We start from the raw sequence: 68,409 nt of genomic DNA, 5'->3' as shown, positions 1-68,409 counted from the left end.
TAGATATATGGGAAAAATACTATGAAATCAGTTATTTGTTCACAGTTTTAACACTCAAAGCACTCTTGTATATTTGAATGTGAATTACACAGATATGAATGGGACATATCATTCATTCCATCTATAGCTCACTAAACAGATTGCCACATAGCACTGAGTTTCCATACTGTGCACGCTCTGCTCCAAGCCCACCTGAGGATCCAAGGCTCACAAGGTGGAAACCACTATAATATAGATACTGCCTTTTTATTTAAATGCACTTTCCTGGTTTGCAACTATCCAGTGAAACCATCAAACAAAATTCTAGGTAAGGACCCTCAAATTGTTTTAAATTTAAAACAATATTTGGACACAGAAGGAAATAGAGGAGAGGAGAGGAAAGGACGCAAGGACAAGGCAGAGGAGAAGGCAGTGGCAGGAAGGAGAGCTGTGCTGTAAAGTATCAGAAGTATTGGGTTTGTGGAATTTCACTGATGGACCAGTGGTTAAGAACACCTGCCCTGCAATGTAGAGGACACGGGTTCAATCCCTGGTCTGGGAACTAAGACCCCAAATGTTGTGGAGCAACTAAGCCTGCCTGCCTCAACTAATGAGTGTGTGTGCCACAACTAGAGAATCTGTGCACCACAGTGAATAACCCCGCAACGAAGATCTTGTGTGCCACAACTAAAAGACCTGACGGACACAGACAAATAAACAGTACTGGGTTTGTGCTCATGAGCTAATTTCCTTGAGACTCAGTTTCTTCTGCTGAGGTTTGTAATGAAATCTCCTTTATAGAGCTATCGTGAGGATTAAATGGCACAAAATACATAAGAATGCTTTGCAAATTGGTGAGGCTATGGCACATATTCTTAATAGACCTTAATCTGAGCAATCAGGGCTGTCCAAGATCATGTGACTAATTGGCCAAGTTGGGGCCCAAATGGGATAAAAGCTCAACGTGTCCTTGTTCAGACCCTGGTCTACTGGTGACCAGCTTGTTTTTCCCAAACTGAAGGTGGGCTTTTAAAAGCTGAAGAGGGATGTAAATGATCATTCAGTTCAGCCTATTCCCTTTGTAAGGAGGGTATCGGTTACTTCCACTCCACAAATGGTAGGGGATTGAAGTGTCATTCAAAGGCCTAAAACTCAGAAACAGAGCGGGGTGCGGGGGTAGGGGTGGGGGCAGAGGGTGGGAAATCTTCTCCCTCGACATTTGTCTGTGTGCCAGGTATGGAAACACACACTAGACTTACCAGAACACCCTTCAAACGGGATCTATTTTTACAGTAACCTAGCACTGTGCTGCTGCTAAGTCACTTCAGTCGTGTCCGACTCTATGCAACCCCATAGACAGAAGCTCACCAGGCTCCCCCGTCCTTGGGATTCTCCAGGCAAGAACACTGGAGTGGGTTGCCATTTCCTTCTCCAATGCATGAAAGTGAAAAGTGAAAGGGAAGTTATTCAGTCGTGTCCAACTCTTAGCAACCCCATGGACTACAGCTTACCAGGCTGCTCCATCCATGGGATTTTCCAGGCAAGAGTACTGGAGTGGGGTGCCATTGCTTTCTAGATAAATGTAAATTTGTAGCACTTGCTGGACTAGCTGGATTATTTTTACCAGTTTTCACTTTGTTTTATTAGCTGCTCTGCAATATGTAACAGGATGGCAGGCAATTTGCAATATTCAGAAAATTCCCATATACTAGGTATCCCATCCTCCTCTAATTTAATTTAAAAGGAACAACAGCAACAAAATTCTCCTATATTCATTTCACTTGTAAGCACTCAACAACTACTCCTTTGGTCGGGAAGAAAAACAACAAAACCAGGGCGTGGGGAAAAAAATTGTTTCAACATGCCAATTTCTTTTGTATTTATACACTGGTCTTCTTCTAGTAGACCATTTATTCAAAGAAGAAAACAGACCCCTTACCTTGCCATGGTAAAACAAACAAATACAAAGTCACTTTTTAATAGGTACTGCTAGGAATCACCTTGGACATAAACCACCATTTTTCAAAGACAAACTGTTTAGAACAAATTGAGAAAAGAAACACTATTATGGAAGGATTGATTACAAGTGAGCAATTCAAGCCAAAGGTTTAGACATCTAAAATAGCCTGATGATGGGCAACGTGATGTACGTGAACCTTATTCATTCCCCTGCCCCCTTCTTCCCTCACACACACAGACACACACAGACACACACACACGTGAGCAGCACAGCCATTGAGTAACGGGCCACCGTGGAAAAAGGTAATGAGTTTTGCTGGGTCCTGGTCCTGGTTCCTTCATCTGAAAAGTGGGGGTAATAATATCTATTTTGATGGATTGTATAAGAAGCAGAGAGAAAGAAAGTGGCTGGTGTAGTGCTCAGAAGGCATAATTGAAGTATAATTATTATCAAAGTTAGTAAAAGAGAAGACTCGCAAAGTAATGGGGCAGTTTATGACATGAAGCTTGGAAGCAAGCCAGAGGTTTCATACCACTGGAAATGCATCTCTCCATCATGCTGCGGCTGCTGCTACTAAGTTGCTTCAGTCGTGTCCGACTCTGTGCGACCCCATAGATGGCAGCCCACCAGGCTCCCCCGTCCCTGGGATTCTCCAGGCAAGAACACTGGAGTGGGTTGCCATTTTCTTCTCCAATGCATGAAAGTGAAAAGTGAAAGTGAAGTCACTCAGTCGTGTCCGACTCTTGACAACCCCATGGACTGGAGTCTACCAGGCTCCTCCGTCCATGGGAGTTTCCAGGCAAGAGTACTGGAGTGGGGTGCCATTGCCCTCTCCATCATGACTGTATCCAAACCCCAGGGTCACAGTGAACTTGGCCAAATGCATCTCGGAGGACTGCAGCAGTGAAGCTGTGTACCCTCTCCCCTGGATCTCTCCCTTCCTCCTTGCACAGAGGAATGATGGAATCTCTTTCTAGAGTTAACTTAGAGGAGTAATTAGGGGCACTTACCTTCCTGGCGTCTGGTACTGACTCTGATGCCAGGTGATCTGCAGATACTGTCATCAGGAATATCTAGATTGCAACTCATGTCTTTGCACCACAAACCTCCTCATTCTTGACCAACCACATCCATGCCACCTTGATTTTGAACATACCATTTGTAAAACCTGAGGCAGCCATAAAACCAGATAAGAGAAGTAGGGAACATGATATGAACAAGCTAGAAGGAACACCTTGGAAAGGAGTAACTTCAGGGAAATACAGAGGTCCTAGTCATCAAGCAGGTGTCATAGACACCTATGTCAAGTCATAGACATAGAGGTAGAGTCCACAGAGTGGTGTGAGTGGGCCAGTGGGCACAGAACCAAGAGGAGTGGGAGACGAAGTTGCTGGGAATTTCTTAAATTCAAACTCCCTTTATCTATGCCCAGGTTTTCAGGTATGGCCAAGAAGGTCATGTTTTGCACAATTCCAAGGGTGACACTCACAAAGACCTCAGAGGGGAATGGAACATTCTGCATTTGTGCAGATCAGCATATGGTAGCCACATCTACAATTTGTCCTGGAAGCCTGTCACAGATTTTTGAGCCTAGGTATGATGTGAGAGTTAAGAAAGAAGACTATCATCATCCATGGTATATATCAGCCTTCAAGTGACATAGTAGTCTCAAGAGTTGTTATCTGATCAACAAACACATCACTTAGTTTAGGGCTTCACACTTAGCAGGTACCTACTGAACATTTACTAGATGAATGAACTAATGAGAGATGAAGTGAATTAAGGAGCAGTTACATGCATTTCAAGATAGAGGACACTCTGGAAAACATGCACAGCAGATTAGCAACCTATGGCAGCTGGATCTGACTGTTCCACAGAGTGGACTGGTTAATGTGTGCTGTGCTCAGTCGCTAAGTCATGTCCAGCTCTTTCCAACCCCATGGACTGTAGCCCACCAGGCAAGAAGAATACTGGAGTGGGTTGCCATTTACTCCTCTAGGGGATCTTCCTGACTCAGGGATTGAACCTGTATCTCCTGCATTGGCAGGCAGATTCTTTACCACTGAGCCACATGGGAAGCCCAGGGACTGGTTACTATTCCTCTGTAATTATATAATCCCTAGTTTAATTGCCCTATCATCTTTTATCATAGCTACATAATTTGTATTTAACCATACCTACAACCCTATCTCATGGGCAGAGGAGCCTGGTGGGCCGCCGTCTATGGGGTCACACAGAGTCGGACACGACTGAAGCGACTTAGCAGCAGCAGCAGCATACCTACAACTGTTACTTTAACAACTCCTATACATTTTATAGATATTTTAGGCATTTTGTCTATTATTATTATTATCATTGCATGTTGAATTGTTTTCTACGGACATATTCAAATAATGACAAATATGCAAGACATTATGCTAGTTGCCTTATGTGCTGCTGTTCAGTCGCTAAGTTGTGACTCTTTGCAACCCCAGGGACCGCAGCCTGCCAGGTTTCTCTGTCCATGGGATTTCCCATGGACAAGAATACTGGAGTGGGTTGCCATTTCCTTCTCCAAGAGATCGTCCCCACTGAGGGATCAAACTTCCAGGTATAAATTATGTAATTTATCCTGCACTACAGTAGTTTCCAAAGATCATGAATTTGGCCTTTAAGAATGGGCAGGACTGTGGCCACCATATAATTTCATCAGAAGTCATGAATGTACCATCAATCATGCATAGCATCCATTGCTGTGCTGTGCTTAAGTCACTCAGTCATGTCTGACTCTCTGTGACCCCATGGACTGTAGCTTGCTAGGCTCCTCTGTCCATGGGATTCTCCAGGCAAGAACAGTGGAGTGGGTGGCCTCTCCCTTCTCTGGTTCATCTTCCCAACCCAGGAATCCAACAAGGGTCTGCTGAATTGCAGGCGAATTCTTTATCAGCTGAGCTACCAGGGAAGCTCACAGCATCTGTGATGTACCACTGTGTTGACCACTTTCTCAGTCTCTCCAGGTGACAGGGCTTTCTCTTTCCTAGGAAGCCCACTGATATTTACTTCATATGACGTCCACTATGATCTTTCTAGAACCCCAATCAACCATGTCAATTCCCCGTTTAATGGTAGCATTCACTCTACATCTCTTCTACTTTGGCTGGTCTGTCTGTCCCTTCTCATTCTAATCCCAGTTCACTTTGCCACATGCCTGGCCACTGCTCCTAAGCTGCCAGTACCAAAGCTGTGGAGAGTCACTAGAAATTTCAGAACATCCCACTTCTTTGCTTCTGTACATTCTTTCTCTCTACCAGAAATGCCAACGACAATCTCTTATTTATCTTATTGTATGACTCATAGAACTTTTTCAAGATCCATGAGGATAGGAAATAAATTCTTTAAAATCATTGTATCTCGAAACTCAGTATCTGGTGCATGCTATGCTATGCTATGCTAAGTCACTTCAGTCGTGTCCGACTCTGTGTGACCCCATAGATGGCAGCCACCAGGCTCCCCCATCCCTGGGATTCTCCAGGCAAGAACACTGGAGTGGGTTGCCATTTCCATCTCCAATGCATGAAAATGAAAAGTCAAAGTGAAGTCACTGAGTCTTGTCCAACTCTTAGCGATCCCATGGACTGCAGCCTACCAGGCTCCTCCATCCATGGGATTTTCCAGGCAAGAGTACTGGAGTGGGGTGCCATTGCCTTGTCCATCTGGTGCATAGTAGGTTTCAATTAAATATTTGCTTTGGATAAATTCAAGGCGAAAAAAAATAATTTTTTCTGGAAAACTCCCTGAAGCCCAGGAAAAGTGGATGCCTTGATATCTAATAGCCACACTGTTATACAATGAAACGATGTATTTCCAAGTATTTCTCTGAAGCTGGACTCTGAGCTCCTGGGTGGCAGAGACTAAATCTTACTCATATTTGGATCCTTAACACCCATCCTAGGCTGGGCTTATAGTAAACCACCATAGATTTCCTGGAATTGAAAAATATAATTCTAAAGCAGTCACGTGAGCTGAGCTGGACGGTTGTTAGGCTTCTCATTTTACAGCTGAAAAAAGGGGTAGTCAGGGAGGAGAAAAAAAAATGTCTTGACTCAATTTTCATTGGAAATCAGAGGCCCAGACAGGCCTGGAACAGGGTCTCCTAAACTCCTAGTTATAAAGCACTGTTGGTGGCCACTGACAAGGGAGGCTGGTGCCTTTCTTTCTGACTCCTCAGCGGAGGAACAGAGGACTGTTCCCGAGATGAGCACCAGCAGAGGACCCTCGATGGGCCGAGATTCATGAATGGATCCTGCTCACCACTCGTGGTGACGGCCTGGGGGAACACACAAGTCGCCCTAGGGTGAGGGACTGAGTGCCAGGAAGGTCTGCCAGAAGTCAGTTGGCGAGAGGGAGTCGGGAGACATGGGAGCACTTTCTTGACCCTTTTTTCAAACCCAGTGGCCCTGTGGTGGCCTGTCATACAGTCTGTGATCTCTTCTGCCAGCCTCCCAGGAATGGCTTATCTCTGGAGTTTGTGCATAATCATAAACTGCAAATATGTGGGCATAATCCTACAGAGCCCTCTTTTTTTGACTCAAAAGTGTCCTACCAAGGACTTCCCTGGTGGTCCAGTGGTTAAGAATCTGCCTTCCAACGCAGGGGATGGGTGGGGGGAATGGATCCCTGGTTGGGTGGGTGGGAAGGACTAAGATCCCACATGGTGCCACAACTAAGACTGGACACAGCCAAGTAAATAAATATTTTTTTAAAAAGTGTCCTACCATGGGCAATACATGATATAGTCCACTTTTCCTCCCAGACTAGAAAATATGCATGTGCCTGCTCAGTCGTGTCCGACTCTGTGCGACCCCATAGACGGTAGCCCACCAGGCTCCCCCATCCCTGGGATTCTCCAGGCAAGAACACTGGAGTGGGTTGCCATTTCCTTCTCCAATGCATGAAAGCGAAAAGTGAAAGTGAAGTCGCTCAGTGGAGTCCGACCCTCAATGACCCCGTGCACTGCAGCCTTCCAGGCTCCTCCGTCCATGGGATTTTCCAGGTAAGAGTACTGGAGTGGGGTGCCATTGCCTTCTCCGGAAAATATGCATACGTGTGTATAAAAGTTCAGAGTATTCTAAACTCCCCTTTCTCAGCCCCTTGGGCTTTTTTTTTTTTTTTGGTCCCCAATCAGATTGCTTGGTTTACCAGGATACATTAGGTTAAGGCCTGGCAGTCCAGGCCTCTGTCCAAGTTCTAGCCTAAATCAAAGGACTGGCACCTCTTGCGGAAATTGGGAATAACTGGAGTGAACCTGTAGCCCTCACCTGATTCCCAGTGCCCAGTGACTCTGTGGTCCACGTGTGTTGAGGGAGGAAGCATAAAGAGAACAAGAGAAAGGGACTCGGACTGAAGGAGCCCCACGCTTAGCAGGAGGTGTGCGCCAGCATTGTTTGCCTGGGCCAAAACCCTCTGGGCATGTCTTGGGAGCGGAAGAATTAGTGATTACCTGCGGTCTGAGTTAAAAGATGTCTTTGAGCTGGTATTCGGCAGGCAGAAAAATACTAAAAGCCTTGATGGTAGGTGGAGGGTTGAGGAGGACACCAACTAAAAGCAAGTAATCCGTTCCTTTTTATATGGGGAGGAGAGTGTTGGAAAAAGATAATGAAACTGATTTTTGAAACTCGGTGCGGCACCCCGCATGGCAAGCACATCTTCCAAGGACAAGAGCTATGTGAGCAGCGGTGTCCGGACGCTCAGAGGATGCCCAGCTTGCTGGGGAGGAGCGCCCGGGAAGATGAACGAGTTAGGAAGTCCACTCGTCACTGATGGAGCTTCTTAGGGGACTTGGTGGTGGGGCAGGAGTCGCCCCGCCGCCTGCAGCAGGGCGCGCAGTCAGCCGGTGGCGGCGCCGGGACCGTCCCTCCCTGGTTGGGTGCGCTACCTCCCCTGCTCCGGGCCCCGGTTGGATAAAGTACTTTGTTTACCTCACCCGGGCTGAGCCATCCTGGGGGGGCAGGGGGAAGGCGAGCGCCCGCGCCCGGAGCCAGGAGCTGCAATGGCAGTGGCAGCCGCCTGCGGGCGCGGGGAGCTGCCCGAGGACTGGCAGCGGCGAGGCTGATTGATGGGCCTCCGGCTCAATGAGGGGGGGCCCCGGGGCGGGGGCGGGGCGGGGCCGACGCTGCGCTCAGCCAGTCGCCGGTGCCGCCGGGTGGTGGTGGGGGGGAAGGGGGGCGGAGGCTCAGTGGAAATGTGTCGGTGACATTGAATGGGGAGACCGAGCGCGAGCGAGGCGCGCGCGCGCACACACACAGCCCCGCTCGCGCAGAGATCCCCGGCCACGTAAGTAACTATTAATACCGCCTCGCCGAGAGATGCGGGCGTGCTGAGCTCGGGGATTGGCCTCGGGCACCGTCGGCCGTCCCCTTCCATTTCCAATACACGTTTCTCTTACCTCCGGGTGCGGGGAAGAACAAAAATCAAAGAAGAGAAGCCGTCAATTTTCTCCAAAACAACCCCGCCAGGCAGTTTTGGTTGAGGGTAGGGGGTGACGGAGCGGTGGCAAATTATTCCAAGGCGCGATCCAGTGAAAAGAGCGAGACAGGAGACGGCGTGGGTTGACTGGGCTGGGGGTGCATCCCTTTCCTGCGCCGGGAGGACCCCCGGAAGCTCGTGTCGGGGACACCGGAGACCATTGATCTACCCTCGTCCTCCCTGCGCGCACTTCTCGCTTTCTCCGGAGGCCGATCCAGAGCGCGAGGGAGCGGCGACGGCATGAGCCGGTGCTGACCTCCGCCCGGCGGGCCAAGCCCTGGGCTTTGTCGCGTACCTGCGCCCGGCCCGCAACTCCATGACCGGCTTTTGCAATCTTTTGTTGGCAGCGCTGACCGCTCTAAGTTAAATGCTCCCTTGCTATTTTTTTTTTTTTTTTTGTCTGTTTGTTTAAATTTTGGAGAGCTCTAGCGATCTTGGAAAAGCCTCAGACGCCATCTACAGTTAAAACGTAGGTAATTACCCTCTCCGGACCCTCTCCGGCAACCTCCCCCCCCCCCCCCGCCTTCCACGCCCCCCACCCTTTCCACCAAAAAAGGGGGTGCAGCGCGGATTCAGTCTGCGGTGCGGCGCGAGCCGGTACCCGGGCTTGTTTCCTTTTTCTTTTTGTTTGGTTTCTAACGCGCCGAGACCAAGCGGCGGCCGTGTGCGCTCCCCGAAGACTGCACAAACTACAGCGAGGCTCCTCCGCCCCGTCTGCTTCGGAAGCCTGCGTGGGGACTGCTTTGGGAGCCCCAGGGCTGCAGCTCCCCACCTTAGCAATCCGGTTACAAGTCCAGATCCACGTTGGAAAAGGAGCGAGAGAGAGAAACTAAAAGTGCGAAGATTCTGCAAATCGCTGGCGGCTTTGGGGGTAACAAAAGGACCCGAGTTGCCGCCGACCGAGGACCCCCCGGGAGTCGGGCTCGGAGCAGACGAGGTGCCCGGCGTCTCCCTTTTGGGGGGCTTCTAACTCTTTCTCCACGTAGCCCCCTTCCCGTCCCTCCCCTCTCGATCCCTTTTAACATCCGTGGCACGGAGGCGCCTGCAGCCGCACTCGCCCGCGACTCATCTCTCCAGCGGTTTTTTTTTGTTTGTCGAGTGCGATCCCCACACTCATGAACATACACAGGTCTACCCCCATCACAATAGCAAGATATGGGAGATCGCGGAACAAAACCCAGGATTTCGAGGAGTTGTCGTCTATAAGGTCCGCCGAACCCAGCCAGAGTTTCAGCCCGAACCTCGGCTCCCCGAGCCCGCCTGAGACTCCGAACTTGTCGCATTGCGTTTCTTGCATTGGGAAATACTTATTGTTGGAACCCCTGGAGGGAGACCACGTTTTTCGGGCCGTGCATCTGCACAGTGGAGAGGAGCTGGTGTGCAAGGTAAAGAGCCCGGGGTTTGCTTTTGGCTGTTTTGTCTTTTGAAAAGATGCCCCGGCCTTTGGGAGGGGGCGGGAGGTTACCGAGCCCTGCGGTCCGGGGGAGGGAGATTCGCCTGGTTAATTATCCGTGGGCTCGTTAAATGGGGTTCTGAATTTATTTGTTCGCATTCGACTAGTCGCGAAGTTTTTAGAGCGTTGCAGACAATGGGGCGGGCTGCGGCGGGGGCGTTCTGGGGAGAGCCCGCCGCGGAGAAGGCGGCGGGACTGAGCGGGGGCCACGGCCATGCGTGGTCCCTTCGGCTCGTGGAGCCCCTCCGTTACGCTGGGTCCCGCGGCCCGGGGATTTCTCCCTGGGTCCAGCCCCCTCCTCTTCCAACACCGAGGAGGGAATCCCCCCCGCTAATTTCTAGGCGCTGATGCCTCGCTTCCTTTGCAGCCATTGTTCTCGGCAGCGTGCAGGTGTGGAACCTTTGTTCCGTAGGTGCCCTTTAAAAGAGACGCACAAAGGTGTCTTCTCTGGCTGAGCCCAGGGGCCCAGCGTGGGGAAGGAGTTTACAAAGAGCCTCCTTCTGCCTGGAGCCTTGAAAGGAAGGTTGGGGGCGGAAATCAAAGCCACCAGCGCACCTCTGGGTGTTGGAAATTGTGAATCCTTTGGGTCTTTTTCTCTTGTCTCCGTTTCTTCTCATCTCCAGCTTTCCGTGCCTGAACCGCCCCCCCCCCCCCCCATTTGCCCCCACTACCTACCCCCCAACCCGCCCAACATACACCTTTGCCTGTAGGGTTTAGAGGCCAGCATTTGGAGCCTCGGGGATTCACAGTGCTCATACAGAGATGGGTACTTCAGCTTCCTTTTCGTCTTTGACCCTGAACTGGTTGGTGTCTCTGTGTCTTTGTGTGCGTTCACAGGGCTCTAAGACAAGGGGATGAGCAGGGGAATAGTTGCAAAAAATATATATATATATGAAGATGGTAGAGCAGGCTACCCAGGAATGGGACATAGATAAAGAATTCATTGTCACGTAATTTTAGCTTAGCTCAGTGTTGGTTTTGTTTGGGGAGGGGTTAAGGAGATAGTTAGAAGTGGGGACACCCCCCCCCCCCGTTTGAAACGGGCACTCTGCATAACTGCTACACATAATGCATCACACTTTTACCATCAACCATAGGCTGCTTTGTGAACTTGCTTTCTTTCACAGGGGACTGGAGTATTTCATTGTGAAAAATGGGTTTTGTGGAGGGTCTCCAGTCTGTTGTGCAGTTGTTCAGTTGAGACCTCAGGGGGAAATCAGAGACTCTTTAAATACTGCTCTCTGCTTGGACTGAGCATTTGGTGTTTTGCACCTTCTCCAAGTTATTGAGACTCAGAGCAGCTATTCCCAGTTAACCAAAATTCAGTAAGCTATTCAGAGCTGGGTTGAATTCTCAGAAGACCTACAACGTTGTACAATAGGGTAGTCATCCTCTGAAATGAATGAATTCCACAGAGCTGCCACTGTCATATGAAATATGCACAATCACCCAGCAGTGTGTTTTCACTCCTTTTACTCAACTTCAGTAGAGCATTTTAATATTTTTCAAAGGCTGGAGATGCTTTTAAGTAAAAGGAGTCTGCCGCCAAATTCTGCAGGAACATCTTGCCCTGTTATTTCTTTGTTTAAAGACAGAGGTGACTCTGGCCCCTGCTGTTTCTTTCTCCCTTCAGATTTTTTCAAGACATATTTCACTTTAGACTGACCTTACAGTGTCATTTGTAGACTTGCTCTCTGGCCTGAAACTGTACTTAATCTGCTGGTTTAGTTATTGCAAAGATTGAATCAGCCCCTCACCAATTACTGTGCTGCTGCAAGTGGATTTAAGTGCAGTATCATTGTTCTGCTTGACAGAGGTCATCCCTTTAAGACACAGCAGCTCTGTTTGCCTGCCTTTTCACCAGAGGTGATGTGGGTGACTTTTTATGCAAGCATAGTTGTATAGTTGTATATATCCTAGGAAGCTCCAAGTGGTTTTTATAAGGCTGCTTCTATGAACTACCCTCATAGATACACTGTGGACTCTTGGCTTACTGCAGGCTCAGTGAAGTCTACACATTGAATCCAGTTCCTTTTGACATCTTAGAATGTAGAGTTCCTGTCTCCTAGCTTTGTGTTGACCCAGGAAAAAAGTCTTTATAACAATAGATCCAGTGCAAAGATGCCACTCACAGGAACTCTGTGGAATTCTATAGGACATTATTTTGGGAGAGAGAGAGACTGGAGCATCATTTAACCAAAATAATCATGCCTGTTTATTGTCTTCCTGTGTCTGTGTTAAGCTAGGCAGATGAAAGAAGGGGACTTTAGGGTGTCCTTAGCTTATCGTTTTCATGGAAATGCTTGTAGTCACTGTGCAGATTGACATAATTACTATCTTGGCAAAATGGGCACTTTTTTTTTTTTTTGCAAATACTATGAATGATGGCCTAATCTCACTGCCTTATCTGATCTGTCACATTATATAACCAAGGATCTAAATTAAACATTTAAAAGAGGCTGGCACTGAGGCTTATGGCTTGATTTTGCACTTGAAGGTGATGCTTTAAATACCAATCCAAGCTCATAAATGCCTGTTACAGCTAGTAATAAAAGTTTGGTTCCTACCCATTTGGGAAAACATAAGTACTTGCTTTATTTTGCATACTATGTCCACCATCTTGGAATTTGGTCTCTCCTACAAAGGGTATGGCTACATTTTGAAGGTGCCATGAATATGTTTGACTTTTAATGTTCATTCAGTTTTCAGTGGGACAGGATAATAGACTAAGGGTACTGAGCAAAAAAAAAAAACATCACCTTTTATTTTTTTAAAAATGCAACTCAAAGCAGGAAATATAAATAATCATTACCCCATGAGCATCGGCTACAGAGCCTGCAGCCTGGTGCTTCAGATCCCAGCGTCCTCCTTATATAACGCAATGTTTACATTAGTCACTGCAAAGCCTTTATTACTCTGGGAAATTTCTGAGGCTTTCCTGGGTTTCTGCAGTCTGGGTGTTAAAGTTGACTCAAGCATTTCAGATGCCTAATTGAACGGACCTCTGAGGTCACTGCTGGCAGGTCATCATTTGACAGTATCAGGGTGTGATTTGTGGTCTCTGGGGACACGGAAGTATTCATTCTTAAATTCTAGGTTATAGTGGCAGCAGCTGCGCTGCTTTCCTGAGATGCCTCATTATGGTTCATTCACAATGTTACTTTGCTTCCTTGATCGCGTTCGCACCAGCCCTCCCGAGGTTCTTACGGGGCCGTTTGACTCACAGATTTGGGGGTTTTGTTTTTTGAAATGAAGAGGCTTCACTCAGGGATTCTTAAATAGCAGCCTATGTCCCTGGCTGGGTTATAGAAAGCCTGTAAGTCCCCTTAAGACAAATCTATTATTATTGTACATGCTTTTGAAAATGGGCATCGTCAGCTAAGAGGGGCCAGAGCTTTTATCAGATTCTCAGGTAGGGTCCGGACCCATAAAGGTCAACAGTGTTTCCAATCAGTGTCTTCAGTTTATGAAAAGGAGGGCAGCCGAGTGATCCTGAATGCTTTATCCACCTCCTCCAGATTATCGGTGGCCAAGCCAGGATTATATTCTCAAATTAGATGGTTTCTAGGCCAGCGTTTATCATCCCCCCACCACACACCACAAAATGATGATCGAGGAGAGTGTGTTCTAACTAATGAAAAAGAGACTGAAGAAGCTAAATGATGGTGAACTGTTAACATTCAGCGTATTGCTGTTAGAGCAGTGTTGGCTCTCCATGCTTCCCAGCAAGGAACACCCACACCCGCCCCTCACTCTTGCAGACACGGAATAGACTCATCATAGCCACATTCCCCGGGCAGATAGGAAAGCCACATTCCAAACCCAGAGATTTGTATCCCTGATTTAGTGGAGGTCTTGAAATGAATGAAAACGTTTGTTTTTTTTTTTTTTAACCTGAGAAAAATCTCTGTAGTGTTAATTCTTATTAGATCTGTTCCCAAAAAGTATTGAGGGTGGATTTGCTTTCGAAATAACCCCACAATGAGGTGGCATTTCACAGGCTCATTTTGATTCATAGAAAATCATTGCATAACTGATTCATTGAGCTAGATATGCGTGGAGGGAAGAGAGAAAGGAGCGTGGCTGCTTTCTTAATCAGAAGGACTGTGTCCTTTCTTAGCTCTGCCGCTGGGGGCTTGATTCGACTTGTTATCCGAGCCTCGATTTCCACATCTGTGAGATGAAGGTAGTGAATTATGTAACCTTCAGTCTACACATTTAATCTATTAATTGCTATTATGTTGTATACTGCTATACAATCCAATTCTGTAGCAAAAAATATTTTATATATGGTTGCTAGAGCTGTGTTGTGTTGGTGTATGGATGCTTTTTTTTGTTTCTTTGAAGGTAAATAAGGTGTTGTCTGTGCAGCTTGGGATGTCTCAAATTTTGCCTTAATTTTTCTATAAACAGAGGCCATTAGGATAGAGAGAAAAACATAACAAAACTTACGATTTGTGTATTGCATTGCATCTTGGTAAGCATTCTGACCTTCATTTTCTCATATAATCCTCCCAACACTGTGAGTCAATCACTTGCCCTTTTGCACATGAGGATTTGGAGGCTCAGAGAGGTCAAGGGACTTATTCAATGCTGCACAGCTGGGAGGCAGGGCCAGTCAGGGGTTCAAGTTCCACCCGTGTCTACGGGACTCATCCGCATTCTGTGATCTGGTTGTATAGGAGGCATCTCTGACTCTTGATATTGTTCATCCTGCCCTAGGTGTTTGATATCAGCTGCTACCAGGAGTCCCTGGCCCCCTGCTTTTGCCTGTCTGCCCACAGCAACATCAACCAAATCACCGAAATTATCCTGGGGGAGACCAAAGCCTATGTGTTCTTTGAGCGGAGCTATGGGGACATGCATTCCTTCGTCCGCACCTGCAAGAAGCTGAGGGAGGAGGAGGCGGCCAGGCTCTTCTACCAGATCGCCTCGGCCGTGGCCCACTGCCACGACGGGGGGCTGGTGCTCCGGGACCTCAAGCTTCGGAAATTCATCTTTAAGGACGAAGAAAGGTGAGTCTCCTTCCTGTCCAGGCCCTTGTGCTATGCCAGGCTGCTCAGAGCAGCTTGCGGAGAGGTTGGAATGGACATTCTTGGGCTGCCTGTCGTCTAGGTGAGGAGGAGGGACTGTGGAAGGACAAAGGGAGAAATACTGCAGTCTTTTAAGTGCCCCTGAGAAGCGGTTTGCTGCTCCTCTAAGAGATGGTTATCAGAGGCTCACAAGTGCCAGGATATTCTGTGATCCTGTAATTAATTTTGTTTTGGTGTCATGAACTCTGAAGGTGGCTGCCAGCCTCTGTGGCACTTTCAGCGTGAATAAGGCAAACTTTTGAAAATTCTGCCTTTGGTAGTGTCCATGCCTGGCATCAGTTGTTTATCATTCATTCATTCAAGAGATACTCTCTAAGTCTGTTCCTAAGTTTGAATCACAAGTCTCAGGACTGTGAATATCAAGATGCATTAGCTAGTCAATGACCTAATAAAGGAAGTGTTACTGGCCCACATACAGGTATGTGCTGGGTCAGATGGGAACTGGGGTCTGGGGTGTCAGTTCTAACAAGGACTTGAAGAGTCAGGAAAGTTTTTATAGGAGAGGTAAATTTGGAGCCAAGCTGAATGTGTTGTAGGTGATATGGGAGGGACCGGCGTTCCAGGTGAGGAACCTGCCTGGGCACGTGCCTGGCTATATGAAAGTCTTGGTTGTTTTAAGAGACAGCTGGACAGGAGGCTGGGCATCTGGGCTTCATTCATGGTCCTTCCATTAAGTCATTACATCATGTTTAGCAGACCCCCATTGGGACCCTGCTTTCTGCTCCAGCTGACTTTGATTGTAAAACCTCTTTCAAGTTCCTTTTTTTTTTTCTTTTTAATAATGTGCTTTTTTAGAGGAGTGGAAGCAACTGATGCATATTCATTGCTGACTATTCCAAGAATTACTGCAGGGGCTCTACATACGTGATGTCATGGAATTCTTGTGACTGCCTTGGGCTTTCCTGTCTCCTATTAGCAAAGTGTTTAGTGAAATGAAGGTTCCATTGTCACAGTCCTATTCAGGACCATCTGACTACAAAGCTAGTGTGCATCATTCATTCACTGGCCCAGCAAACATTCTGCAAGTACCTTTTATGCGTCTGGTACAGATTTGCTGTCAAACCTTTCCATCCTCCAGTTAGATTAGCCCATCTATCCCAGTGGCCTGTGATGTTTTTAGGTGATTGCTTATGGAAGCCTGATGGCATCCAAATGAGGGAGATCTAGTGATGTGTGCTCTGGCTTTTCTATCTTTGTGGTCCGAGATAATCTGGCAGTAAACGTCTGGGAAGCATTTGGGGATTAGCCCAGGTCAAAGGGCCTGTGGTTACTTAGTCCGAATGGAATAATTTCACGAGCATTTATAATCCAGCAGAGTAGACAAAGTGCAGAGGGCCACTGGATTTCCCAGACCCACAGAAGTTGGTTATTGTTCCATATTTTTACCCATAAGGGAGTACCATGGGCCTCTGTGGTGATTAAAATCCTGGTCTCTGACAGTGGATGGCTTTTACCTTCATTAACAAGCTAAAGAAGGTGGGGGCACTATTTGAAGATCTAGAGTGTGGGAGTGATGGTTCTCTTTCTCTTTCTGCTTACCTCCATCTGCCCTTGGATCCTGGAGACCCAGGTCCTCATCCTATTTTTGCCCTTTCTCCTCTCTGTGACCTTAGATTGGTCCCTTCCCCTTGGCCTCAAGTTCCTCATCCTTTTCTTGTCCTGACTCTGTTGCACTGGCTCTAAGGTCTTCCTGAGTTCAAACACTCAAGTATGTGCCACTTTGAATATTCTCATATACACCTGACTGAAAGATATACACCTGACTCCAGCAAGATACTGACAGAGATATCCTTTTTGCCCTTCAGTGTTCTATCTTCCTTGAAGATCTAATAACTAACTAAAAAATAAGAGATATTATTTAGTGACCTATTTAAGAACCTTCCATGGTGGCTCAGTGGTAAAGAATCCACCTTCAATGCAGGAGACACGAGAGACACAGGTTCGATCCATGGGTCAAGAAGATCCCCTGGAGGAGGAAATGGCAACCCACTCCAGTATTCGTGCCTGGGAAATCCCCTGGACAAAGGAATCTGGCGGGCTACAGTCCGTGGGGTCGCAAAGAGTTGGACACCACTGAGCGACTGAACACGTATACACGGAAGAGCCTACTATAAGGTTATCTTTCAACACTTAATTCTCTTTGCAGGTTGGAGAGGTGAGTATTAGCGTGTCATTGGGTAGATGAGGGCTCCGAAGTGTAGCTGGAGAAGTCTCAAAGTTAGAAGACCCATTCTCTGTTAAGTCAACTCTCAAGAAATTCATTTGGCCACCACAGGGATTCAGGACAATCAATGCCCTCTCTCATGGGGATCCTCATTTTTAAGCATCATCTTTGATTGTGTCTCTTTAGAGAGGAATTGCAGGCATATTGGCTAGGATGTGGGGTGGTAGCCCGTCAGGTCGTAGCACAGCCGTGGGTAGATATAGATGCGTCCGGTGGGTCCGAGTAGATTGGACGTTCCCGGGTCACAGGCTATGGGAGCAGAAGTCAGCGTTAGAGATTCTGTACTTCAACCTGTTCGTTTTGCCATCAGTGAGCAGAGCCCCAGAGGTAAGGGTGCTTGTCCAAGAGCCCACAGCTCTTCTGGAAGCAAATATGGGCTGAGTCTGTTGGGAAGATCCCCTGGAGAAGGGAAAGGCTACCCACTCCAGCCTTCTGGCCTGGAGAATTCCATGGACTGTATAGTCCATGGGGTTGCAAAGAGTCAGACACGACTCAGCGACTTTCACTTTCACTGACCTCACGTTTGAGGGTGTGAACTTTTCCCCCAGGATGGCTTGTCCTTTATGGGGAAATGTGTAAGATAATTCGTATGTGATGGCAAAGCCAGAGTCCTTGATGTCACAGGGGCCGAGGAAGAAATGGTCACACATAAGAAACTTCTAACATGAGCCCTGCAGGGCTCTGATGCTTGGTCTGGAGTTACATTTGGCTCATGCAGAAGAGTGTGACCCTTTCTAGAAAGAACTAGAAAGAAGTATCTGGTGTGAATGTGAAGCTAGGACACCACAGAAGCAGGTGGTGTCACGCTCAAAGGTGGTGTCAACGTTCAGTCCTGAGGTGGGGGCAGGGGGATGAATTGAGCCATTGGGATTGATATGTATATACATTGTTGATACTATGTACAAAATAGATAACTGATGTGAGCCATTGTATAGCACATGGAACTCTGAATGGAAAGGAACTCCAAAGAGGGGATATGTGTATGTGTATAGCTGATTCACTTTGCTGCATAGCAGAAACTAACACAACACTGTAAAGCAAATCTACTCCAACAAAAATTAATTTTAAAAAAAGCTCAATCCTTTTTAACTTTGAAGAGCATTTTCCTTCTGAAAAAGACAGTGTAAGTGGCAGGTAAGAAGCTGGCCATCGTCTGTTGCCACCGTATCTGAGAACCTGAGTCAGAGCAGCCCTGCCCCTCAAGGGGCCGTAGAGAAAGGAGAACCCTTTGCCCCAGCCATAGGGGAGGCAATGGGCCGCACAGCAATAGGTGACCTTGCTCAAGATCCCACAGTCAGTCTGATGATGGAGGCAGCCTAGAAATCCTGTCATTTCCTTCCAGAGCTCTTTCTCTGCCCTGATCCCCGGGGAGGCCCCAGTGGATTTGCTTTGAGAAGGTTGCTTTCCTTTTCAAGGACATCTTCTATGTTTTCATCAGTAGGCAATAGGACCTTTCTCATTATCACCCAACCATCAACTTTTGGTAAAAGATGAATAATGCTTAGCAGCCTTCTTTCATCTTGTTTGGGCTTTAACCTCTCTATTTTGGACTGTAAGGCTGGTTTTGTCACTCAGGATGTTCTAGTTCCCAGGGGCCACTGAGTTTCATGGTAGACTCTTCGTTGGCCTGCATGGTGGCTGTATGGCGACCACGCCTGTATTTCCGAGAGGGACAGGATCCAGGGGCTCTGGGATCTCTTCTGGGCCTTGCTGCTTGTGACCTTCACTTTTGGTCCCAATCAATAGGACCTAATGAATAGGTATTTCAATAGGACGAACATTTCCTCCTCTCATGACAACGTGGAGGTATGAGAAACAATGCGTTGATTTGAAAGACTTTGAAAACTTAAAACAGTGGAATCTGGATCTGTTTTCTGATTATTAAGGCATTGGTTCTGTGGTGCCCGGGGTGGGGGTTGCATAGAAGAGACCTTAGGAAGCACTGCTTTATTAAGCTTCAAGTCACCAGACATCTCTTTTGCACTCGTCTCCATCAGTCTCTCTCTCTCAAGGATGTGCTTCTTGTTCTTTGATGATCTTGAAAGTGATCAAAGGGGAACGCATTACATAGTGAAATTGGCTGATGCAAACAGCCGACTCATTGGAAAAGACCCTGATGCTGGGAAAGATTGAGGGAAGGAGGAGAAGGGGATGACAGAGGATGAGAGGTTGAATGGCATCACTGACTCAATGAACACGAGTTTGAGCAAACTCCGGGAGATAGTGAAGGACAGGGAAGGCACGTGCTGCAGTCCGTGGGGTCGCAAAGAGTGAACGACAGGTGGTTCAGAGAGAGACCTGACTCTGGGTTGACTTCTTATGCACAGATTTCCCATTCTAAACCATCTGTAACTCTCAAGCCCGTGGCCATCCATGGAAACATGCTTAATAGAACTGTCATCACCCTTAAGTTCAGCTTCCTACTAGTGATTTTGCACACATTATACATGGATGACACCTGCTATTCTATGAAGACTTAATGCTAGGGTGCCTTCTGCCTCTGGGTTGAATCCGCTGCACCTCAGATTCTTCTGCTCCTGTTTTATTTGTTTCCTGTTAGTTTATTTTCTTATTGGCTGTGCTGGGTCTTTGTTGCTGCTGGGCTGCTCTTTTGTTTGTCTGTTTTTGCAATGCACGGGCTTCTCATTGCAGTGGCTTCTCTTGTTGCAGAGCATGGCCTCTAGGCTCATGGCTACTGTAATCGTAGTATGCAGGTTCGGTAGTTGTGGTGCTGAGCTTGGTTGCTTCTTGGCATGTGGAATATTCTCAGACCAGGGATCGAACCCATGTCCTCTGCATTGGCAGGCAGATTTTTATACACTGTACCACCAGGGAAGTCCTGTTTATTCTATTTGAACTAGATTCAAATTCTGAGTCTACCACTTGTTAACTACCTGATTAAGTCATTTCATACTTCTGTGCTGCACTTTCCTCAAAGCAGAAATAATAGTTGCATCCCTAGAGGGTGGTTATGAGAGTTAGATGATCCTGTGACTCACAGGCAGGGCAGACGCTCACAGTCAGTAGCTGGTCCTGGAGTCATCCATGGGGCTTCCCAGGTGGCGCTAGTGGTAAAGAACCTGCCTACCAATGCAGGAGATGTAAGAGATGTGGGTTCAGTCCCTGGGTTGGGAAGATCCGCTGGAGAGGGAAACGGCAGCCTGCTCCAGTATTCTTGCCTGGAAGATTCCATGGACAGAGGAGCCTGGAGGGCTACAGTCCATGGGGTCACAAAGAGTCAGACACGATTGAGCACACCAACTACTTAGAGTCATTGATAAAATGATACCCATATGGGAGAGCTTCCCTGGTAGCTCAGTTGGTAAAGAATCCGCCTGCAATGCAGGAGACCCCAGTTTGATTCCTGGCTCGGGAAGATCAGATAGAGAAGGGATAGGCTACCCACTCCAGTGTTCTTGGGTTTCCTTGGTGGCTCAGCTGGTAAAGAATCTGCCTGCAATTCTTTAGGGCTCTGCCTGCAATTGAACCCAGGAGACCTAGGTTCAATCCCCTGGATTGGGAAGATCCTCCAGAGAAGGGAATGGCTACCCACTCCAGTATTCTGACCTGGAGAATTCCATGGACTGTATAGTCCATGGGGTCGCAAAGAGTTGGACATGACTGAGCGACTTTCACTCACTTTATGGGAGAGCAGTTCCCAGAGAATGGAGAATGTAGCAACCTTGTCCCTGAAGGTTGATCCCTTGGGATAGAAAGGTTAGATTTAAGCCATATCCTCCCCTCTCCTTTGTTTAATTATAATCGCTGGATGCCTATTAGGAGGGCAACTGACAGGTCAAGTACACGTGGTGTGGAACCTGCTGCTCAGAAGGGCTAAGCGGTTTACAAGCAGTCAGAAAGGGAAGGTGGACAAGGGCACCGGCAGGGTGGGAGAGAAGGGCGGATTCCACCCCTCCAGGCCTGGACCGGCCACGGTGCTCCCACCCCTGTTTTGCTGCCTCTCCTCTGGGCCGGGATGTTTCTTTAGGGCTGAGCCTTAGCCACACTGTGTTTTGAGGAAGTTAAAGCCCTACCCTAACTGAACTCACCCTGGACACACCCTTTGCATCCCCAGTTCCTATAGTAAAATCTGAGATGGTCTGTGTGTAGTAAATGTAGTAAATGTGATGTAGTAAAATCTGAGCAGGACTGAAGCCTCTAATCTGAGAACTCCCAGAGGCTGTGCCCATGTTCTCCAGCCCCTCTCATCCTGCTCTGGGATTAAAGGGGTCTCCTGGTCAGGTCTCCTTGAGGCCCCGGATTTCAATCCCAGCCTCTAAGGGACAAGGCTGATTGCTCCGCTGGAGTCCACCCCTCTCTGGATTCCAGTCTTTTTCGCTTGCACTTCTTCGTCAGTTTAACGTTGACAAGTTACCTAACCTCTTCTGCCCCATTGGCTCATCATAACGGGAAGACTTGGCTCACGAAATTAAATGAATTAACGAAAGTGAACCTGTTGCTTGGTGCACAGTTGGCCATCCGCTGCTCTTAACCTCTCCTGGACTTGATTCATGTCTGGGCCTCTGGGTGACAGCGGGCCAGCCTGCTGACCTAGAACTTGAAGAGCACTTTAAGCTGCTGCAAGCTGTGGCTGCAGGGGGGCCCCCTGAAGCATGTAGGGAGGTGGGGGAACATGGTGCCTACAACAGTCCCTGTTTGCCAGCCGAATCTTGCCTGTCCCTTGGAACAGGGCTCCTTGCCACCCTCCCTCCCCAAACCCAGCTCCCTGCCCCCAACCACAATTCGGTGTTGACATTTTTTGCCCAGAAATACCCCCATGTGAACGAGACGGCTTCTGAACATGTTTCTTCTTTGGTTTGAAGATCTTTATCTCTTGACGTCACAGGTCTCATTTCCTCTGCTTTGTGGAAGCTGATCAGTGCCTGCTTCTGCTGGAGGGGAACTGGGACCCTGTGTAAGAACCCGGGGGATGAGGGGCAGTATTTCCCTGGAACAAAAGCCCTCTTCAGGGGCACAGGGGGACTTGCGCCTCCCTGCAGGGGGAAGGCCTCTTCCCTGCCACACCAGACGAAGTCAGTGCTCCCTTCCCCAGGCAGATGTTAGTATGTGTATTAGTTCTCCCTTTAGATCTTTAAGGTTTTTCTTGGCTCCAGAGATACTCCCATATCTAATAAAGTACAGAGGGCAAGGCATTGGAGTCCTGGAGACCAGACTCTGCTTTCTTTCATTAATAGCAATATATATTAAGTTGTGGGCTTCCCTGACGACTCATGTGGTAAAGAATCTGCATGCAATGCAGGAAACTCAGGTTTGATCCGTGGGTCGGGAAGATCCCCTGGAGGAGGAAATGGCAGCCCACTCCAATATTCTTGCCTGGAGAATTTCACAGACAGAGGAGCCTGGAGGGATACAGTCCATGGGATTGCAAAAGAGTCGGACACGACTGAGCTTGTACTCCCACGCATCCATTGAGTTGTAGGTTTGTTGAATTTTAGGAGAATTGCCATTCTGCTTTAAAGGCGATGGAGCTCCTAGAATTCTCTTGTTCGTGTTGACCCCTTGGATGTAATCAGGCACTGTCCATCCTTTGGGAAAGCTCCTCCCCTTTCACTCTTCTCAGGACGTGTCAGGAGTGCTCACACTTGGATCTGTTACAGCGTGTTTCTTGCTCTCCTCTTACTGTCCATGAGCATCTCCAGACTGTCCTCATCTCCTAGCCAGGGAACTCATCGAGGTCGGAGGCTGTCTCTTGTGCACTGTTCCCAGAGCCTGGTGGGCATTGAGTGAATGAGAATTCCTTTTATGGACCAGGAGCAGCTCAGATTGGATTCTCATGTCAGAGTGAGAGAGGCAGGGAATGTATTCATTTAATGATCATCTCAGTCATTGCCCGGGTGGGAGCCCAGAAAGACTGAGACTTACAAATCTCCCTTGTAGACACCTTTTTAAAAAACTGTTATTTATTGAAATACAGTTGAATTATAATGTTGTATCATTGTAGATGGGCTTCCCTGGTAGCTCAGATAGTAAAGAATATGCCTGCATTGTGGGAGACCCGGGTTCGATCCCTGGGTTGGGAAGATCCCCTGGAGAAGGGAATGGCTACCCACTCCACTATTCTTGCCTGGAGAATCCCTTGGATGGAGGAGGCTGGACTGGACCATGGCTACAGAGTCCATGGTCACAAAGAGTCAGACACGACTGAGCGACTAACACTTTTTCTTTCATCATCGTAGACACCTTTTAAAGAGAACTGTTTTCAAAGGTCCACGTCAAGTAACAGATAAACCCATCATTCCCATTTTGAATTAATGATTTATGCAAAAGTGACATTTACTTAAGACACCATTATTTATGTCTGTGGTAGGTGTCTTTTTATTTATGAAGGGCTTCAGGTCATGATTAGAGGGGAGGACTTCCTCAAGATTCTGTGCTTAAAGATAGACTAAATAGTAGGTATTCTTCAGCAGGGTTTCTGGCTAGGGTATTGGGGCTTAATAAATTACCTGACGGGCTAGATTGGGAACCACAAGCAAGTGGAGCAGAGAGCGCAGTGGTGAGATTTTTTTGATTCCTCCATTTGGCCTTTTGCCCTTGGCTTGCCTTCTCTGACATGGACTGGGGATAATGAACCTAGAGTATCCAGCACAGATATACTTCAGGGACTTAGGATACCTGTCATTACTGCTCTCCATAATCCTCTGTAGCTTTGAGCCTCATATTGCAACAAGCTGGAGATTTGTTTATTTGTTCAACAAATATTTTTGGAGTATAAGGCATTATATGTGCCTGGCACTAGTCTAGGTGCTGGACATACTGAAATACTGGATGGAACAGAAGCCCTGCTCTCACGGGACTTACATTTTAGTGAAATAATTAGGATCCACCATGTACCAGGCCCTGTTCTAACCAAAACACATAAATGAACGAATTTTATCCAAATTAATTACTATAATTATTTATGTATTTACTTTTTTTTTATTAGAAGATAACTGTTTTACAGTGCCGTGGTGGCATCTGCCATACATCAACTCAAATGAGTCATAATGTTTTACATATACATATACATATACATATACATATATATATATATACCCCCTCCCTGCAGAGCCTCCCTCCCTCTGGGGGAAGGAGAGGGTAGAACAAATTGAGAGAGTAACATTGACATAATATACACTATACTTGTAAAATAGATAACTAGCAGGAAGCTTCTGTATATCACAGGAAGCCCATTCTGGTCCTCTGTGATGACCTAGAGGGGTAGAATTACTGTATTTAAATCAAGTTATTTGATTTAAATCAAGCTATTTGATTTCAGGTCCTGCTATGTGTATCACCATTATACAGATGAGGAAATTGTGGCCTGGGGTTGTACAGCCAATCAGTGCAGATCTGGGGGTGGTACCCAGAGAAAGAGACCTGGCCCCCAAGCTTACGTTCTCAAATGCCACGTTAGCTACAGAAGCTAAATGCCAGGTAAAGTGCCACCCTTGTACTGGACCCATAGAAGGAATTTTCTTATGCAGCTAGGCAACAAGTGAACCCACAAGGACTTGGCTGACTGGAGTCTAAGTGAAGCTCAGTCTTCGGTTTTCCCAGAGCGGTCTTGGCAGAGGTAGACTCGGCCACCAGTTAAGCAAACCTCACAGGCAGTCCTTGTACATCCTGCTCTTCCACTTTATGGAGTGGGTTTAGGTTCCTCTACAGGACTGTAAGCTGGGGTCCATTTATCTTTTCATCCCTCATACCTAGCCTAGGACTTAGCATTATACATACTTAGTGAATGTGTGACAGTTGACTCAGTGGGAATATGACTAGCCCCATATATCCTGGAGTCATAAATATTATAAGAAAACCCCCCTAAATAGACTGATGGTAGAAGACAGTGGATGGAAACACATTTCAAACATCCCTTAGCCAATGCTCTTGGCAATTTCTCTAAACCACAGATGAATCCAGTCTCTCTGAAATTTCTCTGGATTCTAGATATTGCAGTTGTTAAGCAGAGTCATGCGTAGATGCTCTGAGTGCTAGACGACGTGTTGGAGCTGAGAGCGTTGGACACATGGGGATCACACTATCTTGCAAACGTGTATTAAGCACCTGTCATGGCACTACTTACAGTGCTCAGTATTGGGGATGCAAGACTTAATAGCAGAGAGTCCTCACCTAATGGAAGACACAGTGCAGTGGTTATTTTTAACACCACATCTGAGAGGAAGGCTGTGCATTAGAGAGCTATCTGGGAGCAGGAAGAGGATATTCCAACAATGGAGTGGGCTGTAGAGGAGGACTGCGTTAGGGAGGAGCTGGGCTCCCCACAGGGTAGTTCTGAGAGATGCAGGAGGGAAGGGGAAAGGTCCAGAAAGTGCCAGCAGTGGGTAAGGAGGGACTGCTCGGGGAGGGTATTGTGAGGTGGGGCTGGAGATGAAGGTGAAGAGGGTCTAGGGCCACGGTCTCACGTCTGGGACCTTGAGGACTTTCCAGGTGGCACAGTTGTAGAGAGTCCTCCTGCCAATGCGGGAGACTTGGGTTCGATCACTGGGTCAGGAAGAGCCCCTGGAGAAGGAAATGGCAACCCACTCTTGCTGGAGAATTCCATGGACAGAGGAGCCTGGTGGGCTACAGTTCATGGGTTCGCAAAGAGTTGGATATGAGCACACACAGACAGGCTGGGACCTTGAACTTGATCTGAAGCTCAGCAGGAGCCATTTAAGGTTTTCTCTAGACACGGCAGGGACAGGTCAGGTTGTGATTCTGGATGTGCGTGTGAAGGACAGACTGGGGACAGACGTGGACTTCAGGATGCTGAAGCTGAATCGCGACCCAGGCCGTAGAATTAAGAGGGAGGGCTAAGAGGGGAAGGGGCTTTACCAGGAAGGGAAAGCCCTTCCTCAAAGTTCTGTAAGGTGTAAGTGACACAACCAAGAACAGAACTCAGACTTCCGACTCCCCGAATTTGTTCAGTCTCTGCCTAGACCACGTGGGGAAGCCAGAAGTGAAACCCCCAACCTGGGTGGCCCAGTGCTGCTGGGGGTGGGGATGGAGGGGTTGGAGGGACTGGCCTGAACCCTGCCCTGCCCCACCAATGAGGCATGGAGAGGAATGTTCTGGGCCCTGAATCATCCTGGGCAAAAAAGGCAGGAGCAGCACCTAGGGGTGCCTGGCTCTCCCTGGAAGCATCTGGGCTGGGTGAGCAAACGGGGCAGTGCGGTCCAGCGTGGAGTGAGATGGCCACCTGGGAAGCTTTCCTGAGAGGCACAGTTGATTGACTTGGGTTCGAGGGAACCTCAGGGATCCAGGTCTTGGCGCAGAGCAGTGAGAGGTGGATAGAGTTTCGACGAGGAGTCCCAGCTGCACCACCTCCCTTGGAGTTCCTGGCTGTTCTTATGACAATGGAAGGCTGGCTGCCTCGGTGTGGGGTCCTCCTGCAGGGCGGGGGTGGGGTTGCGGGAAAGTCTTGGAGGTGGACTGGCTTCCCTGTTCCCACCATGGCCCTGATGAGTCGGGCACGGACGTGCACCTGCATGTAGGTTTCAGGGGCTTTTGCATCCTGGCTGGGTAGCCGGTGCCGTGGAAACAACTGTCTGCTAGAGTCGGCTTGGGTTCCTCCTCCCAACTGTGCTGTTTCTCAGCAGGTGGCTTTATCTTTCCAACTGCACATTTCTCTGTATAACCAGTGCAGAGTGTGGGATGGTGTTGTAAGGCAATCAGAGGATATACTGCTTTCTGGAACTTACCAGACTTCCCCTGGGTCCCCTTCCCCTTTGACTTCTCTTACCCAACCCTGAGTGGCTCCCTTACTGTTTGCCTGCTGTTCTCTGGCTAATTTGTGAGCAGCTCGACCTAAAGTGCTGGGTCTGTTCCCTGAGTCAGCGGGACCTGGGGCATCAGTGGCGCTCAGAGGTGACTGCTGGAAAGATCCATACACACAGGAAGCAGAGGTTCTGAGCAGTGATGATTTATTGGGCAGTTTAGTGGCCTGTGGAGTCCCCGTGGTGCCTGCCAGGCTAGCACAATGCAGCCCATGCTGCTGGGGTGGGTGGGTTGGTGGGTGGGTGGGTGGAGCCTTCCTCTGGCCTCCCAGCAGTAATTCCAGCTGAGACCCTGGCCTGACACCTGGACTGGCAGCCAAGGGTAGCTTTGCAGTAGCGGCCAGAGCAAGGTCAGAGCTGGCTGCAGCTAACCTTTCGCCCTTGATCCTTCTCCTGTTTGGACCCACCCCACTGAATGGCCTTTGGTGACTTCTGGATTCCACTGACCTCAGGCCCCCGGACTTCCCGTCCAGGCCAAGCCCACTTGATCTGGCTGAACTCCCAGCCTGACCCCACCCTGGCCCACCCTGTCCTGATCTCTTCCTGTTGGGAGCCCAGGGTGGGGTTCAGGGTTTAAAAGCCAAGCCTGATTGGCTTGTGTATGCCTTTTTTTCATATTTTGGGTGAAGCACAGAACATGGAGGTTGAAAAGTGAAGCGAAGTGAAGTCGCTCAGTTGTGTCCGATTCTTTGTGAACCCACGGACTGTAGCCCACCAGACTCCTCCATCCATAAGAATTTCCAGGCAAGAATACTGGAGTAGGTTGCCGATTTCTTTCTCCAGGGGATCTTCCCGACCCAGGGATCGAATCCGGGTGTCCTGCATTGTAGGCAGATGCTTTACCATCTGAGCTACCCAGCTCAGCCACTCACTAGCCAGGTGGTCTTGGACAAGTCACATCTGCTTTTGTACCTCAGCTTTCCATCTAATAAATGGGCAGGTCCTGCCACCACCATCCACTTCATGAGCTAGAGCACTTAGATCGTGTATTGTAATGGTTTTGTATGTGATCCAGTGCTAAATAAACCTGGGGCCATATCTGTCTCCATAAACCCAGGATCTTCCTTTAAAAATTACTTTGTCTTTTGTTGTTCGGTCTGACTCTTGTGACCCCATGGACTGCAGCATGCCGTTTCCCTTTCCTTTACCATCTCCTGGAGCTTGCTCAAACTCCTGTCCATCGAGTCGGTGATGCCATCCAACCATCTCGTCCTGTGTTGTCCCCTTCTCCTGCCTTCAATCTTTCCCAGCATCAGGGTCTTTTCCAATGAGTCGGTTCTTCCCATCAGGTGGCCAGAGTATTGGAGCTTCAGCTTTAGCATCAGTCCTTCCAGTGAATATTCAGGATTGATTTCCTTTAGGATTGACTGGTTGGACCTCCTCGCTGTCCAAGGGACTCTCAAGAGTCTTCTCCAATGCCACAGTTTGAAGGCATCAATTCTACTATGCTTAGTCCTCTTTACACTGAGTAAATCTGTGATATTGGCACCAGGGTGTCTTTTGGAGGGGCACTGGCATTAGAATCCTCGTGACGTGGATCAGAGCTCAGTTGTTTCAGTTATTCCATGTGTGACCTAAAACATTTCATTCTCTGTGCCTCAGTTTCCTTAATCTTTAGGAAGTAAGCACATATCATAATATTTGCCTTTCAGTTTTGTTATGAAAAATAAACATGTAGACCAAAAATAATCTCAGTGTTTTGTAGCTGTTTAATTCGTGGTTGCTATTGTTATTAGTATATAAATACTAGATTAGTGTCAGGATGTTAGATAGGAAGGGTTGTAGTCCCTATAGCTTAAGAGTTAAAGGAAAGTTATAAAATCAGGAATTCTGAAGCCGGAAGAGCCCTTTGTAGGCCATGTATGATTGGTTCTTGGGCTTCTCAGGTGGCACAGTGGTAAGGAACTCACCTGCCACTTCAGGAGACACAGGTTTGATCCCTGGGTTGGGAAGATCCCCTGGAAGAGAAAGTGGCAACCCACTTCCACGGACGGAGGAGCCTGGCGGGCTGCAGTCCATGGGGTCACAAGAGAGTGAGACATGACTGAGCATACACACACACACACACACACACACGACTGGTTCTCATTTTATAGAAGAGAAACTGAAGCTGAGGTCGATTTAGTGACCCAGAGAGAGCCACTCAAGCCTCCGGGGAGTGTGGGTAGGACATCGGGTCAGAGCTTTCAAGGCTGGTGCTGCTGCTCCATGGGGGTGGGGCGTGGAACCTCATGCACCCTGCTGGTTCTGGCTTCCTCACCTGGCTCAGCATCTGAGTACGTAGCCCTGATACTGGGCTGGGCTTGCTCCTTCAACACAGGCTGCCCCCTGTAAGCCTTGTTCATTCAGAGGTTGCAAGCAAAGCAGGCTTTTCCCGCCTACACCATGGACAGGTTGCTGAATGCACACAGAGATGGCAGCTTGTTGGCCAGATCAACCCTCCCTGGGGCCTGTGACTCAGGGCTCCCTCCTCCAAGAAGCTGCAGGAGATAACCACTCTCATTTGCAGCTCTTTGGTCACACAGATATCTACCATTCTCCGTATTCTCTGTGTGCCATCTCTAGACTGTACCTCCACGAAGCCCATTCTGATCAACCTGGTACTGAATAATGTGAGCAGGAGTGAGCTGGGCACATATTTGTGGGAAGAACATTCTAGGCAAGAGGGGAAAAAAAGTGCAAAGGCTTGGGAAGGAATGGGGCACAGAATTCACATCCATTTCATTCTGCCTGTGGCTTATTCATCTATCTTCCCTCTAGGTTTTGGGGCTGAAAGGAGGGGGAGAGCTTATAAGGAGGTCAGTTAGAGTTTCCACCATTTTTTGCAGATTGACTGTGCTAGGTTCTTTGATAGATACTATACTTGCACTGTTTGATTTACAATCTTCACAAAAACTGAGACTATGGGTATGACTTGTATGAATCTACAGTGCGTGGTTTCATTTGAATAACTCAGACCGTCACCGATGTTCCTGCTGAGTTTCATGAAAATCGATTTCTCTGCCTGGAAATTCCTAAAGCCCAGATTGATCAAGGGACCTCAGAAGCTGAATGACTGTTTTCATTCACTTCCTCCCACTCTGACAGGTGCCGGCGCTCTGCCAAGCCTTCCCGCAACATTCCTGAGAGGAGAGGGTGAGGCCCGCCCCCCATGCCCAGGGGTGGGGGAAGCCGAGCCCCAGAGACTTTCTGAAGGGCCCTGTAGTTGTGTCGTGCATCGGTGGGGACCAGAGTTGGAATTCTAGCCCAGCTGGGGCCCGCGACCTGGGGGCACCCCGGAAGGTCCTTGTTTATAGATGTAATCCAGACTTCTTGCCTCGACCCTTGCCTGGGAGTGATGTAAACAAGTTCAGGATGTTCCCAGAGGCAGGCAAGGTCAGAAGAATGCCTGAACTGCTGCATTTCCTCCCCATCCTTTCCTAGGCTTCTTCCTACCCCTGGGGGATTCCTGCACGCTTGCGCAGAAGAAGCCGGCTTCCTGACCCTGGGGCGCATGCGTGCTGCCCGCCTTGACGGCCCCTCGCTGACCCAGCCAGCCTGGGTTGGTTTCCTCCGCCAGTTGCTAACGTGATGGTGGCTGACCTGAGCTCCCAGCCCAGCGAGAGGCGAGCACTCGGCCTTTAGCTAGCCTTCCCGCCAGAGGAGCTGACCTACCCTCTCTGAGCATTACGTTCAGTGTCCACGCAAAGGAAGAATAATTCTTGCCTTGGAAATTGACTTTATATATTTTGAAGAGAAAATATATGTAGATACCCACTCACGCTTCAATGCATAGACGGTGTTTGGTATTTTGTACTTAGTATTTTTGCCTAAGCCAAAATTCGAACCCAGGTCTCTGGCTTTAAGACCTTGAACTGGCCTGGCTTCCTTGTGGCTGTGTCACCACAGGCCACACTGAACCCGATGTGACCACAGCTCCAGACCCTCCCAGCTGGAGGCTCAGCCTCTGAAGGCAGGGGGATGAAGTGGCCCGTGGATCAGCCTAGGGGCAGCGGAAATCAGCAGCACGTGGGTGCCTTTTTATTTCTATGTTAATAGCACTCAAATTCATGAGGTGTTTGCATGGCTTCCAAGCCCTTTTTTTGAGTCGGCGGAGGAGAGACGTGAACTCCGGGAAAGGGGTTAATTGACAAGATGGAGACCTTAGGCGTGGGTCTTGTCTGTGATGTGGAGGAGGGTTCTAGAAGAGGGATGAGGATGAAAGTGGGGTCACTGCTGCCCGTAGGAGGGGGTGTGGGGATGATGGGTGAAGGAGAAAGTCAGAATCTAGGGTTGTGACCGGGAAGGAATGATAATGAAAAATGGCTTTAGGGTTGGCTTAGCATGAACTGCTTGAGGTAGTTAAGTCTGTCTTCCGAAAGAAGCCACAGCTCCCTCCCAGCCTTACTCCAAAGGCACCTGAGATATTGTACCAATAATTTATAAAGCCGGCCCTCCATATAGTCTTCACTTTTCCTCCACTTACTCCTAGGAAAGTTTTCCTCCTTTACCCAAAGCAGGGGCCATTGTTCCTTTAAAGGTTGCACACAGATACTCCTGGGGTCTACAGCTTGACGGTCCCTTTCATTCTTGGATTCAGGGACTGAGTGTCTGTTGGGTGCCAGGTACAAAAAAAAAAAAAAAATAGTCTAGGGGCTGGAGTTACCTCAGGAAGCACTGGTGGTGTTTTTTATACTCACAGTGACCAGCCACCTGCCCAAGGGCCCCTGGAGGTGGGGGATGAGGTGATGACCCTGAAATGACCACTGGTATCATAAGACCTAGAGTATACACGCAGAACTGTAGACATGTAAGTACCTACAGTTCCAGATGATAATGAAGGGGATATGGCATTGTGGTGTGGGAGTGCTCCTTTGAAACAGGAGGGTCAGGCAAGTTCTCTTTAATAAAGTGCATTTAAGCAAAGACCTGCAAAAACTGAGTCTTACAGAAGACCATTCTGGACAAGGGGCTGGAGGTGGGGGGTGTGTGCAGAGGCCCCAGGAAAGACTGTCGTTGGTTGGTATATGTGAAGAATGGTACAGGGGCCGGAAGGGAGAGGGGCCGCTTGGCCGAAACCTTGGTGAAGATGGGCACCCACTTGAAAGAGCTGAGATGGCATTGGAGGGTTTTGGCAGAGAAACTCAGCTCCAAACCCAAATCTGATTCCAAATCTCATTCCACTGGACCGTCACCCCTTATCATACAGATGTGAAGGCTTATTATTATTATTTCCAGTGGGATGATTATCCCCGCAGCTACTCTGCTGCCCAGGCTGTGAACTTGAAGGTGGAGAGCCTGGTGGGTCCCGAAGCTGGGCAGGAGCAGCTGCTGGTGAGGGTGGGGCAGGGGAACCTGTGGTGAGAACCCACCTGGGCCTGTGGTTTGTGCCCCGTCCTCTCCACCCCGTGGGTTTTACCGGCTCACCTCCAGTCCTCAACCATCTAGTGAGGCTCGTGTGAGTCAGCGCCACCTGCCACCTTAGATTAGAAGAAGCAAAAGGAAGAAGAGATTTGCTTTTAATCCACTCAATTCCGGATCAACACATCCAGACCCTTCCTATTTTTACAGATCGACTAAAGGGGGACGAGAAGGGCACATACACTACAGATTATAAATAGAATATGGGCGAGCAGATAAAGAAGATGTGTTGCAATGTACTGCATAGAAGCCCAGAATGTTAAAACTAGCAGAGACTTCAGGACTGTCTTGTCCAGATGGATACACAACTGTGTGCATATATCAATACTTAATGCTACTGAACTGTAAACTTAAAATGGTTAAAATAGTAAATTGTATCTTATATATATTCACTCAGTTCAGTTCAGTCACTTAGTCTGGCTCTTTGCAACCCCATGGACCGCAGCACACCAGGCCTCCCCGTCCATCACCAACTTGCAGAGCTTGCTCAAACTCATGTCCGTTGAGTCAGTAAGCCATCCAACCATCTCATCCTCTGTCATCTCCTTCTCCTTCTCCTTCAATCTTTCCCAGCATCAGAGTCTTTTCTAGTGAGTCAGTTCTTCGCATCAGGTGGCCAAAGTATTGAAGTTTCAGCTTCAGCATTTGTCCTTCCAGTGAATATTCAGGACTGATTTCCTCCAGGATGGACTGGTTGGATCTGCTTGCAGTCCAAGGGACTCTCAAGAGTCTTCTCCAACACCACAGTTCAAAAGCATCAATTCTTTGGTGCTCAGTTTTCTTTATTACATACATTATACCACAATTTAAAAAATTAAAATAATAGTAATAAAAAAAGACTGTCCTGTTCAACACTCTGCTTTAAGGTTGAGAACAGAGAAGTCTAGTGACTCACTCACAGCCGCACAGCAGGTAAGAGATGTAGTCTGGCCTGGACTCTGCTCCCCTAGCTCCTAGTCTAGTACCTTTTCCAGTGATTGCAACTATGTTTTCCTTGTTGATGGAAATGAGAACAGGGAAGAAGTCAGTCACCCTTTGGTCTTGGAAACTCGTGGACTTCAAATATGGCGTCTGAGAATCCATGCAGGGTTTTAGCCAACCTTTTGCTCTATGCAGCTCCCAGCAGTTCTCCTTGGATTAATTTGAGCCTCACCTCCCTTCTGTGGCTCTCTGAGGAGCTGTGGTGACAGTCCTGCAAGGCTAAGACCTAGAGTTGGAGAAAGAAAGAGAAACAGTAGTGGATGGACCTGGTCATAAACTCTGATTTAAGACTGAAGCCTTATTGTGTCTTCTCCAATTCTCCTATTCTCTCCTCATTTGTGCCTCCTGACACCTCAGGGCAACAGGGGCGATGCTTTGGCGGGCACTTTAGCGATGAAAGAAACAATGGATAGGGATGCCACTGACCTCCTAGGTGCTCATCAGCACCATCCGTGTGGTCCCAACCCCTAACTCCAGCCCCTCCTCCCTGCCTCAGGTTCCATGCATGGCGTCATCTGTGTGATGGAATGGGATTAATTGAGTTGATGGGGCCTGGGAACTGCAGGAACTTTCCAGTGGTGGCATTCTGGTCAGGAGAATGGAGGAGGGTGTTGGTTTTAGGCACTGAAAGGTAATAACACCTAACTTTGCACTCAGAGAGCAACAAGGCAGGGGCACAGAGATTCTTCAGAGGTCTCTGGAATAAGGAAGGAATGCAAAGCTAGGAACTTGGGGGTACTGAGCATATATTTATTTGGTACTTAATGGTGATATCAAGCCCTTCTGTGTAACCCTGAGTGCTAGGCTCCGGAGGCTGAGTTTAATGCGAGATATCTATACCTCTGTTCTTCCCCATCATACCCAAGAGGGTCCTGCATTCATCAGTGAGCTCGGTGGTCCTTAACCGACGGGGAGAAGATTCACACACACACAACTCATGTACCCATGTGAGGCAGAATCACATATGTGTGGCCCAGGTGGAGAATCTAGGTAACCCAAGTCACATGCATATTAGGTCCAGGGCCAGACCCTAGGAGTGTGATGGGTGGGACAGGACACAGCTTCAACAGGAAATCTTGGGAAGAGGGTGGGCTTGGAAAGAAGATGAGAATGTTGGCTCTGGATGGACAAAGTGATGGAATGCATTTCTAGGGAACGTTTTCTGGCTCTGCCTGTGTCCTAAGAGAGGCATTTTGGTGTGGAGAGAGCACCAGGTTGACTTAGGAGGATGTGAGGTCAACTTTTCTCTGTTTCCCAACCAGATGGCTTTGGGTAAGTTACTTAAATTCTCTGAGCATCCGTGTTCTTCTCTGTAAAATGGGTTAGGAAAATCCTCTATGTCTAAGTAAAGGAGTGTTGAAAGGAAGCAAAACTGTTGTATGAAAGACCCTGGCTCCTGTGTTGTATTATGTTAGTCACAAGTTTGCCGGAAGCTATGGACAGAGATTGTGTGAGTTTCCCAGCTGGTTGGATCTGAGTGCAAATCTTGTGAATTCCTCATCACACAGCATTACCCCTGTGTGACTTTTAAGCTCTTGTTCCTTCCTGACTATGTTGAGGTGGTAATCATCTATTTGTGATTTATCTACCTGCTGAAGGGTTCAGTCCCCTCAGTGGGTCGAAAGTTTCAGGCAAATTCTTTGCCTCCTGGCTCCCCAGCTCTGGAACAGGGTCTCGCCACCTAGAAGGTGCCCAGTAAACAGTGTTTGGCTGGTTCAGTGAATGAATACGAGTCTTTGGAAACGTTCAAACGGAAGCTGTGGCATAATGGTGGGTTTCCTGGGGCTCAGAGCATCCTTACAAGCTCTTGTTTTGCTCCCTTTCTTGCAGGACTCGGGTCAAGCTGGAAAGCCTGGAAGACGCCTATATTCTGCGGGGAGATGACGATTCGCTCTCCGACAAGCACGGCTGCCCGGCGTATGTCAGCCCAGAGATCTTGAACACCAATGGCAGCTACTCGGGCAAAGCAGCTGACGTGTGGAGCCTGGGAGTGATGCTCTACACCATGCTGGTTGGGCGGTACCCTTTCCATGACATTGAGCCCAGTTCCCTCTTCAGCAAGATCCGGCGTGGCCAGTTCAACATTCCAGAGACTCTGTCGCCCAAGGCCAAGTGCCTCATCCGGAGCATCCTGCGGCGGGAGCCCTCGGAGCGGCTGACCTCCCAGGAGATTCTGGACCATCCTTGGTTTTCTACAGATTTTAGCGTCTCGAATTCAGGATATGGTGCTAAGGAAGTGTCTGATCAGCTGGTGCCAGATGTCAACATGGAGGAGACCTTGGACCCTTTCTTTAACTGAGCTCATGCCCCACGGGGACTTAGCAGGTACCAGAAGCGAGAGAGAGGGCAGCGGAGAGGAGTTCTTCCAGGGAACACGTATCGCCTGGCTTGGTAGCAAGAGGGACACGGACACTCACAGGCTTCTTGGTTCAAAGAAGGAAAACCGTCAAGGAGCTGACTGAACATGTAGCATGGGGGCCAGAGACGCGGGATGGGGGCGGGCTCCAGGGTCCTGTCGGGTGGGCAGGAGCCCCCTGGAGCTTCTCTCGCCCGACGGAGCCCCCCGGGAGACCACCCCTGTCAGCTGGGCTGCTTCCGCCTATCCCCCTTTCCATTTTGTTCCAAATAGTTGCAAATCTTGATAGAATCAAAACTCTGCCTCAAACACACATCTTGGCATCGCACTGTTAGCATTTAACTTCTTGTCATGATTCAGGGAAGGTACCATTGGCCAAGGGTTTTTTGTTTTTAATTTTCTTTTTAAACAAGCCAGCCACCTATCTGATAATTCATGGGGTTCATTAAAAAAAAATTCGGTGCACAACAGACTGATGTGAAACCTGGGTGCTAAAACTAAAAGAAAATAAAAGTCCAGTTTGTGTCTCCTAATTGCGCTCTTCAACTCATTTCTTCTAAATAAACTATTGAATATCCTGGTCAGGAAATGACACGTTTAGTGCTTTGCTCCCTGAAGTGGGGGGAAAAAAAACAAACCTGTCCTTTAACCCAGTATTCTGTTTTCTGTCAATTGGTTTGTGGCAGGAAGCTCTTAGAAGTCAAACTTCCAGAAGCATCATTGCTATCATAGTTTAAAGAAAGAAAAATGAAAGGAAAAGAGAAAGTCAACTCTTTAATCTTATTATTATTTTTTTTAATTTTTTTTTTTTTTTGCTGGTGAATGACGAGGGCTGCATCACAGGCATGCCTGTTTGCTGAGATGTTAGTGATGGAGTGAGATTCCAGATGCTGTTGGAGTCTGAAGCTCTTGTAACACTCTGATCTCAACTAAACATTTTGTCTTTGCTTTATTGGCAACTCATGAAATGAAGCAGGTTGTCCCACATGTATGAAATACAGGGCAGCTATTGCATTTTCTTTATAGAATATGAATCCTTGTAGCTTGGGAGGCCCTCTGGTTTGGACAAAAACCCTCAGTTGAGACAGCAGGAAGGAAAATAAGCTGAAAGCTAGGATGATATTAAAAACAAAAAACAACAAAAAAAAAAACAGCTCTCTATCCCCATATGCACCTTTGTATTTTTCAAGAACTCTTCTATTTATTAAGGAAAATGTCACATTGTGATGTATTAAGCCAGTACTTCAATTACGGGTTAACTTGGGTAACATGTTACATGCTGTAGTTAACATTTATATATATATTTTTTTCTTTGTTTGGGTATTTCTGTCCCTGAAATAACCTTTTATTTGGCTTTTCTAGATAGCTTTATTTGATTTCGAGTGGCAAATGTTTTTCTTTTCTTTTTTTTTTCTGTTATGGCTTTTCTATATTGCTGTATGATACAGAACTCTTTCGGCATCAATATTTGTGTTTCCAGTACCTCAGTTGTTCGGATTTTACTGCCTGTATATGTTTTGTGAAATGGTCATGTTTTTGGGTAGGTGACACGTGGACTCTAGTATGTAAATGTTACTTGAATCTGTGCTTCATTATAGTATGTGGCATGTATGTGCAGACCTTGGATGCTCTATTCCTACTTAGCAGGAGCCCGGCCTCATTCCCAGGAGGGCGGCTTAACCATTCATCGTCAGGAGACAAGGAGGCCATGGATTTGCTCTGGATTCTATTTTGGTAACAGGAGATAAAAAAGGAGAGAGGGTTTTTTACATTCTGAAGATGGGGCTGAGTAAAGAAGGACCTGTTTTTCTTCCCTCTCCCTTATTTTTTAAGTACCTTGTTGGAGGAAAGATTGGTGACATGCATGGTGGGAATCTATGGCCTCTGGTGCTTTGTCCTGTATTCGGTTTAATGTTTTTGTCCTAATCTCTTCAATCAATAAAATTGTGCGTATTTAACTAAACTCGTGGGGTCTGGCAAATGATGATTTTTCTGCTGTCTGGGATTTGAGGCCCACCAGCCTCAACCTCAAACCTCCCACCAGCCGGGAACTCCCCCATTCTCTAAGGTCAACCCTCCTTTGTGAGTGAATCACTATCACTATGTATGCAAAGCAGTGTACCTGGTGTGGGCGTGTGCTGGCCGATTTAGATGGAATATCTCACTGTATTCACACTTCGCAGGTATGAATTATGTTCCTATTACAGGTGAGGAAATCAGCCCAGACAGTTTATAACCCGACGTGAAACCACCTTTAGGTGAGTGAGGAGTGAACCCCAAGTCCAGTGAATCCCAAGCCGGCTGTGCTGTCTTAAGATTTTAAAGCCCAGAGGTTCTGAGGGCAACTGTAAAAGTAACTGGAGGAGTGAGGCTTACCTCGGTCTCAAATAATGCAGGATTCCACATGATTCCCCAAGAAAAACAGGATTCCCGTGCAAACCTGATTGGAAATCATCAAGGAGGAGACCACCTGGCTCCCAGGAGTCAATGTCCTGCCAGCAGCCTTTCTCTAGGTCAAAGATCCATGTGTTAGGGTTATCAGAGATAGGTGGGCTCTCTCAGCAACACTATGCACTGTAGACCTGATTTAAGAGACGTACCTCCAGCCCAGAGAGGGTCAATTCAATCCTGAAGCATTTAGTAGGTGCCTCCTGTCATTTCAGTGCAGGTTGGGGAAACAGACAAAGACAGTAGGCAGCATCGAGTGGTGGGTAAACAGGTTCATGGCAGCCCACGGGTTGGGCGCCCCCACCTGACTAAAGCTGTCAGTTTGTGTCCTGGAAGGGGTGGCCGCTGAATCAGTCCAGATGGACACGGCTTTGGGTATTGAAGGAAGAGAAACAGCACTACTCTAAGCAGAGGGAACTGTGCGAGAGAAGAATCTAGTCCTCAGTGCCAAGCTATGGATGGAGTTCATCAAAGTCCTTGCAAAGGTGTGGTTTTGTGGCATTTGGAAGGACATGGCAGAAGAGGAGGCTTTCTAGATGGCTGGACCCATCTTCTAAATTCACAAAGTGCTTATCATCCAGTGACATCACCTCTGTATCCCCAGCAGCACCTGGCCCTGTGCCTGGCACATGGTGAGTGTTCAGTAAACAATGGTTCATTGATGTTTAATTTGATCTTCCCGAGCCAGGGATTGAACTGGTGTCTCTTGTGTCTCCTGCACTGGCAGGGGGATTCTTTACCACTAACGCCACCTGGGAAGCCCATGCTGTTGCTGCTAAGTCGCTTCAGTCGTGTCCGACTCTGTGCGACCCCATAGATGGCAGCCCACCAGGCACCCCTGTCCCTGGGGGGGTGGGTTATCAGCATGGGAAGCCCATGCTGAGGACCTCTATATGCTGCTAAATTTATTTCCAGCCCTTCTAAGGGATGCATCATTAGAAAACAGCCTTTGCAAGGACTGGAGCCCACCAGAAGTGGCTTTTGCTAGGACCCAGAAAGGCTGATCCAAATTCTTTGCTCTTTCACTGCCTGTGATTAAGCAGAAGTGGGCCTGCTGCCTAATGAGTGCCTGTTTGAATTGCGTTCTGTCAAACCTCCCCATGCGTGGTTGCTGGGGGGAGAGAGTTGTTGGCACACACACTTCCAGCCTCTAGATGAAAGCTTCCACCGTGGTAGGGACCCAGAATCAGCAAGCTTCCTTTTTCTTAACATTTCAAGCCTTAGACAGCAGAAATCTTTATTCAAGCTTGCCTTTGGGGATAGACACTACATGCCTTTGCTACTTAACCCAGTCCTGGGGCAGGGCCAGGGCCCAGGCCACTGGGAGTGAAGGCGGAGGCTGCGGGGATAGTGAACCAGGCTCTGTGTCCTCACCCTTCCATTAGCCATGACCGGGTAAATCACTTTTATAAGGACCAAGGGTGTTGTGAGGATTAACTGAGATGAGGTGAGGCAGGTCAGAGGCTTAGTCCTGAGCCAGGCTGACCCGGAGACTGTGGTAATAGCAGCCAAGGGCATAATGAGGTGGAGTTCTTACAACTAGGGATGGCCCTGGAGTCAAGAATTTATCAAGTGCCATCAAAAAGAGGTGACAGGGACCCACTGAGGCCCCTCCCCTGCCACAACCAAAGCAGCTCCAGCTTTCACAGTCTTATACGTGTCTACTTCTCACGAAGACGTACAGGGAGGAGGATGAAGTTTCGGCTTCCAGATGCGCTTGAGAATTATTGTGAAGTCTAGCTCTTGAGTAAGAATTGCCAACACAGCTTTGGTAAAGCAACCAAGTTCCAGAGAAGTCAAAGGCATTCCCAGAGCCCACACTGAGAGTGGGTACTGGACTCAACTGCAGGACCAATGTATGAATGAGCTGGGTCTGTGGGTCATCCCTTAAAAACTTCAGGGGGTTTATTATTCACACAGCTCCTTTCACTTGACCTTAGGTCCTTCGCAGTGGCCTTTTCCCCTAACTCAGTCCATTCTCCTCTGTGACTAACCTGCTGCTGCTGCTAAGTCGCTTCAGTCATGTCCGACTCTGTGCGACCCCATAGACGGCAGCCCACCAGGCTCCCCCATCCCTGGGATTCTCTAGGCAAGAATACTGGAGTGGGTTGCCATTTCCTTCTCCAGTGCATGAAAGTGAAAAGTGAAAGTGAAGTCGCTCAGTCGTGTCCAACTCTTTGCGACCCCATGGACTGCAGCCTACCAGGCTCCTCCGTCCATGGGATTTTCCAGGCAAGAGTACTGCAGTGGGGTGCCATTGCCTTCTCCAGTGACTAACATAGTGACCCCTATTTCATGGGTATCAGATGATCCTCTGAAATAATTATGAATTATATGTATATCAAGATATCAAATGTCTAAGCCAAAGTTTTGTTACTCATCACCTCTGCCTTTAGATACTTCCGTATTTACAAGTCAGGTAATTGTCCAGTGTTGTAACAGCAGATAAAGGCCAGGTAACTCCCAGGTAAATGGTTCTCAGACAGTAAAGAATCTGCCTGCAATGCAGGAGACCCAGGTTTCATCCCTGGATCAGGAAGATCCTCTGGAGAAGGGAATGGCTACCCACTCCCGTATTCCGGCCTGGAGAATTCCATGGACAGAAGAGCCTGGCAGGCTACAGTCTATTGGGTCGCAAAGAGTCTGGCACAACTGAAGCGACTGAGCACACACACACATACAACTCAGCTTTGGAGATGGAGTCCCTTGCTAAGCCCATGGATGGTTCCTGTTGGGTCTGTTGTTTCTATGACCTTGAGTCCTTGGGTGTGTATGTCTATATCTGTTAATCTATGTCTGTATCTATACTAACACTACCAGAAACCAAACTTTGAAACAAATTAGAGACAAAGGGAAGGAGGAAACAGGAACACACACCACCTATTCAATCTATTGATAAGCCTTTCAAGATAGGCAGCAAGTTTTACAGATGAGTCAAGTGAGCCTCTAAGAGATAAACTGAATGATGCCATCCAGTTAATGTCAAGTCTTCTGTTTGAACCCTGGTTTCACAGTCTCCAAAGCCACTCCATGCTGTCAGAGGAAACCTTGAAGCCTTTCAGCTCAGAGACCTGAATATTAAAGCCTGGGAGTTGTGACCAGCACCCGCCTCTCCCCTCCCACCAATTGGAGAATGTTTTCTGGCAGATCTCAGAGGTAAGGGACTACAGAAGGGTTGAGAGTATCACTGAGGCTGAATGAAGTTTACACCTTTCCCTGAACTTAATCACAATTCAACCAGATGTGGACGGACAGAAAACTTTCAAGGGCATATCTTGCATTTCTAAAAAAGAAACTTCTAGGGGGAGGGAGGAGGGATAAATTAGGAGTTTGGGATTAACAGATACACACTACTATGCATAGTACTATGTGAAAAATAGATAGGAACATGGAACAACAAGGAGCTGTAGCACAGGGAACTATATTAATTATTTTGTCATAACCTATAATGAGGGGCTTCCCAGGTGGCACTAGTGGTAAAGAACCCTCCTGCCAATGCAGGAGACATAAGAGACACAGGTTCAATTCCTGGGTTGGAAAGACCCCCTGGAGGAGATGATGGCAATTCACTCCAGTATTCTCATCTGGAGAATTTCATGGACAGAGGACCCTGGATTGCTACAGTCCATAGAATTGCACAGAGTCAGACAGGACTGAAGTGACTTAGCATGCAGGCATACAACCTCTAATAGAAAGAAATCTGAAAAAGAGTGTGTGTGTGTGTGTGTGTGTGTGTGTGTGTAATCGAATGGCTTTGTTGTACACTTGAAACCAGCACAACACTGTAAATCAACTATACTTCAGTTTAAAGAAAGGGAAAGAAACTACTCACCAACAGTGTGGAAGTTTTTGAATTACGGACATCTAGAGGAAATGGAAGGACTGATGCTGAAGCTGAAGCTCCTATACTTTGGTCATCTGATGTGAAGAGCTGACTCGTTGGAAAAGACCCTGATGCTGGGAAAGATTGAAGGCAGGAGGAGAAGGGTATGACAGAGGATGAGATGGTTGGATGGCATCATTGACTCCATGGACATGAGTTTGAGCAAGCTCTGGGAGTTGGTGAAGGACAGGGAGGCCTGGCATACTGCAGTCCATGCAGTCCCAAAGAATCAGACATGACTGAGCAACTGAACAGCAAACAACAACAGATGAGAAGTTGGTTCTGGGTTGGGAAGATCTCTTGGAGGAGGAAATGGCAATGCACTCCAGTATTCTTGCCTGGAGAATCCTATGGACAGAGAAGCATGGTGAGCTACTACATTCCATAGGATCACACAGAGTCAGACACAACTGAAATGACTTAGCATGCACAGATGTAATTAAAAAAAAAAAAAACAGAGTTTGGAATTAGAAGGTTTTGGTTTACAAAATCTGTCCCTTGTCTCCTGTGTGATCTATGACAAGTCACTTGTTGAATCTCAGTCTTTTCATATGTGAAGTAGGAACAAAGGATTACTGTGGGGATAACTAATCTCTCATTAGTTTCCATGCTGTGTAAGCTGTAAAGTAGTCTGCATGTGCTTTTATAAGGACAGATGGCCTGAGCAATGTTACATCTTGTAGGCACTAAAATGAACATTCTAAGGTGGCTTTAAGGGTGAAGGCAAAATAGGACTCAACTAGGTGAGTCAGCAGCAGTGGAGGGTGGCCCCTGAGGTTCCCAACCCAAGGCACAGCTGCTCTATCAATGAGGCGACTCCTCCGAGGTCCTCTCTTCGCTCTTGATCCAGGAACCGGTGTTCTGAGACCTCAGCTGAAGCTGAGAAGTAGGTAGAGACTTGAGGGAGAAAGAAGAAAGGAGGCTGAACCATCAGGCTGAGCCTCCTCAATTATATTCTTAAGGCCTTAATCTCTTACACCCTTAGCCCAGACCATGCCTGCAAGATCCTCCAAGACATCATCATAACTCTTCTTAATTCATCCCGTGATGAGCTGTGAACACCTTACCTCTACATGAAGACCTAGAAGACACTATGCTTTCTTCTCGTAAGCACAGGATGAATGACGGAGCCATTGGTAATTTTTCTTTGAAGATGACGTTCCTAACCATTGGATCTTTGAAAACTTTGGTGATGTGGCAGGGCCCTGAATCTTCATAAGGTGTATCTCCCACCCTTTAACATTACAAGCACCTTAATAAGGCTAGCCAACCCTTGCTCATCCTTCCTGATCATAATGCTATCTAGGTAATGGATGAACAAGATGCCCTGTGGGAGGTCCAGACGGCTCTGCTCTCCTCAGATTATGTTCTGAAAGAAGGCAATAGCATTAATATGACTCTGGATCAACTGTGATTGTATATTGTTGTCCATTTCACCTCAGGGCCAACTGTTTTTTCTGTCTTTCATGATATGGATGAAAAAGATCACATTTATCAAATCAATGGCCACGTAGTACGTATCCAAGGCCATGTGAATCTGCTCTTGTAGCAATATGACAACCGGTAAAGCATCTCTGATTGAGGCTCATGATTGGTTGAGCTTGTGGTGGTCTGTAGGCACTCCCCAGGGTCCCTCTGGTTCTGTAGGAAGCAGACTGCCGTACTGAATGGAAATCTGAGTGGGACCATCGGACTCTGTTCAGTGGCACTAATTACCCCCTCTGCCTGAGGACTGTGATACTGTTTGTTATTTTATTCTCCAGACAGGAGTGGAATAGGTGGGAAACCAGTTTCAGAAGACCCCTTTGCTTCCTCCCTGCTGGTTCTTATCCCATACATCGAGATCCAGTGTGGGAGTTATCATATGTGCTTAGTCAAACTCAGTTATACCTTTGCTTCGTCAAACTCAGTTATACCTTTGGGGGATGGGGACATGATGGCCAGGTATGCCTGCAAACCCAATGGACCCAACGTGAAGTGGCCAAGGACTCCATTCATTACCTGACCCCCACGTCTCCAGTCTAATGTGGAGCCATCATGACCTTCTGGGTTTCTGGGTCTTGGTGTCAATCCTACCTTGTGTTCAAAGGTCTTCGAAATGGCCAGGTATTCCTGTTTCCTCAGCAACAGCCACCTAAGTAAGTGACTGCAGGCCCCTTTAGGAAAGTCCTGGGGAATCATTATGGACATTTATTGGAGATAGTATGTGTTCTGTTCCAGACCACCACAATTAAGTAAATGTCACAATAAACTGAGTCACTCACATTTTTTGCTTTTCCAGTGCATGTAACAGTTATGTTTACACTATGCACTATGCGGAGTATCATGTCTGACTATTTGCGACCTCATGGGCTGTAGCCTGCCAGGCTCCTCTCTCCATGGGATTCTGCAGGCAAGAATACTGGAGTGGGGTGCCATCTCCAGCCCAGGGATTGAACCCAGGTCTCCTGCATTGGCAGGTGGGTTCTTTACCATCTGAGCCACCAGGGAAGTATATTTACACTCTACTGCAGTCTATTAAGTATACCATATTATTATGTCAAAAAATATATATGGTACCTTAATTTAAAAAGGCTTTATTGCTAAACTATGCTAAGTATCATCTGAGCCTCTAGCAAGCTATAGTAGCAACATCAAAGATCACTGATCACAGATCACTGCAACAAATACGTGCTGTGCTTGGTCGCTCAGTCATGTCCTACTCTTTGCGACCCCATGGACTATAGCCCACCAGGCTTCTCTATGAGATTCTCCAGGCAAGAATACTGGAGTGGGTTGCTGTGTCCTCCTCTAGGGGATCCTCCCAACTCAGGGATCGAACCCAGCTCTCCTGCATTGCAGGCAGATTCTTTACTGTCTGAGCCACCAGGGAAGTCCAACAAGAAATATAACTATAATTTTAAAAAGTTTGAAATATTGTGAGAATTACCAAAATGAGACACAGGGATATGAAGGGGGCAAATGCTCTGATAGACTCGCTTGACTCAGGGCCACTGCAAAGCTTCAGTTGATAAAATGCAATATTTGTGAAACATAATAACACAAAGAGCACAAAAAAACGAAGTTTGCCTGTATAACATACACTTGTTTTGCTGCCGCAAGGTCCTTTCTCCTGAGAAATCAGCTCCCTTAATTGCCAAAAAGCCTGAGTCTGAAAACTTCCTTCCAGTTTCCTTACCTTATCTGAAACTGGACAAAGCATATGACACTTTATTTTAGTCATTTTATTACCGTTAGTCTCCTGATCATTCTTAACTTCCTTTCTAATGCACTGAGGACTCCGTGGTAATTCTGGCCTTTTGATTTTGGCAATTAGTTGTTAACATTTTACCTTTACTGCTTCAGGGCCTCATCATCCCATTGCTACTTGCAAGCCGTCTCCATAGCAACCCCTCTTCCTTAGCTGTGACCTCTGCCAAGAGCCAGCACTGAACTTCTTGGTGCTGTCTCTCACCAGTACATTCCTGATGGCCTTGGTGACCTTTAAGCTACCATGAAACTTAATCCTTGGGTGGGTCTCCTGGCCTCACATAATACATCTGTTCCAGCATGTTGTCGTCCCTGTGATTTTAATCCCTTTCTCTGCTGTTTCTTCACTAATTCAGGTAGTTAGCCTGGCTCAGTGTTGGCCGTTGCTTTCCCCAGTTTTCTGGGAAATCTCCTAAAGGCATATGGATATCATCCCTAGGATCCTTCTTGTAGTGGTGTCAGGGTTCTCCATCTGCTGTAAGAAATTATCATAAGCTTAGAGGTTTAAAACAATACAAATGTATCATCTATCTCATAGTTCTGTGGGTTAGCTCTCAAACACAGGCCTCACTAGGTTAAAACCAAGATGATGGAGTGCTCCTTTCTTTTCCGGAGGCTTTGGGAGAATCCACTTCACTGCCTTTTCCAGCTTTTAGAGCCTCAGCTGGTAGCTCCCCTCCCCCAGGATCACAAGGTCTCTCTACCCACATCATTGCATCTCTTTCTCTGACCTTTTTCTGCCTCCCTCAACTTCTACTTTTAAGGACCTCCATAATTACACTGAACCCACTTGGATAATCCAGGATAATCACCATATTTCAAGGTCAGCTGATTAGCAATTCTAATTCCATCTGGAACCTTAATTCCCTTTTGCCTTGTGAACTGACAAGTTCACCGAATTCTAAGGATTAGGACTTGGACATCTTGGGGGTGGGGACCACTATTCTGCCCACTGGTGCTGCTGCTGCTAAGTCGCTTCAGTTGTGTCCGAGTCTGTGCGACCCCATGGATGGCAGCCCACCAGGCTCCCCAGTCCCTGGGATTTTCCAGGCAAGAGTCCTGGAGTGGGGTGCCATTGCCTTCTCCATACAACAGATAGTAAATCATTTAACCAAAGAGCGTGTCCCCAAGTCAACAAAGTTTTCCTTATGTAATTTTGTGCTCTAATCCCCTGATCAAGAATCTGTAAAATTCAAGACTGCAAATACCTATTCCCACCAAGACTTTCTGGCTGATTATTCGAGCTGTTTTGGAATGTAGGTCCATTTCTTTCTTATCAGATGCTATATGGAGCCATGATGGCACTTTGAGTTTCTGGATTTCTGTGTTAATTTTATCATGTGACCAAAGATCTTTGAAATGTTTAGGAAATGGTGATAGTATATATTATATGGGTTACGGGTCATGCAAATACTTAACTCAAATTACTGACTTGGGATCCGAAAGTGGACTCTGTTGTCTTGCAGTATCTTCCCACACAGGAGCGGTATTAGCTCTTAATAGGAGTGAGTGCTTTCAGATTCTGAGGCATCAGATTTCTGGGGAGCCAAAATCTTTGGGGGGGATTCACCAAGGTGTACAAGGGGATCCAGATTTCCCCAACCAAGGCCTTGACTTTGGTATAACAGAGCTGTCTTGGCCATATACTCGATTGTCTGAAGCTCTACACTAAGTATTACATCCTGAGTTTTGAGCCTTTCCTGTTTTCCCACTGAAAGCATGACCTTCTTTGTAAGCTACCAAAGAGGCCCTCTGGTCTTCACACTCAGTTTTAAATTGTTAACTACCCTCAACTTTCCGTTGTCCCTCTGAATTGCAGTGCAATCGCACTGTCCTTCCTATGCAAGGATGCTAATCAGTGTCCCAGAACTGACCTCGCCCCCCATCTCAGCTTCCTAGGGCACTCTGGGAACAGGGTGCTGGGGCCAGAAGCAGAGTATCAGCAGTGCTCCTGAGGCGGTGGGGGGGCTCCTCCTCAGGCACTTCTCTCAGGTCCCCTGACCCCAGAAGTCCTCCCAGACCGCCTTTCCAGATTCCTCTAGAGCCCCAAGCCTCTGCCTCCACAGCCAGGGTGGAAGGGAATCCAGAACTTCAGAGCCTGTCTAGCCCCATAGATTGCTGCTTCTTTCCCAGAGGAGGAGAAGCCAGCCTAAGGATCTAGTCTTCTGTTTCTCCATACTCTGGGTGGAATGTTCCAGGGAGGATGTGCCCTTCACTTGGAAGGCAGAATTTATTTCTTCTTAGTGAGGAATGATCAGAGAACTAGGAAGCTTCTTGGCTCTGAAAATGTAATATCTTAAAGGCATACTTAAAATATAAGTTCCTTATTAATTATTAACATGAACACATTTCTTTTATATGCCTTCCACTGTACAGGTTCTATCTTTACATACTGCTACTTGGTGGGCAAAGAAACTTAAGAATCATCCAGTCTGGTTCCCCATTTGTATGGGGGAGGAAGGCCACTGAAGGTCAAGGAGGGGCTGAAACATTCTAGCTGTTTTCACGACATCATCCTTCAAGACACAGCCCTGGGGTCACCTCTTTCAGAGAGCAGTGGTTGAACACCCACCCTGCCCAGGAGCCCTGCTCCACTCTGGACTGTGGTCTCTGGGAAGGCAGGGTTCCTTCTAATGTGTCTCTTTATTCCCAGTGGCCCATGTGGGTCCAAGAACAGTCAGTAATCATCAGATGTGTGTTGAATGAAAGAAGACAGGTCAGAGATGCTCTCAGGGCCAAACCAGAGAGACGCGTCTTAGGTTCAGAGCACAGGAGTCTAATGTGAATCTCACAGGCGAGATGATTTTGCCCAGGAGGGGAGGATAATAAGGGGAGAGGACAGCAAGAAATAACCAGCGAGCCTGAGAAAGCATCCTTTCTAAAAATTACCATTTTCTTTATTACATAGGAGGCTTTGTAATATACTGAATCCAGCTGGCAGCTGGGCTAGAAAGCAAAGTCCTACATCCCTGATCTGACTGAATATTTTAACTCTTTACACCAGTGAATGGAGAAGGAAATGGCAGCCCACTCCAGTATTCTTGCCTGAAGAATCCCATGGACAGAGGAGGCTGGAGGGTATAGTCCATGGGGTCACAAGAGTTGAACATGGCTTAGCGTCTAAACCACCACCACTGCCATACCACTGAAGGGACTGAAATCTAGAATACAAGGCTTCCTGAGCAGTACTGCTTCTCTATTACATATTCTGCTGGTGTGTTCAGTCACTCAGTCATGTCCCACTCTGTGTGACCCCAGGGACTGTCACCTGCCAGGCTCCTCTATCCATGGGATTTTCCAGGCAAGAGTACTGGAGTGGATTGCCATTTCCTCCTCCAGAGGATCTTGCTGACCCAAGAATCGCATCTGAGTTTCCTGTGTCTCCTGCATTGGCAGGTAGATTCTTTACCACTGAGCCACCTGGGAAGCTTATGACATATTGATATGGGACCTCTTAAAGGCATCAGCATTCCCATTGGCTTACAAATGCCTTTCTCAGGAAGAAGAGCTTGGAAGTTACATCTCTCATGTAAGAAAGAGTTTATTGGTTCTCCAAGAAGCTTACTGACTCACTTTCCTTGCAGCCCACTTGCCTCCCACCATACAGATGGGCCAACAACTCACATCTGTGTGAGTCCAGTGCTGTGGAAATTCCCAGGGTTTGCAAAGCTGTCAGTTGTATTGGTATTATTATAGCTCAGTCATTCCACAGAGATCTTATACTTGCACATTTATATTTATATGCTTATAATATTATATCTATAAATTTACTTATGCTACTCTACTTCTTCCTTGAGGAAATAATTATATACAGCTTTAAGGATAGAAACCAAAGAACAAAAGGATAAAGGAGTAAAAAGTGAATAACTTTAACTTTTCTAAGTAAAAATCTAAGGTGATTATCTTTAGGATCAAACATGAATTTAATCTGTCCTTTTATCTTCACTTTTCCCATCTCTCCTTTCCCTTCTCTCTCCATTCCTGCCTTTGTGTATTTATTCAGTCAGGTGTTAAATCAGCAAATATTCCTGATAACTTTGTCTGCATTCTGCTTTGTCCAGGAAACACAGACTTGAAGGACAGATTATTCTCTCCCATAAGGAACTCAACGCATGACGGGGAAGCTGATAAGACTGGGCCGTTGCAATGCCCACTGAGCGCTGTTGGGATGGAGGTGAACTTGAGGAGTTACAAGGCCAGCTAATCCAGCCTCAGGGGAGGTGAAGGACTCACTGAGAAAGAATATGGCCCATGAGAGTCCTGAAGAATGAGAAAGAATATGTGAAGGCAAAAAAGGTAGATGAGAATTTTTAGGCAGAGTCATCAGAAGGCCCATCAATATACACCATAAATATGCCACCACTCTGCTACTGTGCATGCTTGCTCCATCGTGTCCAACTTTTTGTGACCCCTTGAACTGTAGCCCCAGGCTCCTCTGTCCATAAGATTTCCCAGGCAAGATTACTAGAGTGGGTTGTCATTTCCCTCTCCAGGGGATCTTCCTGACCCAGTGATCAAACCCGTGTCTCCTGCATTGGTAGGCATGTTCTTTACTGCTGAGCCACTAGGAGTCCCTATATACATGCACATATACTATATATACTGGCTTCCCTGGTAGCTCGGTGGTAAAGAACCCGCCTGCCAGTGCGGGAGACTCAGGTTCGATCCCTGGGTCAGGAAGATCCTCTGGAGGAGGAAATGGCAACTCACTCCAGTTGCTTGCCTGGGAAATCCCAAGGGCAGGGGAGCCTGGCAGGCTACAGTTCATAGGGTGGCAAAAGAGTCAGACATGACTTAGCAACTAAACAACAACAACAATTATATCTACACATGTAGAAATACCCTGTGGTATATTTCTGACTGCTAATGTCCAAAGCTAAACACAATTGATTATAAAATGCATCATGTCTGAGTAAATAGTATGTATTCATGCGTGTGTGCTCAGTAGCTCAGTTGTGTCCGACTCTTTGTGACCCCATGGATCACAGCCCACCAGGCTCCTCTGTCCATGGGATTCTCCAGACAAGAATACTGGAGTGGGTTGCCATTTCCTTCTCCAGGGGATCTTCCCAACCCAGGGATTGAACTTGCATCTCTTACCTCTCCTGCATTGGCAGGCAGGTTCTTTATCACTAGCCCCAACCTGAGAAGCTCTATTCATTAGTCAGCAAAAACACACTTTTCCTGCTATCAAACTCTGAAGATAATTTTTTCCCTTATATGTTATAAAGTGATGTAAGCAATATTTTTTTGGATCAATTTTGTCACAGACATAGATACAAATCTTGCCCAGTTCCATCTCAAGCCACTAAAAGTTCCATGGAGTATGTACTGGGCACTGACATGGTGGCATAACTTACAATGAAGGGATTTACATGGGGCTGAGGCCATCTGAGAAGACTCACCAAAAGAAAAAAAAAAAAAGCTTTAGATGTAAGCTTTGATTGATTTCCTAGGATTAAAACTTCTGCCAGATGGGGTTATGAATGACTCTTGCTATTGGATTTGCAGAGAGCTGGGCCTCCACCTCTAGTTTTGTAAGGCTCCTGTTGCAGAAGAACCCAGAAGGACAGCTCTGATTGGGTTGAATCAGCTCAGGAATGTCTACAGCAGGTCCCATCCCAGACCATCTGCTCAGAGAGTGAAACAGAACTTCATGCACTGGGGCCCTTTTTCCTTCTGGCTCCCAGGTCTCACCCCATGAATGACCTGCTTTCACCAAGACTCACAGTTTACACACTCAGTACTGTACCAGTTGGAGAAAAGAGTTTCATCTTGGTTTTCAAAAAGCTTACTTGCTCACATTTACTAAAGGAAAACAATTTCACGTGCCTATAGGCATAATAGGAGTTGAAAACACAGAAGTGTAGTAAGAAGCTCTGTGCTCGAATCTGGTTTCACCCTATTGAAGCAGTGATAGCAGGTGAGTTACTTAATCTGTGTTTGTTTCTTCATCTGTAACTGGAGGCTGATATTACCTACTTCATACCTCTACAGTGATCGCCACAGGGGTAGTACATGCAAAAGATGCAGTGTGGCTTCTTTTTATCATCAGATGGCCAGTTCGGGACTCCCTATCTTAATTCTCTTCCTATGAACCCTAGGAACCTCGGGGATCAACATTTGCTTAGAAGAAAGAGAAAGGAAGTGTGATGACCAACTGGCAGTGAATGAGTCCACCCATGGACTCCCTGGGAGGCCTTGGAAGGGAGTCTGTGTTCCTTTTTGCGGCTCAGTGCAAAGGGTGTGCTGGGCTGGGTTGGGTGGGGCCAGGCTGGAGGTGACCTCAGGTGTCCCCAGGCACGGCAGCTAAATCACTCAGGAGAGACCCTATGGAAACAGGGATGGGAGCGCCAGGAGGTGTTGCAATCTTATTTTGAGGATTCATCTGCTTAGTATTATAGTTCCCCTCATTTAACCCTCAGAGGTTTTGGACTCTGTCTGGTGTGAAAATTTTTTTCAGTTTAGAAAGAGTTCCGCACATTGCTCATTACTTTAGCAGACTGCACATTGCGAGAGCTTGTTTATCCAGCTAAGTGAGTCATCAATATCCTGCTCCACACTCGGCTGTGGAATGGGAGACTTGAAAGGGAGCTGAGGGCTCAGCTAACTCAGCCCCCTCATTTGACGGAAGGCTCCAAGAGGAGAGGGGCTTGCATACAACCGTACCGTAATAGACCTAAAATACAAGGCTCCTGATTCCAAGTCTGGCGTGTATTCCACTAAATGCAACAGACGTTCAGAGAGTTTTGGAGGAAATCGGTGGAAGAAGGAATCCTGTTAGATACTCTGCATATTGTGTTCCAATTGAACCTCTCAGCAGCTCTGGAAGAAATTTATACGGAAGAAGGGGATTATAGCAGTCAATTGAGGAGACACAAATAGAAAATAACTACATCATTTATTCTACATAAAAAATATTCTGCATAGAAAATATTTGTGTACTGATTCCCCAGTCACTGTATTAGACACTGAGATATGGAGGAGAATAAGACAAATACCATCCCTGTGGTCACTGAGTTTATAATCTCGTGAGCTCTGGGGTCTAAGCTACACAGGTAGTTTTACAATTGGTTACTTGGTATGTTCAGATGTCACAGAGATGGCTCAAGGTTTCCTTGAGGCTTCAGGTAGGATCCTGCTGAAGTCACATCTCTGCTCTTCTCCATCCCCTTATCAGCTACAGACATGTCTCTACAAGCCATATCCTCTCTACATTGGGGCTTCTGGTAAGATTTCACTTGAAGACAGGCTTCTTTTGATTCTTCCACTAAGTTGATTCATGCTGCTTCCTCCTCTTATTCAAAAATCTTCAGCTGTAAGTGAAAAAGCTCAACTGACATTATCTTGAGAACAGAAACAATAGAATGTGTTGGAAATCTTTGGACATCAAATTTGAGGTTCAGCTGGTCGGGTAACTCAAACATTGGCAGGGTGAGCCCTTCTCTGTTTGGCTTCAGATCAGTTCAGATCCAAGAACTTGAATAAGAACATCAGAGTTTGGTCTCTCTTCCTCTCTTTCCTTAACTCTCCACACAGCTTATCTCTGCTTGGCCTTTTAAAAAGTTTTTCTTAAACTCTTTGTTGAATTTGCTATTGCTTCTGTTGTTTATGTTCTGTTTTTTTGGCCTCGAGGCATGTGAGATCTTAGCTCCCCAACCAGTCATTGAACCCACTCCCTCTTCCTTGAAAGGCAAAGTCTTAACCACCGGACCACTAGGGAAGTCCCTCCGTTTGGCGTCATTAGTCATAAGCTACCTCCATAAATAGCAGATAATACGGCCTTTGGAAGCTCACGATCTATAGGGAGGAAACATGTCCTCTCTAAATATCCACATAGCCATCCCTGAGAAGCATACTTTTGGATCTGTCTAGGTTCAACAAGTCTGGAGAAGGCAATGGCACCCCACTCCAGTACTCTTGCCTGGAAAATCCCAAGGATGGAGGAGCCTGGTAGGCTGCAGTCCATGGGGTCACTAAGAGTCGGACATGACTGAGCGACTTCCCTTTCACTTTTCACTTTCATGCATTGGAGAAGGAAATGACAACCCACTCCAGTGTTCTTGCCTGGAGAGTCCCAAGGACGGGGGAGCCTGGTGGGCTGCCGTCTATGGGGTCACGCAGAGTCGGACACGACTGAAGTGACTTAGCAAAGGTTCAACAAATCAGTGGAGCCAGGGCATAAGGATACTCTTGATTGTTCATGGATACTCAGGTGCTGACCCTGAGGAGACGGTTGGAGCTATGATTGACAGTTCCACCAGCATCAAAGAGAACAGCGGAATAGTTCACAGAAAGAAAGAAGGAGAATGTGCAGGTGGAGAGACCAAGGCAAAGGCAGCAAAGTCTATTAGACCCTTCCTTTATCTTTAAGTTGATACAGATAAATTCTGCGTTAACCTATCACTTTCTCCTTTAATTATATTTTCCTTTTAATATTGCTGCTGCTGCTGCTAAGTCGCTTCAGTCATGCCCGACTCTGTGCGACCCCATAGACGGCAGCCCACCAGGCTCCCCCGTCCCTGGGATTCTCCAGGCAAGAACACTGGAGTGGGTTGCCATTTCCCTTCTCCAATGTATGAAAGTGAAAAGTGAAAGTGAAGTCTCTCAATCCTGTCCGACTCTCAGGGACCCTGTGACTGCAGCCCACCAGGCTCCTCCATCCACGGGATTCTCCAGGCAGGAATACTGGCGTGGGTTGCCATTGCCTTCTCTGTTTTTAATATTGACTAATTACAAAAATATGATTCTAGGCAACTCAAAATATATATAAGAAAGATGAAACTCAAACCCTTGAACTCAAGATAAAAGGCAAAAGGGGGGTGATCGTAACACTATTTCTAGATGCCTTAGCTGGGAGAAGACATCCACAATTAAGAATAAAATGTTAGCTTTAAGTTTCTAGAGCTCTAGGCAAAGGAAAAAAAAAAAGGAAAAATGGGTGCATGATTCTCATTGTCTAATATGAGAATCTAGTTGCCAAGGGGTAACAAACTTTCTTCTATTACTAAAATCTGAGTTTAGTTTGTTATAGACACTTTTGTCTGTAAGGCATTCGTGTAGTTTAAACAATTAAAAAAATTTTTTTAAGCCAGCAAATAATCCTCCTACCAAATCTCTACAATCCTGATGGTTCTTTTTTAAGCCTTTTGTGGAAAATGCATACAGTCAGCATCTTTTGAAGATGTCATTCAAATGATGGCATCATGCTGCTAAGAGAGCCAGAGAGGGCTGAGGAAAGAAGGACATGCTCAGGACCAAATGATGCTTCTGAGCTACTAGAAAGGACCAGCCATAATCATCTTCTCTTCAGAGGGAACTATTTCCTTCTGATCTCAGTAAGAAGATGGGAACCATAAGAGCCAATGAAAATTAGGTCAGTTTCATTAAGAAAGAAGTCAGTTTTGGAAATTTTGATGTCAACAGTGGTGATGCTGGGTGCATTGTTACTGCCCTTATTGTCATATGAACAAGTGAGGCAAATAACCCTAACCCTATTTTCCAGGTAGGAGATTGCATGCAAATTCCGCAAAAAGCAAAAAGAGTTTGGTGAACCTGAAAATTAATGATCCTGAGAGGCAGGCAGTCTAAGTTCTGTTTCTGGCTCTGTCTTTATTTGCTCCATGGCCCCATCAAAATCCCTTCTTAGACTTCATTTTCAAAATCTGCAAAGTACAAGAATGGATTTATGTGAATACCAAGATTTCTTCTGGCTCTACATGTCCTTATCTAGATTATATTTTTAAAAATACAGATTCTAGAAAACTATGCCTGTTTGAAGACTGAGTGACAATATTGTTTTCCACATGTAGCTTTTGGAAATTGGTCCCATTAATTGGCAGTAAACTCTCTACTGCCAGAACATCCTTGCTTTTCTGAACAAAACTTACATTTTGCTGAGAAAGATTTTGAATAATTTCTTGCTCTTAGCAGTTTTCTTTTTATGAATAATCCTCTTCCACAATACACAGAAAGCAATGAAAGATCCTAAGTTTCCTTGAAGCTCTTTTTTCTCATTGCTTCCCTGTATGACATACACCTGCTTCTGTCCGTTACCAAAGAGACTTGTTGCCCCTACCCCACTTTGTAAGAGGACATCCCAAAGTCAAGGTTGGCTTTTCCTGCCCCTGGAGAAAGGGCTGGAGATTTCTATTGTGAGAGTGAGACTTAACATTGGAAAATTGGTTCTTCTTCCCTAAATAAGGGTACATTATTTAGAAAACTGGAGAAGGCAATGGCACCCCACACCAGTACTCTTGCCTGGAAAATCCCATGGACGGAGGAGCCTGGTGGGCTGCAGTCCATGGGGTAGCTAAGAGTCGGACACAACTGAGCAACTTCACTTTCATGCATTGGAGAAGGAAATGGCAACCCACTCCAGTGTTCTTGCCTGGAGAATCCCAGGGATGGGGGAGCCTGGTGGGCTGCCGTCTATGGGGTCGCACAGAGTTGGACACGACTAAAGCGACTTAGCAGCAGCAGCAGCAGCATTTAGAAAACAGGAATGAAGATTCCATCTAAGATGACTGAAATTCTTCCGGTTCTGCCAATAAGCTAAATATGTAAGAACTGCTAATACTTAGATACCATTTGGCAGTTTACAATACCCTTTCATACATATTATTTCATATGATCCTCACGAATAATCTTGCATAAAGTATATATTCATCGTGTTTCCTCAATAAGGCAATGGAGGCCCATATGGTTTTTAACTGAAGTGGCAAGACAGCTAGTGGGGAAGGAGGGGACCAGAGCCTGCATTCAGCTGTCATCCACCCAGGGCAAGGGTGTGGGCTGCTGCATCACAGGCCTGGGACTCAGTCTCCCCACTGGTAAACCAGGAATCGTAACCCCAGGCACCTCAATCACCAGTCTGAGTGTGTTCTGAGAAAACACGAATGCCATTCAGTTCTTACTGACGAAAACCCAAGTCTATTTCAATAGCTCAGAAACACGGTCAAATATCAAAGACCCGAATTTAGCAGCTTCTAAAGTCCAAACAAACCAAACAGCACACAAGTGCTGCCTTCTCCTTGGAACAAGGGAGTAGTATTAAGCCCAGAGCTGACCTGGGAGTCTATCCAGCGGGGACCTGAGAGGAGAGAAACAAACTTTACATTTGCAATTTTGGTGTGGTTTGAGACTGCATTTGCAAAAAGAAGTCACTTACGAAGGAGGAGAAATATTTTTGTGGATACAAAAACTGGAGACAAAACAGGAAAAAAAAATCACAGATTTGAAAATCTTACAAAAATAACAAATGAATAATTTGCAGCTTTTCCTCCATTTATTGAAAAACATTGGAACATGTTCTTAACTCAGTGCAACTTGGGTTCTCTTCCTGCGGCTATTACTCACTTAGTCATCTTCACTTCTTTGCTTTTTTTTTTAAAGAAAGACATGCATTTGGTGACTTGCTCTTGGCTTTTCATAAGACACCATCTGAGCACCGTCTGTATGTTCTTGCCACCCCAGCTTTAAGCCTTCAGTGTCTATTTGTCTCTGCTGTCTCCCAGATGCCCCTCACCCATCATGCATATATTACCTCCCAGACCCAACCGCCACCCCCATGGGAAACTGGTGAGAATCTCTATTTTCAGATCACCATTCATTCACCTTTAATGTGACCTTCTGAAAATTCCCAGGTCTAATCCCTCTGACTCAGAAAGTCTTCCATCTGACATCTGTTGATCCCTATTGTCTTCCTTAGGGTCACCAGATTTAGCAAATAAAAATATACGATACCCAGTGACATCTGAATTTCAGATAAATAAAAAAATTGAGCATAAACATGCCCTGTATATACTTAGGATGTTACATTTGCAGGGGAAGCAGAACCGGAATCACTGTGTCCATTCTACAGAGAAGAAAACTGAGACCCACCAGGGTAGGAGAAGTTGTCCGAGGTTAAACAGCCAGGATATGGTATCACTGGAGTTTGGGCCAGTGGACTGACCTCTGGGCTGAATAGTGTGTCTATGGTACTTGACAGTTTCCAAAACACTTTCAGTTGCATGGTCTTAATTAATCTTCGCAGAAAGTCTTCTGAGATAGGTGCTACATTTTGTTTGCTCTAGGACACTCCCCCCACGCCCACCCCCAACCGTCTAACATCTCTGAATCCAGGATGCGTTTCATTGTCAACAGTGTGCCAGTCTAATTGGCAGCATTTTTTTTTCTTTCTTAGAAGGGCTTACATAACGGCATCTTGGATTCAATTAAATGCAACATTATTATGTATTTCCTCGGGGAAGTCTGGTCTTTAGCCTAAGGTGGCAGACATGGTAATTAGAACTGTCTTCCTGACCTTCTACTACCCTCATGTCAAAAAGAAATTGCACAGACTTTCTCCCCAAGACTCCCGAGGAAGCCAGAATGAGTTCAGTGAACTCTAGCAGATATCAGACTTCTGGCAGGGAGATGGAGGTGTGTGCTCAGAACTTAAAGACTAGGCAGGTGATATGAAGAATCTGGCAAGAACAGGGCTTCCCCTCTTTTGTCTAAGTCTTACAGGGGGGCCACGCTGAGAAAAACAGAGCTCCCTATGATGCCACACAAATGAAAAATTTGAAGAAACTAGAGACAAAAGCCGGCCTCAGTCAAGTCATCCGGCTCAGGGTTCCGCCAGCTGGAGATCACTGCCGACAACATGCTTGCTGCCTGCTCCAAGCCTGGGTCCAGGCCCAAGAGTTTAATGAGTCAGGCAGCATCTCTACCACTGCTTCCCCTTGGAGCCTCGCTCTATAGTCTAGACTGAGCTGGAGGCACTCATTCTTGACACAGGGCCCACATTTCCCAGCATGGATTCACAAAATCTCATTCCAAGTGTTGTATTCTTGGGCTCTGAACAGCTAATATCAGGAGGGAAACTTCATTAGAAAAGAGAAACAAATTGTACAGGAAAAAGGAGGAGAAGGAGAAAAGTGATGGCTTGATTGCAAGCAGACAGGTCCGAGACTGAATTGATTTACACTTTAGAGTTTAAGGGACAACAAGCATCTGCCTGAAAGATGATCATTTCCAAAGAGATGATTTGAAGGCTGCAGGATCGAAGTCATTTGACATGATTCTTTCTTTAAAGGAAAAGCGCCTGTATCTGGAGGTTTGCAAGGATCTAAGCTACAGCATGAAGGCTATAGTTAACCATACTGTATTGCATACTTCAAAGTTTCAAAAAGAGTAAAATGTAACATTTTTCACCACACACACATAAATGATAACTATGTGAGCAATGGATGTTAACTAAATTTATTTATTTGCAATACATACACATATCAAAATCATTTTGTTGGACACTTTAAACTCATACAGTGTTATATGTCAATTATGTCTCAAGAAAGCTGGGGATATCAATATAACAAAGAAGCTAATTCTGTATCAGAAGCCTATTTGCAGATTGCCCTCTATGCTGATAACAATCAAATGCATTTCACTTCCCTAGGCTCTCAGTAATAAATCACATCACTTAAGCTTCCATCAAGCTTGTAGGGTCAATGTCAGCGTTCTCATTTTAGACACAAAGAAACAGAGGCTCAAAGACCTCTATGACCGTGCTCAAGTTCACAGACTATTCATGGCAGAGTTGGGAGCTGAGCCCGGATCTTGTGACTCCAAAGGCTGTGTCCTTTTTACTCCCTGCCCCCATCGCTACTGGCATCTCAGTGAATAAGAACAGAGATCAAATTTGCTTGGGTGAACTTTGGACAAAGCAGAGGAAAGTTAGGTGGAATGAAATATAAGTGATAGATTCTACAAGGGGCTTAAGAATTTGCCATGTGTCCTGGAGATACTGACCTGATGGAGTTGTTCTGGTTCAGTCGCTAAGTCGTGTTTGACTCTTTTGTGACCCCACAGACTGTAGTCCACCAGCCTCTTCTATCCACAGGATTTCCCAGGCAAGAATACTGGAGTCGGCAGCCATTTCCTTCTCCAGGGGATCTTCCCTACTCAGGGATTGAACGTGTATCTCCTGCCTTGCAGAAGCAGAATCTTTACCACTGAGCCACCTGGGAAGTCCAGGAGCTGATAGAGTTGCAAGAACATTTAAATAGGAAAGAGGAGGGATTAACATCAGAAAAATCATCTCAGTAATAGAGTCTTAATGTCAGAAGACAAAACCTTAGACTGCAGCTGCTGCTGCTAAGTCACTTCAGTCGTGTCCGACTCTGTGTGACTCTATAGACGCTAGCCCACCAGGCTCCCCCATCCCTGGGATTCTCCAGGCAAGAACACTGGAGTGGGTTGCCATTTCCTTCTCCAATGCATGAAAGTGAAAAGTGAAAGTGAAGTCGCTGAGTCGTGTCCAACTCTTAGCGACCCCATGGACTGCAGCCTAACAGGCTCCTCCATCCATGGGATTTTCCAGGCAGGAATACTGGAGTGGGGTGCCATTGCCTTCTCCTAACCTTAGACTAGGGAGGTGGTTTTAGAATAAAGACCTTTCATGGTGAATTAATTATTCCTTACTCCAAGAATCTTCATATAAGAAAAAAATATTTTTTCATGGCATCATACACCTGCCAATGGTGCCATAGTTGCTCAGAATGGTATAATGAAAACAGAATGATCTTTGGAGCCATACACAATTGAGTTGAACCCAGGCTACACCACTTACTAAATTTTTTAAACTTAAAAAGAAAATTGTGGGGGCCACTTTGCAGGCATGTGGGACCCTAGTTCCTTGACTAGGGATTGAACCCACACCCTCTGCATTGGAAGTGTGGAGTCTTAACCGCTGGACTTTCAAAAAGTTTCCACTTATTGATTTTTGACCTGAGACAGGATATCCTAGCTTCCTGAGTATCAGCTTTCCCATCCGTAGAATAAAGGTTATATTATCTCCAAGTTCTTTATACTTTCTTGACTCTCTGGTCATTTCACCTTGTTGTATCTCTGGAATTTGTGTCTGGCAAAGGATCCACTCTCAGAGTCTCCTCAAAGAAAAATGCTGTAAGAGTAGGAACCAAAAAAGATGGGAAAGAATGGATTTAGTTTAGCAAACTCCAAACATTTTGAAGTTGATTGGATGGCATCACTGACTCAGTGGACATGAGTTTGAGCAAACTCCAGTAGATGGTGAAGGACAGGGAAGCCTGGTGTGCTTCAGTCCATGGAGTTGCAGAGTCAGACACGACTGAGTGAATGAACAACAACAACAAACATTTTGAGTGAGACCCCCATTTACTTTGAGATAAATCAACCCTCTCTTGTCTCCCAACTTCCCAAGCCCTTGTCCCAGTTCCTGCCTCCAATTCATAAGAAGGTGACATCTAAAAGGAACAGCTGTAGGATAAAAAGGATAGTATCTTTCACTAGGGGATTAGTAAGTTTATGATAATTAAACGTTGGTTTATAGTTGACAACGCTCTTTCACCTCTGTTATCACCTCTTTTGGAGAAGGAAATGGCAACCCACTCCAAGGATTCCCATGGGCAGAGGAGCTTGGCAGGCTACAGTCCATGGAGTCACAAGAGTCGGACACGACTTAGCAACCAAACCACCACCACCATCACCTCTTTCGAGCCTTCCATGTAGAGATGAATACTTCCACAGCATTACAGAGATAGTCCCTGACTGACGATGGTTCAACTTAGTATTTTTAAATTTTACATGGTGCAAAAGTGATGCATTCAGTAGAAACTGTACTTTGAATTTTGATCTTTCTTGGGCTAGCAATATGTAGGATGACACTGCCTGGTGATGCTGGCAGTGGCAGTGAACGTTGGCTCCCAGTCACCACACAGTCATGAGCCTGGGCTTTGAGGTCAGCCCGCCCCAGTTGGTGACCACTTCCAGCCATCTGGACCCAGAGAATCATTCTGTTTTTCCCTTTAGTACAGTAGTCATCAGGTGCAGGAGCTATTCGAACACTTCATTATAAAATAGGTTTGTGTTAGGCGAGTTGGCCCACCTGTTGGCAAATGAAAATGTCTAACCACATATCAGGCAGGCTAGGCTTCTCAGTAAAGTGGCTCAGGCAGTAAAGAATCCGCCTATAACGCAGGAGACTGAGGTTTGATCTTTGGGTTGGGAAGATCCCCTGGAGATGAGAATGGCAATCCACTGCAGTATTCTTGCCTAGATAATTCCATGGACAGAGGAGCCTGGTGCGCTAAAGTCCATGGGGTTGCAAAGAGTCAGACATGTCTGAGGGACTTACACTTTCATAGTTAAGCTATGATATTTGCTAGGTCAGGTAGAGGAAATACATTTATAATATTTTCTTATAATTTTACTTATAATATTTTCAACTTATGATACACTTCTCAGGACAGGATGGAACACCATCATAAACTGAGAAAGATGTATATTTTGTTGTACCGATGAGGAAACCCAGTCCTAGAAAGGTAAAAGAGAATCCAGGTCACACAGTTCCTGAGCGACAAAATCAGAACAAGGAGCCAAGCTGACTCCCTCTTTCTGTGTTTCTCTGTGCTTTGCCTCTCCAAGATAACGCAGAGCTAATAAGGCTAAAAATAATGATAGGAGAGAATTTTCCCTGACATCTCGGATGTGAGTAGGCTCTCCTGGAGCCTCAGACGGAGGTGCTACCCAGCCCACACTTCCTGCTCACTCATCAGATAGGCCATCCATCCCTCAGAGCAGAGTGGATCCTGCAGAATTGAAGCAGAAGCTGAATCACCCAGAGCCCGACAGTTGGATGGGAAGATATGGCGTGGGTGGTCGCGTCCCAGACAGAAGACGCTCCGCCAGATGGAGCCGCGCCTGGAGGCTTGGAAGGGGCTCCGGTTGTTGCCAGATCCTTGGTGCTGCTCTCTTTTGATTGAATAGATGGTAGAGGGGGCAGGTGCCAAGAATCTACCCACTGCTCACAGGGTCCCTGAACCCACAGATGGGGACCTGTCCAGTGGTAATCAGGGGCCAGGCCAGCCAGGGGGAGGGGTTTGGGCACAGAGACGTGCAGACATAACCTAGTTCTTGGTAAGGGAATTTGGGCAGTAACAACAGCATGGCAAAGATGCTATTTATACAACACCCATCTGGTGAGCATTCTGGGTGCTTCCTTCCAGACACACAACTCAGATCCAGTAAGTTCTGAGGCTGAAGCTAAGGGATCACTCTGCCATTGCTGAGCTGCCTGTAAGAGTGTTTGACACAGAGGAATCCCACTTCAGTGGAGGAATATTTGAAGTGCCCCTCCTTTCTCTTTGATAGTGATCAGAATAATAATCAGGACCTCTACAATGACTCTGTGCTAGTCATTTCTAATCTTGATCACAATTCTGCCAAGTAGGTGTCATCATACTCATTACACATGTCAGGAGATTTGCCAAGCTAAATAGCTTGCCCAAGGTCACTCAGTTGTGAGTAGTGGACCTGGGGCACTAAAGCCAGTTGACTGCCTAGGCTAGAGTCATTCAGCTGGAGGGTGACAGAATGGAATGGGACTCGAGGATCTCAGACCTCAAGGCTCTGTGTTTCTCACCCTGCACCTGCCACTTGACATCTCCTTTCCCCTCCCCTACTCGAGTCCCCAGAGGAAAAGAGCCCCTGAAAGTCATCTCTGGATGGAGAGGAGAAAATGATTGCTCTCTGGTCCAGCACTGAGGTTTTATACAGCTTCAAGGTGCTGGAATTTATAACAAATGTTACTTCTTTGTCTTTGGCAAATCCAATTGCACATTTCATATTCAGGAAGCTAGACTGAGCCATGAGGATGGGGGCTGCTCTTCCTGCCACCTCCAACTTCCCCAGCTCTTATCTGCCTGTCCTGTGCTTTCCCAGGACCACATCCAGGCAATGTCAGCAGCATGGGAGTTGCGGCAGGACCAGGAGGGCGCCTGCTTCCACCATTCTCCTTCCAGCTTGCAGGGAGCCCTGGGAAACTCACCAGGATTTGAGGAAACTTTAGGAAGTCATTTGTTTAGGTTCTCCCCCACCCTGTCTGGGGAGGGAGGAAAAGAGGGACAAAGAAAGGATTCCAGAACCCCTTTGAGTGCATTTATAGACATAAATGGAAACAGAAAATTATAGATCTATAAATCTAACCAAATTTGGAAAAAATCCCAGGAAAAGAAGCACTAAGTGCTTATAAATTATTTTACTCTGATGAGAAGGAAGGAGATGAAGGAACAAGGGATGGAGAAGGGGGGAAAAGATGAAAGAAAACCAGCATTTACTGAGTACTCTTCTGTGTCTCACACAACGGTGGGTGCTCTGAGAAAACAATGAAACGAGGGCTTTGATTTTAGTTCAGATTTATAGGTAAATGATGTGTGACTTTTGGGAAGTCTTTTCCCTCTCTGGGCTTTGGTTTTCAGTTCAGAGACGGGTTAGGGTGAAGGATCTCTAACTTGCATCCAGGCCTATCCATCTGGGGATGTAGAGTCTTTATAGACCAATGCTGCCTCCTACGACCACTGTGACTTACCAAGAACAGCATCCTATGTCTCAGCACTTCCCAGAAGGGCAGCTGGAGTCCTGGTGCTAGTGTTCGTTCTGGAATTCCATGCTGGTGCGGACAGGGAATGCCTCTTGTCTCTTTGTTCTAGTGTTGTGTTCTTTCTTCTTCTCCAGGACAAGGATCTGGCCACAAGACCAGGAAGGACACCATATGTCACTGGTATTTCTGAGTCATTAGCTAGGATAAGCATGGGGACTAAGTAGGTGATGGAGGTCAGGGAGAGACAAGGTGAGGATGGAGGAGGAGACAGGATGTATGAGATAGCAGAGGAGAATTACTGAGATGTATCCTTGTGGTTGATCTGCAGCCAAATCTCCCAGAAAGACCAGCTTGCTTTTTGTAGATAGAGAGAGCTGAGTGCAATGGGGTAAGAGAGCAATTATCATCAAAAGATTTGGGTTCTAGTCCTAGTTCTGGACTAACTGATGCATACGTTTATTGTTCTATTTCTCTAGAAGATGAGGGCTGTGCAAAGGCCTCCTCAGGGACTCTTCCATAGCAATGTCTTGCTCAAGTATCATGACACCCTACAGAAAACCAGCACCACTCAATATGCACAGGCCACTTGGCCATTACGATGTTCATATCTCAGTTTCCCTAAGGATTCAAGTCATTTTCAACAAAGGCTTCCCTTAGAGCTCGCTGCTTTCAGTTGAATGTCCACTCTTCCAGGATGACACAGGCGCTGTGCTGAGCTTCCCAGGCCCTTCATCTTCTCCACTCTTCTCCACAAGATAGGAGGTCCCGACAACTATTTGGAGAACACCCACTGAGTGTATCACCCATGTGACTCCTGCATCCACTGGGTAGTGAACCAGATGTTCTCTGAGATTTTCCCTAACTCTGAGATTGAGAGACCTCAGTCTTTTCCAGAATCAGAAGAGAGAGCAGGACACAGCTTCTAGGAAACCAAGATCTTCAGGATATCATGTATGTGTATATATATACATATATATGATTAGGTTTTATTTTATTTTTGTATAACTATATAACATATTGTGCATCTAGTTGTGGGGCAGCAGAAGGCAAGAAGGCAAACAAAAAGGTAGAAGAAAAGAAGGAAGAAAGGAAGGAAGGAAGTAGGGAGAAAGAGAACTTGTAGAGAAGGATATAAGGAAGCTGTAAATAAAAGATGCAAAGAAGAGACAGGGGGAAGAGAAAATGAACAGAAAAAAAAGAAGAGAGAAGAGAGAGGAAAGGAGACCAGAGAGACGGATGAGCTTCTTGTGGGCAGATGCATTTCCAGACTGGAGTCCTGCCGCCCCCCCACGCACAGGCATCCGCTCACCGCCCCCCAGCACTGTGCCCGCCACGACTTCCTCCGAGCAGGAACTTCTGTAGCTGTGGAGCTGATCAGGCTGCCCTGGCTGGTTTTCAGCCGGGTCCCTGCTGTTTCTGAAGGATGCTGGAGGTGGAGTAATTAGCACTTGTTCCCGTGCCAGTGCTGTACCTGGAGAAATGGGCTGTTGGAACACACGGTTTGGCTGATGGATTGCTGACCTCTTGTACTGCCCGAGGCTCGTCTGTGCACTTGAACTTCTCAGCGAATGTGGAGGTAATGTGGGAGGAGGATGCTGGAACAGAGCCCTCCAGGCAGACTTCCCACCGCTGTAAGGAGCTCAGAGAGACTAGGCAAAATAAGGAAATGGTGAGGTTGAGATAATTTTGAGAAGGAAGATAGCAGAGCCCCGAGCAAAGTTCCTTCAGAATTATCTTTATCAATTTTGTGAAAATGATTAAACTGTCTTTTTAAATAAATGAATACTGAGCTTTGGCATCGTACAACCTTGGAGGGTATAAACTCTACTTCATCCCTTCATCTTGAGCAACCAACTTAACCTTTTGGAACCTCAGTCTTCCCACCTGGACAATGCAGGTGATGCTGTAGAACTTGTGAGAATTAGAGGGTTTGAAACGTTCTAGTTGCCCCCTGGCATGTTGCTTGGCATCTGGCAGGTGCTGGGCAAATGTTGACTCTCACACCCTTTAAACATCTGCTTTCACTTTTTTCTTCACATTCAATATTTCCCATATATTAGGGACACCAAAGCATAGGCATTCCTAGAAAAATTGATTTTGAAAAACAAAACCAGATTTGATGTGGCAAATATACTCAGGAGAAACAGTGATAATCAGGAATGAAGGAATCCCCGTCATGTTCATTCACCTGCGAAGAGCTTGGCCGTGTCTCTCTATCATGTACTAGCCGTACTGCCAGATTTCTGTGCATTTCCTTCAGCTGAAGTTTTGCTTATCACTCATTCTGGTACCTCAAGCATTGTCAATACAGCCTGTTCTGAATACTTGTCCCTATCAAGTTGAATTCCAACAATTTGTTTTTTAGTGCATAGTTGTTACTCGCTTCTGCACAATTTTTGTTTCCTCTCCTGAAAGTTAGACACTTATTTTTGTATTATTCTATTTCTCTGCCTTTTCTTAACAATTTTTCTAAGGAGGTTCAGCTGTTCATACCATCTGGCCATAGTCTCAAGAATTAAAAAAGAGTGTTTTGTACTAAGCAAGTTCACCTGATGTGCTTTAGGTACGCAGGCAGGAATGGAGATTTGGAGAATGTAGCATCACGTCGTCAAGTTGTGTGAAGCTGTCATTTCATACAGGAGAGTTGTCTGAAGGTGATATCACACAACTGCACACAGATGTAGACACACACACACATGCATACAGAGAATATACAACAGACCAGGAATGATGAGATCGCTCTTCTAATTCCACCTCTGCCACCGGCTTACAACGAAACCTCAGAATCATCACCTAATCCTACGAAGAAGATAATCTCATCCCCATGTTACAGATGAGAACACCGAGGCACACAGTTTTTAGTTTTTGCTGGATATCACATTTCGACTATAAAGCCTAGCGAGTATTCACATGTAGCCTCTTGGACCCCAAACCAAGAGCTCAGAGCTTGTATTTGAAAGAAGTACTGTTTATACCTCTGTGTCTTGAATTCCATGTTTACGCTGGTTTGAGTCCTTTAGGCCAGACTGCCCATTCTCTCGTGAGTTCAAAGCCACCAGCTTAGAAAAGTCTGGAGTATGGATTGCATCCACGACTCCCCTCCTGGACTCTCATCTCACCCTTCCTACACTAGAGAATATCACCTTCTGACACAGACATCTACCTTCTGAGATTGCTCAGTGTCCATCTCAGGAATCTTTCCTTCTCTTTCTGAGCTTAGTGCCTTTTCCTCTTCCCTTCCTCCCTCCCTCCTAGAATTCCTTCTTCCTTAAACTCTATGGTTTCAACTGATTGCTCAGAGCCATGTGTGAGATGGAAGCACATTGATTAAATAAATTTGCCCTTCAGTGTTGGTGTATGATGGCTTCCCTGGTTGTTCAGATGGTACAGCAACTGCCTGCAATGCAGGAGCTGCAGGATACACGGGTTCGATCCCTGGGTCAGGAAAATCCCTGGAGGAGGAAATGGCAACCCACCGCAGCATTCTTGCCCGGAAAATCCCATGGATGGAGGAGCCTGGCGGGCTACAGTCCATGGGGTCACAAAGAGTTGAACACGACTGAGCACATGGGCTTGTGCTGGTGAATGAAAGCCTCCTGTATGTTTCCTAGTTAGAATCTTTAAAAAGGAGCATCAGTAAACCCGACTGACATTCTAGTAAGTTACGGTTTATTCAGATACTGCGAAAGGTGCCACGAACCATCCTGGAATGGTGAAGTGATTTACAACCAGAGAACAGATAGAAACGGAGCTTAAAGTTACCCCCAGGGGCAATTCCTCTGCTCCACCCTTTCTGAGCCTGCGCCTGCCCATTTAAAATCTGTTTCTAGAGGGTCCTTCATTATAAAATGTGAGTGTGTTTAACACTGGAAGAAGCTCCCTCAATATGTATCTTATCAAGGGCTCTAGATATTCTTTTTTTTTTTGCATTCTTGAGGGGCTGGTTGGTAGAGGGTCCAAAAGCAACGCTGGGAGGCTGAACATGACAAACAGGAGGATTCAATTAGGAAGAAAGACCGCGCATCACCCGCTGGGACCACACTGCCTCATTCCTGCGCCGGATTCCATCTTTGAAATGTCTTCTGCGCGGCGCTCCCGCCCCCGCTCGCCTCCTTGAAACTTCACAGCTGTGGCACAGAGGGACTTTGAAGGGCGGAAGACAAGAGGGATTTTTCCTTCCTCCGTGGTCATATTTAACAGCCAGTTCCCGAATGGTATTAATAAACATTTCAACTTCAAAAACTGAACTTGACATTTCTACATCCTTTCCATTGTTGCTATGTTTTCATCTTTGCCATTACACAAGTGATGTCTATGGTACATGCAGGATTAAAAGGGGTTCACAAGTCTCCGGGTTCAGAAATGTGTGTATTTGTTGAAGTGTCTATAGATCCCTGGGAAGCACTGGGGTGGTCACTGTTATCCTGGGGATAGAATAACATATAGAGAGATGAGTCCAAATGTTGAAAACTTTGACATCAGTACTCAGTGCACAGAAAGGCAAAGTACAAATATTCTTTTGGCAAAAAGGCTGAAGGTACAGGGTTACAGTGGGGGCCAGCTTTCAACCTTGCATTTGAATCCCAGCTATACTCCACGGTACCGAGTGATTATGAGCAAGTAATTGAATCATTCTGCTTCAGTTTTAACTTCTGTAAAATGAGGATAATAATGCTTTTTTGCAGACTGCCTTGAGATTT

General features: G+C 46.6%; 1 protein-coding gene across 3 annotated transcripts; it reads left to right on the top strand.

The window, feature by feature from the left end:
- The first annotated feature begins 8,149 nt into the window (after window positions 1-8,149).
- TRIB2 (tribbles pseudokinase 2) lies at window positions 8,150-37,689 on the top strand. 3 transcript variants are annotated; one of them, XM_061433272.1, is made up of 5 exons: window positions 8,150-8,251; window positions 8,865-9,828; window positions 14,619-14,911; window positions 30,077-30,124; window positions 35,201-37,689. In XM_061433272.1, exons 2-5 carry the CDS (start codon window positions 9,559-9,561, stop codon window positions 35,667-35,669), a joined length of 1,080 nt encoding a protein of 359 aa, XP_061289256.1. In that variant the 5' UTR covers window positions 8,150-8,251; window positions 8,865-9,558; the 3' UTR covers window positions 35,670-37,689. The 3 variants fall into 3 exon arrangements, with proteins under 3 accessions (XP_061289256.1, XP_061289258.1, XP_061289257.1); XM_061433273.1 differs by having other exon boundaries at window positions 8,159-8,251; window positions 8,873-9,828; XM_061433274.1 differs by lacking the exon at window positions 30,077-30,124 and having other exon boundaries at window positions 8,152-8,251.
- Window positions 37,690-68,409: the final 30,720 nt, after the last annotated feature.

Source organism: Bos javanicus, chromosome 11 (genome assembly GCF_032452875.1).
Source record: "Bos javanicus breed banteng chromosome 11, ARS-OSU_banteng_1.0, whole genome shotgun sequence".
NCBI classification, from domain to species: domain Eukaryota; kingdom Metazoa; phylum Chordata; class Mammalia; order Artiodactyla; family Bovidae; genus Bos; species Bos javanicus.
Note: the sequence above shows the minus strand (reverse complement) of the source record. Positions and strands in the feature narration are given on the sequence as shown.

Bases quoted from the DNA above. Each gene is read 5' to 3' on its own strand.
- TRIB2 (XM_061433272.1), top strand. From the start codon at position 9,559: ATGAACATACACAGGTCTACCCCCATCACAATAGCAAGATATGGGAGA. The intron at 9,829-14,618 runs GTAAAGAGCCCG...ATCCTGCCCTAG, and splicing joins GAGAGGAGCTGGTGTGCAAG to GTGTTTGATATCAGCTGCTA. The intron at 30,125-35,200 runs GTGAGGCCCGCC...CCTTTCTTGCAG, and splicing joins AACATTCCTGAGAGGAGAGG to GACTCGGGTCAAGCTGGAAA.